The sequence below is a fragment of a genome, unplaced genomic scaffold (genome assembly GCF_019419815.1).
Source record: "Pyrus x bretschneideri cultivar Hongxiangsu unplaced genomic scaffold, Pyrus_bretschneideri_v1 Contig56, whole genome shotgun sequence".
Taxonomy (NCBI): domain Eukaryota; kingdom Viridiplantae; phylum Streptophyta; class Magnoliopsida; order Rosales; family Rosaceae; genus Pyrus; species Pyrus x bretschneideri.
Genome location: NW_025999794.1, coordinates 2,571,539 through 2,643,627, shown reverse-complemented (window position 1 = coordinate 2,643,627; position 72,089 = coordinate 2,571,539). Strand labels below are relative to the sequence as shown.

Below are 72,089 nucleotides of genomic sequence, written 5' to 3'. Positions count from 1 at the left end.
AATTTCAAGTCTCGGGAGTAATCCGAATTAATCTCATGAGATGGAAATCATTTGAGACAGCGATCGAGTATGGATTCATTTTGTACTGTGACCTTTTTCTTTTACTGAAGTAAATCCTATAAACCGAGTGATCTGTCATGCTTTAGGTTGACATAGATTGATTAGCTATCCGTCGGTGTACCAGACCATTCAACAGGGGCATCTAAACTATCCAATAGGGGTGGCACACCCTTCGAGGATGTTGACTCGACGTCCGTTAAGTACGTCTATCCTTGTAGACATGTTTACAACTGGTATATGATCTCGTCACTTTAGCTAGATTAGAAGAATGCATCTGAAGCAACATTCTGGAAGCTAGAATACATTACACTTGCTTATCATACTTGTGCGACACACGGATAGAGATGAGACATAGTGGGCTATGTCCACGCAAATTCACTCTGTTCTACAAGAATGTTGACATTCTTATCTCCCCCTAACAGCTAGAAGACTGTCTCATTGAAGTGATAATCTACAAATGAGCGGTAAAAAGATTGCATGTAAGGGCTTTAACAGAGCTAGTGTGAAGGAGAATTGTAATCAACAAAGATTCACAACCTTATATGAAGACCTATATTAGTTCGTTATGGCAGCACAACTTGGCGCATAGAATGCACACCCAAATCGTAAGTATGAAACATCAGTTTGTACCTAGTAACCAATAGTAATGTCAAAAAAGATTGGGTGACAATGGGCTTCAAGGCAGACCAATATAGCTGCATATAATATTGCATAGCCCTAGGCAGAAACTGAAAGCTTGGTGCATTCACCAAGGTTCGGGCGATCATTTAAATTGCACTTTATGATCCCTCTGCCAGGCTGTTGTGGGGTGAACATGGGAATTCGATGTTCAATTATAAACCCAAAAGACGTGCAATACTTATCGAAAACCTTCAATATAAATTTTCAGCATTATCCAGTCTTTCAGACTTTATGGATAAGTAGGGTGGTGAACCCTTAATAATAGCTAGGAGGTTTAGCAGTAATGTGTGTGGACAAACATGTGATCAGTTTGTTGATTCATCAACCAAAACCATAAGTATTTATATGGTCGTGTTTTAGTTGGATTAGCCCACATATATTCCCTTGAATCCATTGTGAAAAGAGGGTCAGTTTGTATCTTTGTGAGGGATGATATAAAAATCAAAGTTCCCAAATAAGCAGGCTTGGCAAAGTGTGCTTGTAAGCACAACATCATTACTTTCGGTAAGAAGATGTGTAGTGGCATCATTGTTCAACCTAAGTGTCCCAAATAATCGTGTCAATGCAAGTAAACTACTTAATCATTAGGCTCCAGATCGGCCACATGTGGCGTGTTCTCAGTTAGGAGGCAGCCCATTAGCCCCAAAACAAAGCTTCAAGCTCATTTTTGAAGGTGGTGCAAAAATATTCTTCTCTATTTTTCATTAGTGGTTTCATTCATGATTATTGCCATGTCAAATATCTTTAAGACTCAATGACGTTCTTCGAAAACGGAGAGAATATAAGGTCTCTTAAATGGTAATTTAATATCATTCATACAATGAGGAGCATGCCAAAGCTCTTAATCAGGTTGGATAAACCTGAAGTCGTTGCTAGAAATGTAATTTACGTATAAAATTAGTGTGTGTAGTATCGCATTCATCAAGACAACTAACTTTCCCACATTCGTACCTAGTCACATGTTTAATTGAATTTGGTCACATGTATTAAGAAACATGATTCAATTAACTAATACTCGAGGACAATATCAATAAAATTATCCATAACTAAAACAAACACCAAAAGTGAATCCATGAACGTAAAAAATTGTTCACATTGTAAACCAAAATGTACTAAAGTGGATGGCCATTCATGTCAAAATTCTGCTCTTCCAAAGGTGTTTGGTGGAGTAAAATTAGTCTCACATATTGACTACTAAAAGGGTCTGTTTATTTCACCTCACTAAGTTTCACTTGACTAGACTAGATTAAGAGTCAGTGAAATCTTATGTTTGTTACACATAGAGACTAACTTTAATGAGATTCAGTGGGACTCGCCTAGACTAAGTCCCTTACTAAAGGTTCTTAATGAGTCCCCTCAGAAACCAATGGATTCCTAAGACCATTTACTTCTCTTTGTTTTGTCTTGCTGCTTCGTACTTCGAGCTCGCAGTCAAAGCAGTGCTCGTATAGGAGAAGAAGTTGCGAACAAGCCTTGAGAGGAAAAATGGAGGACTAAAATGGGCAGAATGCTTCGCCAAAATCACAAAGAAAATCATGGCGGTGTTCTTCCAATTTGACGAAGGCGTTATCAAGGATATTATATTTGGGAATTTTGAGGTGGCCAGGCTTGTGAGGAAGAAAGAAATGAAAAAGCTTGAATTTCAGAGCTTACATGCCATTGATGGACCAAAATAAAATAAAATAAAATTTAAAAGAGATTTTTTTTTTTTTGGGAAAATCGGTGAGATTTTAAGGGAGAGAGTGTAGAGATGTAATTCATCTGAAACTTCTCAGGATTAATTCATGTAGAGTGAAAATATCTGGAATGAAGTTTAATGGAAATAGGATTTTAATGGGGCTGGTGGAGCTTGGAAGGGGTCTTATGGAACTCTCTTGAAATGGGATTTCAATGGGTTGGTGGAACATGTATTGAATGAAGTGAAAGTATCTTGGTTAAAAATAATAAAATATTAATAAAATGATTAAAAAGTAACAAAAAATTATGTAAGGCTTAAAAATAAGTTAGTTTATGACTTAGTCCAGTACCACACCAAACGCTTTATTATTCTTATACTACGTAGTCCTTGCCAAGCCGATCTAGCTTAGTCCCTGAAGTTAGCGCAGTCTGAGATAGTCCAGTGCAACAAACACACCCTAATGGTGCTCCTCTATGACATTGGTAGGGGCCCAAATAGGTGCATAACCAATGATTTATTCCATAAAAATTATTCTCTAGGGAAATTCTATCGGATTTACAAACTTTATAATCGTATTCATTCATGGATGTAATCTTGGTGTGCTTCAAGCAATATCTTTCATGATTAAACGGTTTGTAGGAGTGAGCCAAAGAGCCATGAAATCTTCTTTCGAGAGGTATTTCCATTTGTTATGCTTGGGGCATAAGTCTTCGTATGAAGATTATGGCGGAGGCTTATTCAGCTCTTTCATGCCATTGTTGGCTTCAATAGTCACTTAGCTTCTTGATAGTCAAGTGGAGATTCATGTCTTGTACCCACATAAAGTGGTTTCAGTCAAGAAACGTCCAAATCAATGAAATCAAACTTGTTACGGTTTGACAATCCACTGAATGGATGAAACAAGGTTGTGATTGGTGATATGGAAATAAGATATCCATAAGCATCAAAGTTAGAACATCTGAGTTCTCAAACATGGTTTACATGAAAAGTGTCGAGTTTTCATGGGTGTATTGTTTTACGAAAGCTTCAGGTTTCAAAAGGACTAAATTCAAAACTACTGGTTCGAGTTTAGTTATGAACTTCCAGTTCATAAAACGAAGTACTTGTAAGAACATATAATACAATATACAATTAAATGTAGTGGATTTGGGTTGCTTCAGGAACTTAAGTGCGAGTGCTTCGAGAGTACGAAAGAGAGTTAGCGGTTAAAAAAAAAAAGGAAATAAAATATTGAATCATTAATGTCTAAAAGTGGGCTTCAGGCCAATAATTTTGGATGTCTTGTCAGATTAGTGGACTGCTGATTGCTTTAATTAATTTAATAGATCGAGACTATTCGGGGTCGATCATAGAAGCAAAATAATGCAAAGTTTTAGGCCAAATTTTGGGCTAGACAGCTGCAAGCCATTCAAAAGAAAAGGCCAAAAAAATGGTTAAGACCATGAAATTGGGCACCAAAAATATGGGTGCGGGTTGAAAAAAATAAGAAAAAGCCAAAATGGGTTTGGGCCTAGAAACAGGGGTAGCCCAACATTGAAATTGTTGACTGCTTCTTTAAGCAAGGCCCTGCAACATTAAGCTGTAGGCTGGGCTCATGCAGTAGGGAGCCCAACAACCTGCAAAAGCAAGCTTGCAGGCTTGCTACATTCACATGTTGAGAAAGAAAGAAAAAAAATATGGCCCATAGGATAGGGTGGTTCAAGGAGCAAGGGCTCATCAAAATGGCTTTGGACCGAGAAACAGGGGTTGCCCAACATTGAAATTGTTGGCTGCTGCCTTAGGCAAGGCCCTGCAGCATTAGGTTGCAGGTTGGGCTTATGTAGCAGGCAGCCCAACAACCTGCAAAAGCAAGCTTGCAGGCTTGCTACAGTCACGTGCTGAGAAAGAAAGAAAAAATATGGCTCATAGGATAGGGTGGTTCAAGGGGCAGAGGCTCATCCATGTAGCTGCAGGCAAATAGGATAGGCCCATTATTTTAGGCAAAGGCTCAATGTGAGACAATAAGTAAAGTAGTAGGCTTGTTGCTGCAACACGGGCTGAGGGAAAATAAGGAGGACAAGCCCAATCAGCTACTTGAGGCTGATGGAAGGTGGGCCTGTCAAATGAGAGAAGCCCATCATGTAGGCTTTGGGTTCCATGCACAGCAAAGCCCAAAAAGGCTGTTATCTGTGGCAGCGAGGCTTAGCTTGGTTGAACGATTTTCCTTTTCTTTTTTTGTTTCTTTTTTTGTTTCATCAAATTTTTAGGGTTAAAAAAAAAAAAGAATCATGTTTCTATTTTATTTCGATTCTTTGACTCACAAATTCCACATAGCGATTTTACAATTGTGTAATGCATGAACGTGTGTGTGTATATATATATACATATATTGATAAATATATGAACACATACAATATATATCAGAAGGAAATGTAGGGGGTTCATGATCATGCAAATGTTTTCATGCTTCAAGGTTGTTTCAAATATCTTACTTTATTATAAAAGAACTTGATTGGCAGAAAACAATTGAGCCTTTGAATTTGTAGAAGATCGTTCTCGAAAAGTCAGAATTGCATCTCCAATCCACTATATCACATTCAACAAAGAAAAATTAAATTGAATTAATAACATGTTGATCAATTCAATAAAATAATAAATTAATTATAAAAAGAATGATTAAACGTAACAAACTTTCTTTAGTGCAACGTCAAAAGCGTGTTGATAACGTGTTGTAGGCCTAATTTATTGAACTGTATAAAGGACATAGAGAGGGGGTGCGGCCAGGGCCAGTTTAGAGATTTTTGAGGCCCAAGGCGACGTAAAAAAATGTGCCCTAACTTTATATAAGAAAATTATTTGTTTTCACATGTAAGACATCAATAAAATTATACTTTGAAAAGCACTTCAAACTTAATAATTTAGAAATACGGAAAAACTAATTTATTTTGTATCGTGAGAAGGAAACAAAAAAACTCGGGGTTTACAAGCAGATGGATTTGAGTTTTGTTTTCCATCTGAACTTTTAAAGTGTTTTTGTACAAATCATGAGGTGTTTTTTTCTTATTTACTAACCTTGTCAATATGGGACTAAAAAAATAATAATTTTTTTGAGTCTTTAATTGATATGTATAAGTAATAAATGCGTACTAAATTAAACTTTTGATGACACATCATATGATTTGCAAATTTGGTCTAAAAATTTGGTCACGCATTACTCTCTTTTGAATATTAGACTTGAATTGGAACAAATGTTTAAAAATAACAACCCACATAACTACTAGCTACTAATTAAAAATAAATTAACCAAACAAAAATTCGTAAATATTGAAAAGAATAAACATGCACTTAGCATTTCGAACTTAGGACCTCTCATTAATTTTAAACAAAAAAAAAAACCATTGGTTCTAATTAAACTTTTTAATCATTTAGCCAAATTTTATATATTTATACTCTTATGAAAAGAAATTTGTAAACATTGAAAAGTGAATAAACACACATGCTGTTTTGAACCCAAGACCTCCTCATTAATTTCAAACAACAAAACCACCAGTTTTAGCTAAATTTCTTTATCGTTGAATAAAATTTTATAAATTTATACTCTTATGAAAACATATATAAATATATCATCCTAATAATTTTGGTGCCTCAATTATTTTGGGCCCCGGACGGTCGCCCTGCCTGCACTGGGCCAGATTGGCCCTGGGTGCGGCCCATTAGAGAGAAAGAGAGATGTGTAATTGTGATACGTGTATTATTCTACCAATTGTGTCTTTATTTATAGTATGAAGGGTAAATTCCTTACCCAATAGGACTACAACTTTAATAGAATAATATCTAATCTAAGGATATTCCAAATATAATAGGATTTACACAATTACATTTCTAATCTAATAGGACTGCAACAAAACTAGCTCTTTTCATTAAAGCTTCTAAAAAATGAAACCCGTAAAAAAAAAAAAAATATCTAGAGCTCGAATGAAAAGATGTAGAAAATTATTTAATTCATTCAGACTGGAGTGACTAACTTATATACCACGTACAGGACCAGCCTCCATTAATTTGTTACTTCAGAATCTCACGTGTTTCTTTGAAATTTTCCGAATCCTCCAAACTTCTCCATCAGCCTCGTTAATATCAATCTTGTCCTCAAGCCTTCCCATCTGTTTTCACTTTTCATATCTAAACAGGAAAGAAGCCTTTCACATTGTTGTTTCTATATTTGGTAATTTGGTTTCACACCGTTTCTATATTTGGTACTTTGGTTTCGCACCGCCATTGGACTAGGTAGTTTATATAAACCTAACTTAGTAACACCGTCTTTATATCAATAGAGACACAAATACTTCAACTGGTACTACTATGGTAAAGTTCCATGTACAAGTTGATCCTCTAAGCCTTGGAGTAGTTGCAGAAGATGAAGAAGCAGCTGAAGATCACATCAGCTACGACGAGCTTAAGAAGCGTATGTGGAAGGATAGTATTCGCTTACAAAAGCTCAAAGAGAATCGTAAAATCATTGAGGCAGAAGAAGACGAAGAAGTACCTGCAGAGTCGTCGGCAAAGCAAGAAGGGTCTCATAGAAAGAAAATGGCAAGAGCCCAGGATTCGATACTTAAATACATGGTGAAAATCATGGAGGTATGCAAAGCAAAGGGCTTTGTGTATGGGATTGTGCCTGAGAAGGGAAAGCCAGTGACGGGCTCCTCTGATAGCTTAAGGGAGTGGTGGAAAGACAAAGCGAGATTTGACCACAACGCCCCCATTGCAATCGCCGAGTATCTGCCAGCTCTGATATTTGAAGGTGAGTCGGATCATGGCTCTTATGCTCATTTGCTTCATGAACTGCAAGACACTACTTTAGGGTCTCTTCTTTCTGCTCTGATTCAGCACTGCGTGCCGCCGCAGCGGAGGTTCCCTCTGGAGAAGGGTTTAGCTCCTCCGTGGTGGCCCACAGGGAAGGAGATGTGGTGGGGGGACCAAGGGCTTTCTGTAGAGCACGGCGCTCCTCCTTATCGGAAGCCCCACGATCTTAAAAAGGCATGGAAAGTGAGTGCCTTGGCTGCTGTGGTCAAACACATGGCTCCTAATTCGGATAGAGTGAGAAGACTTGTGACGCAAAGCAAGTGTTTGCAAGATAAGATGACTGCTAAGGAGACTGCTATTTGGTCCAAAGTGGTTAACCAAGAAGAATCTCTCATACAACTTACAGAGAAATGCCTCAAAATCTCAGATCACTCAAACAAAAAGGGTAAGAATTTGAAGTGGCCTGCTACTACTAGCAATGAAAAGAGGAAGATGATGAGTATTGATTTGGGATTAGGGTTTGTGGAAAAGAAATCAAGGGCAGACTATGATCAAGGTCAAGATCAAGATCAAACACTTTGTGCTTCTGATCAAAATAGTGGTGCTGTTAGTGTGGTGGATTGGATTAATATGGAGATAGAAAAGGCCAATGGGATTGATGACAACAGTGGTACTAAAGTGGCAGACGGCCATGGATCAACAAGCTATTGGGGAGGTGGTATTGATGATGATGATCTAGCTATGGATGGAGCACTTGAGATCCAAAGGGGAAACATGGATTTAAATCGTTCTTCCGAAGATATGTCACATAATTATGACCAAGATTCAACTTCAATTTGGGATTTGGGATATGATTAATTAGTGAATGCACTACTCGCGCATCTTTTAATTAGTTTTCATTTTCATGTAGTTGTTGTTTAAAATGTATCAATAAAATAATTTGTACTAGCGAGACCAATAAGTAATTTGTATTACTTGTCATTATGTTCGTCGCATCTCTCATATGCAACAACCACATTGTTGGACATTTTTTATTTATAATAGCATGACGACTACATGTTAATTAATTAGTTGATTCATAGGGATAAAGATATCATGCATTTTATTTGAACAAAAACTTCTCTCACCCACACTTAAATGTACACATCGTATTAATTATGTTATCTGGAAACTATGTAAGAATGCCTCAGTAGTCAATAGTACATGGATTTTGTTACTTGCCTTGCTGGTTGTTCATTTGGTTTAGAACAAAACTTTTTTTGTGCTAGATTCACTGGCAAACATCTTACAAAGCGAGATCCACTTACATAGAGAGATGTCATGGACAATGCTTACTTTGTTCTCTCTTTCCTTTGTTTTTCATTAACCTTTTTCACTAACCAGAAAAAATATGAACAAAAAGAAAGTTTCGTTGGGGAGGCAAATAATTACTTTCTAGCTTCCTAGTGCAGTACATAATATTCTGTTTTTCACTAACCCGACTGATCGGATTGGAGCGTCGTTCAAGATTGTAGGGTGGTTTTGTCTTTGTCTATAATTCCCATCCTCTTAGTTGCATATGCATGGTGGTTTTTCCTTTTATTAGAACTAGTAATTTCATACACGATATGAAAATAACGGGTTTTAGGTCAACACATGTCACATCTTGATCCGGGCTCCACCACATCTCGGGTTCGACTCTGCCATAGCACGATATTGTCTGCTTTGGGCCTCGACCACGCCTTCACGTTTTTGTTTCGGGGAACTCACACGAGAATTTCCCAGTGGATCATCCATTCTGGGAATGTTCTCGCTCGAACTTGCTTAACTTCGGAGTTCCGATGGAACCCGAAGCCAATGAGTTCCCAAAAGACCTCGTGCTATATGGAGGTGGGCATGTGCATATAAGGCATAGAGGATCCTCTCCCCTGGGCGATGTGGGATCCAACAATCCACTCCCTTTAGGGGCCCGACATCCTCGTCGGCACACTTCCGGCCAAGGATTGGATTTGATACCAAATTGTCACATCTCGACCCGGGCTCTACCACATCTCGAGCTCGACTCCGCTGTAGCACGATATTGTCTGCTTTGGACCCCGGCCACGCACTCACGGTTTTCTTTCTGGGAACTCACACAAGAACTTCCCAGTGGGTCACCCATCCTGGGAATGCTCTCGCCCGAACTCGCTTAACTTCAGAGTTCCGATGAAACCCGAAGCCAGTGAGTTCCCAAAATGCCTCGTGCTATATGGTGGTGGGTGTTGGACATTATATATTATAATTAAAATTATAATATTTAATTTTTATATGAATGGAAAATAGAAGTCATGTGTCTTAGTTGAATTCAAATTCATTAGTTGCGTATGTTCGTTGGAGCTTTAGGCAACGGTCACAATGTTTCAAAAGGGAGTGGCTTAAGTTCTATATAAACTCAAACATCCTACATATCTAAGGGGATTAAGAGAAGAGTTTTCTCCAATATCTTAGTAAAAATCAGAGACGTGTTTTGAGAATACGGAATATATGAAGTTCGCCAGAATCCAATGATTGAAGTGCTTTGACTTCGGATTATAGATTGTTGAATCCTGGGAGACGGACGTTTACCGAACTACAAGCACAAGAGTAGGGACGAAATTCTGTCTTAAGGACATTGCATTTATGCAAGCCTCAATCTCCAAGTTTGTCAGTTTTTCTAACTTTCTCTCTAGTTGTTTATATTAATATCATATATAATTGATGTTGTGAATTTCTTTATGATTATTATCATTGGAATTATATTTATTTTCATATTTTCTAATATTGCTCCAACAGTGGGCATGTACATATAAGGCATAGAGGATCCTCTCCCCTGGTCGATGGGATATAACAATACGATAATTAATTGGGTCATTATCGGGTCATACGATAATAATCTGTTAATAACAGGTCCTTAACAGGTTTACACGAGAGTGACACGTGGATAACCTGTTTCGACATGATAAGAAAAAAGTTATTTTGATGATTTTAATTTTTTAAATTACTAAAAAAAACTTACTATAAAATACAATAGATATAATGAATATGTATATATTGTTTATTAACTATTATTCTATATAAATTTTAAATTTTAAGTTTTATTTATTTATTCATTTATTTTTATAGTATATTATAGGCAAAGATTGAGATTAAAAATCATAAAATACATTAAAAATAAAAATATCAAGTAATTTAAAAATACCAAACACATTAAAAAAATTATAATAATTAATTTACATGTGCGAAAAATTTGAAAAAAAAATGCAAATGCTCGTAGCCGCATCCTCTACGCTTTGAGGATGGGTATATGATCATTTGAATTTTTAAAACCATACAAACTCTCATGAATAATATTTTTAAGGTAGTTCAAAATAAACAAAATTCATAATCATTAATGTATAAGTCTGAAAGCATAATAAACATTCATAATTGAATCCTCAATGCTTAGACGATGGTTACATGGTCGTTTAGATTTTAAAACCTTCCAAATCTTATGAACAGTGTTTTCTATTTGAGTGAAAAATTAATAATGATTTTTGTAGAAGTGTGAAAAATGTAATCACTCGTAATGAAAATCTTTACAACTTTCATGAAGGGGTCAATTCTGAAATTTAGTATATATATATATATATACACACACACACACACTAATTTAGTATTATGTTTTACATTTTTTTGGGTCAAATTATGTTTTTCATTTCATTTTTATTGATTTAAAATATATTTTTCTTAACGCCTAACGGATCGGGTCATATTACCTAATAATATTAATGGGTTGATTTCGGGTCGAGTCATATTACCCGTTTACTTTAACGGGTATTACACGACACAACCCGTTAAGCTATCAGGTATGACACAAAAACGACACGAACACAAGAGACACGACACGAATGTCAGGTCTACCTTTGATGACCAAGGCATCATCGTGGGCTGAGTGTATGTCTTTCAGGACTTTGAAGACCAAGGCATTGTTGATCACTGAACATCAGGATACTAGATGATGGGGAGGGGTTTGTTGATGGAAGCTACCATCTTTGCTTCTTTCAACCTGCTTTTCTTTCTTTTTTAGTTTTATCTAGATACTCTTGTCTTCCATAAATGCAGTTGACGTTGAGAACCAATGTCTCCATTAGCTTTTGGTTTCTAGAAGATTTATGAGATCTCTTGGATCTTTTGCAAAATGTTTTAGGAGTGGGGCGACGACACTTCGCATAAGGGTTCAAATTAACAGTTGAGATTGGGGTCTAAACAAGAATTGCCTCAACTAGCGGTTCTTCAAAACCATAGACAATGTTTTTAAGGGCCTTCACACATTGAACAACCCTTTATTCATAAGGCCTTTCGAAACTTGTTAACTGACACGTTAATCTTTACCAAAGTTTTCCAAATTTGATCCATAGTGGTGGCATTTTCAATACCAGAAGCATCGTCGCTCTCTGGGCTATGAAGGTGTCATGACATTGCTTTAAAATAGCCATTGTTGTGGTAGAGTGATTTGGACGGGTGGAATATGAGTTTACTCTCAATGAAATCACCAATTGTTGGAACCAAATTCGTACACCGCTAAGAAGGGTGGAGATGCACAAACTCGTTAACCTGTAAAATAGAAACAACCATAAGCAGCCAATGACTGGGGATGGTGCCAACCAAAGGCTTTCCAAGGATCAAGTTAGTAACTTATATTATAAAACTCAAACAATATGCAAAAGAATAAGTGTATGATTATTGCGTTACTAGAGATGAACCCTAAAAGAGTGTATTTATACAAGTTATAATCGAGACCTTTAGGATATGGAATTTGTCTGTAAACCAGGAGAATCCCAGAGGGTATGTAGGAGTAGATATTGCATCCTCCTACTAGTTGGATTACTTGTGGCACAAGTCAATCATTATATTGTAAGGATTCCAAAAATATAGAAAATCTGGCTAATTATTTATTGGATCATGTTTTTGATTCTTGCAGAACAAGCACGGTGAATCTAAGTGAAGTCGTTAGACTTCGCCCATTGTTCAAAAACAGGATGGTGGTGGCATCCCTGATCCGTTTGTGCAACTTCGTTGTGGAAGTTGTTGAATCTATGACCAGACTTCTAAGGTATTCTTATTTCGATTTGTCTTGCTTCAACCCTAGAAAATCATGGTCCCATAAAAGTGGTGGCTTAGGCAGTGCCAGATTACTCAATGAAATTGATTCCTGGTGTCAACTTGCAGCGAAATTGATTCCTTATTAGCAAGGTTTTGGTGGAGTCAAAGAAATAAAAAAAGAAGTATTCATTGGATTAGTTGGGAGACTTTGGGCTTAACAAAATATAAAGGCGGTTTGGGTTTAGGAACTTACAGAAGTTTAACGTAACCCTTATTGTAAAGTAATCATTCACGAACCAGATTAGGGGTGGGCAAACAGGTATATGAACCGCTGATCGGGTAGGGTAATCAAGGTTCGGGGCAGGCCGGTTCTAGATGTATAGAAAAATGGGCCTCAGACCAACCCGTTTGTAATTGCAATGGTCAGACGGACAAGATTGAAGAGTAACCTACCATCTAATCTTAATTGTTAGTTTTACCCTAGGTCTCCTCTAGCTTGACTCTATCACTCGAGTCCTCAAACTTGATTCTCTCTCATCATCTCGCATCCCCTCCCCTCCATGGTTCCATCCACATTCTGTCACTCTCTGTCAGTCATCTCATCCACCACTTTGACATCACTGCCGTCGCAAATCTAGGCCCTAACGACCACCACAACGGCCCATCAACCTTAATTATCCTCCTCAAGTCCTTAACGACATCCCAAACTTAGAGATTCTCACTGACCCAGTCATCTCTTTCATAATCTCTCTTCTGAACCCAGATTGAATCTCCTTAATCCTCTCTCTCGAATCTCGATCTCGACTCTCTACAGTCGACAGTCAAGTGAATATGCCAGTCCATAGATCCAGCCACTGAGTTTCCAGCCAATGTGGCATTCGTGGCTAAAAGATAGGGTATTACTTCGTTTCATATCTACAGTGCTGCTTAGTGGGAGTTGTGGCGTCGATTTGGGAAATCGATTTTGGTTGATCGAGAAGAACAGTTACGGCAATGGGAGCAATCTGGAATGTTCTGAAGTTCTGTATCAAAACTGAAAAAAAAAAAAAAAAAAAAAAAAAAAAAAAAAAAAAAAAGTAATTGGACCCGTGAACCAACCCCGCACCAACCCGTTCAAAGTGGGCTGGGTTAGGTCCAGTTCCCAAAACTCAAAATCCTTCTACTCAGCCTGGCCCAGCCCGTTACAATTTAAAATGGGTAGGGTTCGATTCCTCTAAATTTGGGCCCGGCCTGGACCGTGCCCATCCCTAAACTAGATTGTATTTCGGCTACAGTCTTTCAGTGCAGATAATTCCCCTCTACTTTGTTCCTGGAAGCAAAAAAAAGGAAGTAGGGCATTGTGGGTGTGGGCTATTTGTTGGAGAGGAGGGATAATCCAAAGAGTGTCCATTGATTGGTAATGGATGCTAGCTTTATTAAACTATGGATGGACCAATGGCTTCCCCCTCGACCTATAGACCTATCCCAAGCAGAGCAGTTATTGTTGACCAAAACCAAAATGTGGAGTCCATGATCTGTCAAACTATAAAAGATTGAAACTTGGAATTAATTTAACCATTTATTTCACCGCATGAGTACTCCATCCTAAAAGATACGCAAATTGAGGACCCTCAAAGCAATGGTCGACTTATTTGGCTTGTGAATAAGAAAGGGAAATATAAGGTGATGTCAAGACATCACTGGTTGTATTATAAGGAATTCTGAATCAGACCTCAACGTCCCTCATTCTCAATGCTAATTAGTAATCAAGTGTGGAAACATATTTGGAAGTTGAAGGCCCCATAAATTTTACGTGCAAGTTTTTGAAGAGAGCTCTTGCATATAGCAAATATTTTTAGAAGACATTTTTCAAATTCTCCTATTTGTCCCATTTGTAATGAGCAGGCAAAATCGGTGGAGAACATGCTTCTGTTGTGTCAATGGGTAGATCTAGTTTGTTTCGGGGGACATCTACATTATAAGGTGAACAAAAATGAAGTCATTAGTTGTAATGCATGGTTACAATCTTTAATTTGTGCAGATGTGAGAAACAAGCTGGAGAGGGAGAAGATCAAGATCCATGTTGAATTCACTTGTTGGTGTATCTAAAAGGCTAAATATAAATATAATGCGGCTATCAATCACAAACCTTGTTCTCCTCTGCATGTCATTTAGGCTATTTAATATGCTAGTGGAGCATATATGGAGGCAACTATGAAGATGCAAGATGACCAATGGCCTAAGCAGTGTGTTCTCCCTTAAAATAATGTTTGACCTCCTTCTAAGCCTTCTTTTATTAAGATAAATGTTGATGCTAGCTGGAATTCAAGTACAAAATAGGGGAATGCTAGAATTGTGATCAGATATGCAATTTTTGTTGTAGGTAGGAGAACCACTATCAAAGCTCCAAGGGTTTCTGTGGCTAAAGCTATTGTAATGTTGGAGGTTTGTATGCTTGCCAAACAACAAAGTTTCCGCAAAGTCATTGTGAAATCAGACTCAAGAGAAACAATTCTATGTCTACATAACTCCATTAAGAATGGCAATTGGGAGGCCTTTCCTATTCTTAGAAAAAATATTTTGATTAGGGAAATCCTTTCAATCATTCCGCTGGTCTTGGGTTCCAAGATCAACCAACATGATGATGGATATCTTGGCATAGCATAGAAGTGCAGAGATGAATATTTCTACATGGGTCAACAGACTCCTATCTTCACTTGTGCACATCCTTAACAAGAATGGCTTATCATGTCCTTCATCTATTTCAGGTTTTTTGGGAGCATTTGTGAGGTGACATCTCTGCTTACGCTGCAACATCTATCTCCTTATATCCCCCTTACATTCTTTTTTTATGTAGGAGATGTTTGTTTTTCTCCTTGGTTAGTCATTTGTCTGGATTTTTTGTAACCTTTGGTGTTCTGCCCTAGTAATACATTTTTAGTTCAACACAAAAAGAAAAGCCTTAAATTTTGTAAACATATAGTTTGCTCAAGCACATACGATCGAAAGGCGTTCCATTCAGTTTGAAATAACTCATCCATAGATTATAGAGAGATGTAACATTTAGCTTGTTAGATACTGACATGACAGATAACTAAACTACATACCAAATACATAAATAAAACACATATAATGAACACTATGCTTCCAGTATCATAATGCTCTCTTATCAAACAGTACGAACAAAACTTTTTACATTCACAAGTTTACGATATAACGAAGTGAGGGAGTGGGGACTTCATGGTTTTAAAAGACACTAGACACTAGTTGGGCAGCAGGCTAGGGCTTAGCGCCTATGCGGACTAGGCGGATTTGTATTTTCTAAATAAATTTATAATATTATACACACACACACACAAATCATGCTTGTTGAAAAAAATAAAATAAAAACATGCAACAATAAATATTTATTATAAGATATAAGTATTGTATAAAACTTTAGAGTTGTTTATTTTAACATCAAATATAAGTATTATATAAAACTCTAAGAGTTTTTTTAAGATCATAATTATTATTGGGCTTTATTTTCTTTAAAAAAATAATAATAATAAAATAAAATAAAAAATAAAAAAATAAAAAAAAAGTTAGGCCAGCTAGAAATCTTGAAAATGAAGTCCATAAACTTTTAATTAAAGAAACCTACTAACCCTAGAAAATATAGTTGCACCCACCCCACCTTTCTTTGAATCTCATTTGCAGATTGCCATTTCTCTTTTCTATCTCACTCTCTGCAACGCTCTTTCTCCCCCTTAATTCCTCTCGGCAGCACATCGTCTCTCTCCCTCTCTGTATTTCACTCTTTCCTCATTGGATTTCATCAGGGAACCTGAGGCGAGCACCTAACACCTCCCCATTTTTTTCCACCGATTCGCACCTAATTGGAGTGGCACCCCACATCAATTGGCGCCTAGGTAGCCGCCTAGGCTGATTTTTAGAATACTAGGAGACTCAAAGGATGATTTCCTCAAAATACTTTGTGACCAATTTATAAAATTTCGTGTTTATGATCGAAACCATTAATATTATAAATCACTTTATATAGATCACCTCTGCAAAAAATCAATAAAGTATAAGATCGTTTAGTCATTGAATTGTATAAAAACTGATTGATGAATTCAGTAAAAGTATTACAAATTGTCTCTCTATTTGTTACAATTGATTGACTAACTGAGTTTCAATTGATTTTTACAAAGTAATTAATAATACGAATGACTCCAATTATAAACATGAAAATCTGCAAATCGGCCACATAGAGTTTTAAGGAGCTCGTTCTCAACCTTCAATGGCTAAGCATTATTCTATATAGAAACCCAATTCTCAAAGCTCAACCCCATTGTTAAAGAGCCGATTAGATGCCTAATTTTCTTATTGCCAATCAACGGTAATTAAAAGGTAATTAGAGGCCAATGACGGATCTAAGAAATTTTCATCATGGAGCTGATAAATACAGGAGCATACTTTGGTGTCTTTGACGAGAAATTCTTACATTGAGTCGATCGTTACTTCATTTTTCTACTTATAAAGTAGCATCTAAAAAATACAGATAAGGTAGTCGTTTTACAATGCAACTGAATGTTGGGGGACTTTTAGGTCGAGGTGGACTTGGGCTTTGATAATGTCCTTTTGTCTCCCTTGGTGCAGGTTCACAACAAGTCCTGGGATATCTTGAAAGAGATAGCTTATCTTAGGAAATACCCCGGTAACATCAACAACTTAGAGATAGCATGAAAGATCAAGATAATGACTTGCTCAAGTGAAGCGTGGTGTGGAAGCTAGAGATTATCAGTTTACATGAGAGAGAAGGTTCACATGGTTGCATGGCATTCTTAGCTGCATGATTAGGGCTTTCCTAGGGTGATAGTAAGCCTTTTAATGGTTAAAATGTTTGATGGTAGGCTATAGGAATTACTAAGGTTGCATGAAATGTGATGCTTGAGGCTTAGAGTATACTTTTGGACTAAATAGAACTCTATGGGCTTCTTCTTGGGTGGTTCCCTCTCACCTCGTTTTCTCTATCTCTCATTCTGTGTTTTTTTAATCTCTTTGATGGCTTCTCCCCCTCCTTATGTAAGTGAAGGGTTCTTCTCTAAGCTTCAAGAGATGTCTTTTTGTGGCTTGGTCTTCCGTTCCTTTCTCCCTAGCGCTCATATTATTCCCATTTTGGTGTAAACTAGCTGCATTGTTGAGACCTGCAGATCGCTTCTTCATGAGATGTAACTTCCCCAAGGTAGTCTTCCACATGCATTAATTCTGGTAGTGCTTTGTAACTTCTGCGTGTTAGCTGTCTGTGCAGGTTAGGAAGGGAAAGTTAGAATTAAATGCTTAACTTGTTGGACTTAACATGCATTTAATGCAAGAATCTAGTTTAATCTTAACTAAGGGAGTTGGTATGCAAAGGAAAGGGATAAACTAGGCTCGTTGTCTCCCAATGTTGCCCACATGAAATGCAATGGGTATAGCTTAGATCTTTGAGCTCCCAAGTAGCCCAAAGTCTTCCATGATCCCGAATCCACATAGGCCCGATAACCTTTCGTAACCATCCACACAATAATCCACTTGGCAAGCTCCAAATATTTGACTTGGGCCTAGCATGAATTGTGGCTAAGGAAGCATGTCGTGATGAATAGGCTTGAGCATGGTGTGAATATCCAGCTTAATCACCATGACATGGCATGCTTATAAATATATTCCTCGTTGATCCTATGCCTTGGCATGTGCTTGGTCATGAATGTAGGCTTTGCATGACAATTGGGCCTTATGACTTCGTTGGATTGATGTGTGACATTTTTGGGCCCCAACATTATCCCCCTTGATTATTTAGGCTATGAGATACTTTGAGTGGGCTAAATAATCAACCTCAAGCCTAAGGGATTTCTTTCCTTTTTATTTTCTTTTATTTTTTTATTTTTTTGTGAAATGTGGGCTTCCTGATGGGACTCTTTTTCTTCCCGTGTGGCAGCTGATCATTCCTTAGCATTATGCTCCATTGCTTTCCGTGCACGTCCAGTCACACAAGGAAACTCTGGGTATTCCCTTGCCTTCACTTGGTAACCGTTACAAACTGCTCCTCCCTAGGACACGTATTTAATTTGTCCTTGCTTTTCCTCTCCTCCTTTAGTTCTCCTTCCTTCTTGAAGTTTTTCATAATTGCTTTTCTCTCCAAATTCTTCTCTGCTTTATGTGCTGGGTTGTGTTATGCCGTTCATACTTCTTCAAGTTCTACGACAAGGCTTTGTTCAAGTAAGGAAATTCTTCCTTTAACCCTCTTTCAAAAAATTTTTCTCCTTTTTATCTTTTGTGTTTGCCTTGGTGATGAAATTAAGCATGCATCCTTCCTTCTTAATTATGCATTCTAAAGCTTTTAAGGTTTCAGCACGGACGTGCAAGGGATGTGGATCTTTCCTTTGGGAAATCGAACTCCACTCCTTGGATAGCCTCGCTGCTTTGAAATTATGTGTGTTTGCCTTTTGCAATTTCTCTCTTGATTTCCACATATGTTGTGCAATTGTCATTTAGCCTAGCCCTTTTGCATGTTAGGGCGCACTTGAGCGGGATCGATTGGTCAATTGTGTTGATCTACTTGGCATGATTAGCTTGACTACATATAACCTGCTTTTGCTTGGGTACACATATAACACACCTTCACTGGCTAGATTTTTTATTTCGGGCTTTGATAACATGGCATGTGTAGGGAGAGATGCCTATGTTTGGCGTGCTAGCATGTAGGGAAAATAGTCCCGTATTAAAGTCTTAGACTTTTGCATGAAAGGTTTGAATTTTTTATGCACGTACCCTTTTACTTTCCTGGGGCGCATTCGCCTGCTTTCCCAGGATGCCTTGCTTGCTTGCTTTTCGGGGTACATTCCTTATCGTGTTTTGCCTTGTATGTTTACACGTCCCTTCTTGCTTGTTGCACTGACTTGTAATGTCTTTGGCTTGACGTTTCCATAGGTGCATTATGGCCACGGAATCACCGAAGTGTCTTATTGCCGTTGATGAGTCCTTCACTATAGAAGACCACCTTCGATGAGTCAACCCATTGCCTCCTTTTGGTTCTCAAAGCAAGGCCTTCAAGGAAGAAGAGCCTTTCTTAGATTTGGTGCCTCTTATTGATCCCAGACATATTTCTTGATGCTGCATCGAAAACAAGTTGTTTTCCGCCGTGCCGATCCACTTCAAGTTCTCCTATGATGAGGATATTGGCTGGGCAGATTGGGTAAATATTGAACTCAGCTTTGCGAACCAGTGTGCGACCTTGATAAAGGCCAAGGTTTTGGATGCTCTCTTCATGAACAAGAAGCAGGTGGTTCGCTTCGAGCCTGAATTTCTTTGCCACGTGGTCAGGATGTGGAGTACAGAAACCCACACCCTTGTTTGTGCTTGGGGAGAATTCACCCCCATTATGGAGGATGTTGCTAATATTATGCATCTTCTAATTACGGGTAATATGGATCCCTTCCGTTATGTCATTCCTTCGACATACACCGACATTTTTGGTGTTTTGAAGAAAAGTGCTTCTACTTCTCTGAGCAAGGTTTTTTGCTTCAACGAATGGATCAAACATTTTTGGCAGAATAAACAAGAGCCAAACTATAGGTTCAAAGACATATTGTGCTTGTGGCTAGGTCGCTTTATCTTATGTGACAGGAATGATACCTTCAACCGCCAAATGATTCCTTGGGCTATGGCAATTGCATGTGGCCAAGTGGTTCTGTTGGCTTCATTGCTCCTCAGGTTCCTTTACCACGAATTGGACTAGCTTCACACTCTGGATGAGTAGATAAGTTCCTTGTTGAAAAGTTTTGTCTGTGCTAGCTTTCTTCAAATTTTCGTGTGGGAGTGTATCAAGGGTTTAAAGATAACTCTCTACCCCTCTGGTGTAGTGAAAAGCCGTTACATTATTGACCCCACATCTTATTTACTTGAGAAGCTCCTGCTACTTGTCGTTGGTTTGGGAAGATCCTGGCAAAGAAGTAGGACATTCTGGAGCTTCTAAATGACATGAACAGTCTTATTTTTCGTCAATACATGTCAGTCCCAGAAGGTTTTACCTCCATGATGTTCTTTACCAATGTTGCTTGTGATGATAATCCAAGTGTGACGTCAATTCCTCTCTTCGAGAATCTAGATTTTCCTTCTCTCATCGAAAAATCATTGGCTTTGTTAGCTCCCTCAGTCCCTTTCAAAGGGGAAGATAGTGAGGAAATGAGTGCAGTTTACTCTCATTTTCGGGTGTGATGACAACTGGGTTGTGATCAAGGTATCCTAATATTTTTCCATGCCGAAGCTAAGGCTTCTTTCAATAATATGTTTTTAAGTTCTATGTATGAGCCTCCAACATGTTTTCTTCCTTTCAGTACATTACCAATTGGACCTAAGTAGGTGGCATTTCTAAAGGCTATGCTACTTACTAGCTGAAGTGTTTCGCTGTCATCGCCAAGTTTCATGGTGATAAACAACTGCGGTTGTCTTCTAGTATTGTCAGCTATCTTCGACTGGTACTAGAGCTCATAGCGACCGTTTCTGATTCGAAGCGCTAGTGCCCTACCGCAACTGGGGAAAGCAATGTTTCCGGTGATTCTTCCCAAAGCATGAAGAAGAGTAGGGCATTTAGTATCGAAAAAGGGAAACATAAAAGTTGAGGGAAGAGGCGGCTTTGGGTATATTTTCTTAGCTTGACTTCTCTTGTTAACTTTCCTCTTACTTGCTTTTCCTAAGTGTTTTAAATGTTGTGCCTTAAATAACGCAATGAAACACTTTAGGCTTCGGGTGGTGAAGGACGGTCCACCTAGCGACAAGCCTGACTCTTCCCTTACTTCTGAGAAATCGAAGAGTGAAGGTTCCGCAGTAAAGCCAAAGACTGGTAATAGACTTTGTTCCATTGTTTCTCGATTCTCTCGCTTTGTGGCTGTATGCTAATTATAACTTTGTTACAGCTAAGACTCTTAGCAAGGAAGCAGCTCCTGCTAGCGTTGCCAGTAGAACTAAAAGTGCCCAAGCGTCTGCTTTTTTCGGCACTCCTAAACCTCTTGAGTTCCTCGATATCACTGAAGCAAGTGAGGAAGAGCAAAACATTAGGGAAGCTGACGGTGATGAGGCAACTGAAGCAGGCTTGGCCACTAAGGAAAGCAATAATACAAGTGCTGACTCTGACCTTGGAAGTGGAGAACATCCTCAGGCTTCCCTAAGGAAGGACACAGAAGGTGAAGACAGCGGCAATGATGATAGTAAAGCAGCAGAGGATCTTGATATTGACCAAGTTGATGGATTTTTGAATGATAATGTTTAGGCAGAAGCGGAAAATATAACGGTATGTCTCCCTATTCTTCGTTGATGCTTGCCCTCGCATGAATTTGCTTTTGGTCAACCTTCTCCTTAGTTCTTTGAATTTTGCTTAGGCTTCCATATGCATGTAGAAGGTAAGTAAACTTCGTCTAGAATGTTTTCCTTATGTTTTTGCATCTGTATGTATAAGCATGTTGATCTATTGGAATTCTGCCTTAGATGCCTCTTGTGAGCCAGGCTACTTTGTGTCTCGCCTTGTTGATATGTTTCCTTACTTGTGCATATTTTTTTTGCTTTCCTTGTAGGTGAATTGTAATACAGGGACTACAGAAGATGTTCAAGCCCCAGTGGCATTCTTCTTGAGCCTACAACTTTTCCTAAGAGGTTCTTTCCTCTAAGGAGTAGGCTTCGGTCGAAGGGTGGGCCTTATGGCATAAGGGTCTCGGGAAGCTTAAGCATAATATTGCTAATGAAGCCAGGGTATTAAATTCGATTTAGGAATTAATCCCTTCAAGTGTTGGGCAAGTTCTTTGAGTGTGCTGGTGATGCAGATGTGAGCTTAATAGGTTTATCTCCCTTTATTCATGGAATAATTTTTGAGGAGCTGAGGACTTCACTTTATGGCATGGAGCATACTTCCCCATTGGAAATCACAGAGCACAGGCTGCTATGTTGGCAGGATATGATTAGCGATGGGGTAGCTTTAGGTGTGCAGTGGGTTCCTTAGTCGAGATATTGGGACAGTTGCACGATACCATGTTTTGGCTTCGGGTATGAGAAGGAGAAAGTTGTCCTGGGTCAATTTGTTAAAGTTAGCAAACTGACGCATGCTCTTGAATTGCAGCGTAAAAAACTAGAGGTCGAGAGGCTCAAGTTGAAGAAGTTGGTTTGTGGAGCTCTAAGGAAATAGTAGCTTGTCTTCAACTTGCGGTTGATCAATTACACGCTGATACCTCTAGCAGTTCCTCCGAAAGGTGGTGTTCTGAGCTTAACTCCTCACATTCTCTCATCTGCACACTTTGCATCATTGTTTGCATTTTTCTAACCATCGGCTTCTTTTTTCTTGGCAGAGCATGAAACTTGAGATGTCGAAGTAAAGGACCATGAAGAAAGTCATTTTCCTCTCTCCACCTTTACTTTTAGTTGTAATTTCCATTTGAACAACTAGCTTATTGTTTTTCGAACAATAACCGTGGGGCTGCTTTGCTTTGTATTTTGCTTATTTACCTTTGACTTTAGCTACTAGCATTGAATTTACCATGGTGCATTTAATTTGCAATGACATTGGCTTTCTCCTGCTTCGAGTGCATAAGAATTTGCTGGATGAAATTCTGTTCTGTCTTTGAGACATAGGCTTGAGCTTTTTCTTGCTTTCCTGGGGGAAATAATTGCTCCTGTCACTTGGCACTTTGCTAGTGAGTTTCCCTGAGGAAAGATGGAAAATATGTTGCAAGTTTCGTAGGGAAGCAGAGCATGTCAGGAAAGCTTGACTTGCTAAGCACTGAATTGCATTGGTAAGCTTAAGCTTAGCACTGCTTTGCATCGATAGGCTTAGCATTGATTTGCATCGATAGGCTTGGAATCGATGCAGCTTGGAATCAATTTGTATTGATAGGCTTTGGTATATTGTGTAAGCATAGCTTTTGGAAAAGCTTTAGTTGCTTAACTCAATGATTTTGCATGGCCTGTTGGCTTGGCATATTGCATAAGCATTGAACCATTGAGCAGCTTGCTTTGCATCGATAGGCTTTGGCATATTGTATAAGTATACCTTTTGAAAAAGCTTTAGTTACTTGACTCAATGATTTTGCATGGCGTGTTGGCTTAGCATGTTGCATGAGCATTAAACTACTAAGCAACTTACGTGGCGTTGATAGGCTTAGCGTGGGCTTTTATTATAGCCTTGGCATGATTACTGCTATAGCTTGTTTAGAAGAAATCCTTCTAGTACCCTTGCCAATGTAAAGAAACGAATGTACCAAAGATTTTGACAAAATGCTCATTCATTTCATTAAAATTTGCGGTACATTAATCGTTGCATGGCTTTACAAGACCTTATAGAGTAAGCAAAATGATCATTGCCTATAAGGAGCTTGTTCTTCTAAAATAAGCATGAACATTTTAGCAGTAATACAACTTTAGCCACTTTGCATTGACAAGCTCCGTTAATGTACCTTCTTTGACCGAGGTCAAGTAGTAGTAGCCACTCTGATGAGCTTCCTTGATCACAAAAGGTCCGTCCCAATGTAAGGCGAAATTCGAAGGTCCGAAGATTTGCCTTCTTATGTGCTTGCCTGTCTTGAGGACGAGATCTCCTTCCTTGAAGTTGCAAGGCTTGACTGTGCAGTTGTAGGCTTTGGTAACTAGTTGGTGGTATAAGGCCGTTTTCCTAGTTGTTTCTGCTTTCTTTTCCTTGAGTAATTCAAAGTCTTTCCACCTCTACTTGCTCATGTTGCAGCATCCCATTCCAGATCATTGAATGCTAAAACTCTTGTTGTGGGCATCATCATTTCCACAGGGAAAATAGCTTTGGACCCATACACCAAGGAGTAGGGAGAGAAACCTCTAGCTTTCCTTGGAGATGTATGATAGGCCCATAAGAAGTTTGGAAGATGAGTGCTCTATCCCCCAGTGTAATTATGTACCATCTTATTTAGGATTCTTAGCAGTGTCTTGTTTATGGCTTCAGCTTGACTATTTTTCTGAGGATAATACGGCGTGGAGCAACAGTGCTTGATCCTATAAGCATCAAGTGTAGCAGTTACTTGTTTGTTCACAAAAGGCTCATTATTTTGTAAGGTATACCAAATCGGCAAATGATGCATTCCCTGATGAAATTAGATACTACCGCTCTCGTTGCTTTCCCGATAGGGATTACCTCTACCCATTTTATGAAGGATCCATATGTGACCTTCGGAAGCTAGATTGATTGTTCTTATCAAATCAAGCCCCCAAGTATGGAATGGTCATAGAGTGTGCATGTCTTGCAGTAACATTGGAGACTTGTGGATTAAGTTTCCATAAACTTGGCATACATGGCATCGCTTGACCATGTTGTGTGTGTCTTCCCTCATGGTTGGCCAATAATATCCTAGGTTCAGCAGCTGCTTGTCTAGTTTATTTCTTCTTTGGTGTTTGCCGCATTCTCCGGCATGTATCTCTTACATGATTTGTGATGACTCCAATGGCCCAAGGCATCTCAATGGTTCCCCATTGAATCCTTTTTAGTATAGAGTTGCCTTATCCACGAAGTACCTTTTAGCTGTCCCTTTCAACTTGTGTGCATCCCTGACATTGCTTGTTAGTGTTCCATCAATAAAGAAAGTCAGGTATGGGGACCTCGAATCATCAGCGATGGAAACTGCAAGTGCCTCATCTAGGGAAAGTGTTATACGACATTTTGGACAGTCGGCTTGGATGCATGTGGCTTGTTACTTCATCTCTGACCAGTAGTACCCTTTTCTTTGTAGTCAACAGTAGTGACTCACAACTTGGTCGACTCTGCATGTGGTCTCATGGATCACTGCAACCGCCTTTGTGATTCTTTTAGTCCGAGGCATCAGGTTAGCACTACTATGGGCAAACGTTTGTAGAGTGTCCCAGTAACATTGATGTACTTCTTAAGGTATTTGATGTTGAACTCTTTACTTAGCTTAGAAAGTTCCCTTCTGACAGTTTCCCTTCAGTTGTCACATTTTGGAGCTTTCTCCGAGAATGGTGCGTTAATGGTGAAGGCCTCTCTTCTAATTACAGCAATGTTGGGTTGTTCTTCGATGAAGGTAAGCTTGGAGCCAAGTATAGCTAGGGTATTCGCAAACATGTTGATTGTGCCGAGAATGTGTTCCAACACCACCTGCTTGAAGCTTGCCAAGAGTTTTTTTGGCCAGAATGCAGTATGGTGCCAAGGTTATTTCCATCACCTCGAAACTTCCTTGGACTTGGCTCAAGACCAAGTTTGAGTCCCCTATGACTCGTATCTTCCTTGCACCCATTTCCCTGGCTGTGGAAAGACCTATGATGAAAGCCTTAAACTTAGCTATGTTGTTTACACATGGAAAGCTTAGCTTGAAGGTTAAGGCAGTGACTTGGTCCCTTTGATTGACAAGTACAATACCAGCTCCTTCTCTCGTGGTTGTGGAAAAACCATTGAAATGCATGACCCATAGCTCATCTTATACCCCTAGCAACGCACCAGGGACTTCCTTGGCAATGGTGGCCTCTTCTTCCTTGGGGAATAATGTTAGCACGTCTATCATAGCTTGGCCTTTGATAGCCTTAGGTGTTACACATATAATATCGAATTTGGAGAGTTGGAGTAACCAACGAGCCAAACGGCCAGACAGTATAGGTCTAGTAAGCAAGTACTTTACCGGGTCAGGCTTTACCATAAGGTGCAATTTGTGGGCTAGGAAATAATGGTGCAGTCGTAGTGATGCGTAGACAAGAGCTAGGTAGAGGCATTCTATCTTCTCATAGAGGGTTTCAGCGCCTCTTGGTTGTCTGATGACATGGTAGATTAGCGCTTCTTCCTTGGCTGGACTGTCCTGGGCAAGTAGGGCTGCTACGTCAGTGCTTGTTGCGGCTAGGTAGAGCTTGAGCAGAATGCCGAGGATTGGTGCCTTCATGGTATGAAGGTTGGTGACTAGTTGCTAAACCCATTGATAGGCTTCACTGTATTCCTTGGTCTACACGAATTCCTTCATTTTCCTAAGCAGTGGGGTGAAGGCTTCTGATGTTACTGTTAATCTTAGGATGAAGCGCCGAATGTAGGATAGCTTCCACATCAAGCTTTTTAGCTCGTTTGCGTTTGTTGGGGGTATGAGAATTCTGATGGTGCGCACCTTGTCTAGATCTATATTGAGGTTGCACTAATGCACCAGGAAGCCCAGGAACTTGCCTGAGAAAACACCAAAGGTGCATTTCTTGGGGTTCATCTTTAACCCATATATTCGGCATCTTCCCAACATTTTCCTTAGCACTTCCCAATGCCTTCCCTGGTCTTGGATTTCACTATGAGATCATCCATATAGTCTTCCACTTCCTTCCCCATCATGTCATGAAAGATTGTCGTCATTGCCCATTAATAGGTGGCATCGACATTTTTTTAGTCCAAATGGCATGACGGTATAGTTAAAGTTTCTAAACGGCATGAGGAAAGCCGTCTTCTTTACATCTTTGGCAGATATCTTGATTTGATTGTACCCGCTAAAACCATCCATGAATGACATCAAGCCTTGTTGTGAGGTTGAATTGATTATGATGTCTATGTTGGGTAGTAGGAACTCGTTTTTTGGGCATGTTGCATTGAGATCTCGGTAGTCGATGCATATCCAGATTTGGACAGTGTTCTTCTTTACTGGGACGATGTTGGCTAGCTAAATGGGGTGCTTGATAGGCTTGATAAATCTGGCTGCCAGGAGCTTTTCTACCTCGACTTTGATTTTAGCCTTTATTTTCAAGTGGAAATTCCTCATTTGCTGCATAATAGGCTTAATCACAGGCTGTGTATTTAGCGTATAGCATACTAAATTCGAATCAAGGCCTGGCATCTCTTCATAGCTCCAAGCAAAGATGTCCTTGAACTTTTTTAGCAAGCTGACTAGTTCTTTCCTTTCCTCAGCAGTTAAGTAAACACTAATAGAAATCAATTTTTTGCATAGAGGGATCATCACTTAGGTTTACCTCTTCAAGCTTTTCTGCCACTACAGTGGATCCATCCTACATGCATTTTGGTGCATGCATAATTTTCTAAAGGGTTTCGTCCTCAGCAACAGGTGCAGGCGTGTCTTCAGTTTCATTGGAAATTTCACTTGCTTGGCGTGCAGCGCCTCCATACTCGGGGTTTTCCCATGCAATGTGGTGAGGCCCCCCAACCCATCATAAGCGGTAGACGACTCGGCCGTTGAGAAGCACGACCTTGGAGCATTGAGGTGGAGTGTAGGCAAGAACATTGACCTCTGGTTGTATGCGTTCTCCTTTTGATTGGAATTCTTGGTCATTGAGATCTCAGACTTCTTCCCAAGGGGGGAAAGGTGGGCAAATGTCAGGGTAGGTACAAGCCGGGCCCAATTTTGAAGGAATCAAACCCTACTTGCTTCAAACTATAACGGGATGGGTCAAGTCGGGTACATAGAGTTTTAGTTTTGGAACTAGACCTTACTTGACCCATTTCAAACGGGCCGGTTTTGAACGATTCCACTGGTCCAACTTTTTTTTTTTTCTTCCAAAAATACATTTTTATCAAATGGAGCTACAGCCGCTACACTGCAGTGCACAACAGCAGCACATATTACACTTACACTTATAGGAGTATTGAAGGCTTGAAGCAGAAATTGTGCACAATAGCACATATTAATATAATCCCAAACCTGTTTGCCTACCCCTAGGTGGATGGATGGGGAAGAAAGAATGGAGGGTTTGGTTGGGGTGGGCCCCACTCCTCTTATTTAATTTTTTTAACCAAAAATTACTTTTTAAAAATTAATTTATTTTTATAATTTTATTTTTTTCATCTATGTGGTCTTCGATGTCAAAAAAGATATAAACCTTATATTTATCACGTCATCACTTAATGTCCAATTTAATAGATTAATTAACGAAGGTCTAACATTGCAACAAGGTATGACATTACAATATTTAAAAACATAAGGTATAAGATTGTACTACCACCTATAGTTGAGACGGCTTTTTGTAATTTACTCAAAAATAAAATATACATAAATCGAAAACTGCTCCTCTTCGACTTCTGGAAATTAAACGTAAGAACTTAAAAATATAGGTTACCCCGTTCAACCTTCAGCCCAGTGAGGCCAAGGTGGATAATCATGCTATTCAACCAAGGTTAAGAGGCGATTCAAATTCATGTATGCCTAAGTTGCCAACCACTGCCTAAAACTTCAGAAATACTAGCAATTACATGTCCCTTGTAACCCTTTCAACACGCGACATTCGAGTATATAAGTTTCAGGCTTCAATGGTATACATCTGTTTATCTGGTTTGTCTAAGAACTTTCAATGTTAGGCCTGTGTTCTACAACTATGTGTTGCATTTTCGTTTGCAGCCGCAGATCTGCAGCTTAGAAATAAACTCTGGAAAAGCCCGAACAGGTAAAAATAAGTCGTCCCCTGCGAAAGCGAAGAATATATGAGGGAAATAATGGTACAATTGCGGAGACCAGACTGAGTTATATACGTAGGCTAATAAAAACGCGAGTGAATAAATACAACATAGATCAGCATCTCATGAATATTGGACCACGGAACCAATTCTTCCGTAACTGAAGGTTGACATTCAACGGAAAACACAGTTATACTGTACATAGGTCCATATGAGATAGGCAAAGCTAATCCAAAATAGTAAAAATTCAGTTTGATAACTCCACTCTTTCAACAGGTGAAAATATGAAGTGCAGATGTTAGGTATAGAATTTTACCTGCTTTTATAGAGTTCAAGGCAACCTTTTATCCAATTCTTGCCTGTAAAGTGCTAAACTCTGCATGCAAAAAGTGTAGCAAGCAGCAAAATAAAACATCTAGGAACGATGACTAGAGAAAGAAAAATTGGACTACTAGGATTAAGCAACAAAAGAACAGATAAGAACATAGAGAAAAACAGAAAGGAACAAAAAATATAGAAGAGTATTTTTGCCCGTTCATCACCCTCGTGATGGTAAAAGACCTATTTTTGACATCTAACTACCATAGTTAAGGGACTATGGTTTCATGTGCCAACTAAATCCCCTTTCGTGTAGATAATATCGTTTGTTCAAAAAAAAAAAAAAAAAAAAAAAAAATCAAGGTATGGGTCCAAGATTCAAAAATAAGGTGGGCCCAATTTTCCTCAGCTGAACTAAATTTTTTTATACAGACTAAATTCATTAGCCAAAACAAAACGTACCCTAATAAAAGCCTAAAATTAGGTATTGACTGAAAAATATCTAAATTAGAGTTTTTTTTTTTTTTTTTTTTCCCTTTTGTAGGAAAACTAACGAAAAGGGCTTGAAAGTTTTGAGTTTTAACGATAAGAACAAAATAAAGTGAATAGTACCAGGATAAACTATCTAAATTAGAGTTTAGAAACAAAATTATAAACCAAATTAGAAGAAGAATTGGAGTATTAAGAAGAAGGATACGAGCAATGCTGAAGAAGAAACAAGTTAATCATCGGGAATGGACAGTGGACTATCGAGACTAATCCGAATGAATAGGCTTAGTTCATTTCTTTTGGGTTTGAAGAAGTATGTGCAAGTGGGATGGTTGGATGGATATGAGTTGGGTTGGCTGGAACTAACCTAGTTTTATTTCTAATTCTTAGAACTAGGATGGGCTATAGCCACCTCAGATTCCCTGGATCCATCCCAAACTCATAAAAAACCAATATCATTGATTATTTGCCTTATAGTCTTAGAGAAATGACTTCTGCAATCCATTTTTCCCCTCCTGCACACCCGTCCATTTTTCTAGCCATTCGGTTGAATAAATCAAAGGAGGAGTGAGGGCCAAAATTAAGAGGGATGTGCATAAAGTTAAAAAAAGAGTGCACAGATCACTTCCCATACTTTCAATGATGACAAATTCTGAAGGACGTGTGAGACCTTTTACTGCCTTGGCTAAACAGCATTGAGCCATGTTGTTTAAATATCATGACAAGACTAAAGTAACATATTAATTTAAAGCAACTTCATGAAATAGTAAACATGAAAACTATATGCCTCTTTTTTTCAGGAATGAGCACAATTGAAATAGGCACAGTATAGTAGAGGAAGGAAACAGGTTTGGGACATGAGCATTTGTGCGGCTCTAGGGTGAATTCATGAACACAAAGAGAACCCAACTAGGCATAACTCATTTAATACTATTAAAGATAAAGAAAAATATTATAATCAAATTCAATTGGTCCCATCTTAAGCCAATCACTCTTATAACCAGAGGAAAAACTAGTGTGAATTATCAATTAGTTTTAAGATTATGTTGCTTATAAAAGTTTCAAATTTTGAATTGAAAGCAGCGTTCATACTTTAGGCCTTTCAAGTAAAGCTTAACCCTGATTCTTTTGATAAAATAGCCTAAACTCTATATGTTTCAAAATATATAGTCTGAACAGTCTCCAAACCTCTGATTGTTCGGGATTGTTTGAATGAACACACTACTCCGCTTCCTTGAAGCCCCAAATAATTGAAATGAATTTGAGGGTAATTGAACACCACACACAGCAAGATGCAATGTTTCAAGATTGCAACAACCTAGAAGAGCAGAGAGTCCATACCTTAGTATACGCATAAACACCAGGTTCTGTAGGTCCAACTGGACTTCCCCTCCTCATAAACTCTCCCTCCTTATAAATATAAAGCAGTGGTACTCCGGTTGATAACTCTAACCTAATAACCTGATTGACATGAAATACTGAAGATTATTTTTACTAATAGAAAATACTCATAGGTGGTAGGAAATTTTGAAGGTATGGTTGTTACCTCTTGAGAAGTTAGTCTCTCGAGATACATAATAATAGACCTCAATGAATTTCCGTGGGCAGCAACCAGAACGTTCTTTCCAGATTGTAGTTGTGGTTCAATCTGCAATGTAATCTTTTCACTTCAGGTACTTACACATCAACATGAGTTGAACCTCTAGAACATACACCCAGCTTTTAATGGGAAATATATGTTAATATCAAATACTAGAACTTATCTGCTTACCTGTTCTCTAAAATAGGCTACAGCTCTTTGAGAACACATTTCCAAACTCTCACCACTGGGGGGAGGAATATCATAACTCCGACGCCACTCATGCACTTTCTCTTTTCCATATCTCTCAGATGTCTCCAGCTTATTAAGACCTTGTAATTCACCATACCTGTAGAATACAACAGCTGGTAATGCTATCTACTCAACTTCTGTTAAATCTAAGATGATTGCAAGTTAAAGAAAAAGTAAATAAGAACGTACATTCTTTCGTTTAATTGCCAAGCAGTTATAACTGGAATTGATTGCTTTTTAGTATCTCCACTGTAAATTTGACTCCATGTTTCTGCCTGTCTACTCTCGTTATGCACAATGATTGGCACCTGAAAGCATAACAAACATGTTTATGTGAATTCGATATTCAAGTAATGATTTAATGTATTTCTCTAAAAAACAGTCTAATTAATAAGTCAACCATAAAGTTAGAATATCTAGATTTTAAATGGTAAGGTCAAAATCAGTTTGCTTTCTCTCTCCTTCGGACCTGTCTTGTAAGGCTGTTTAACAATATTGTGTTGCAATCACAAGTACAGTCAACCTGCTAGATGCTAATCATGGTAACAAGGCCTGTGAGTGCTGCAAAGACTTTTGAACTTCCCCCGATGGTTTGTTTTGTTGTTAAAACCTTAACGATTAATATTGTGAAAAGTATAAATTAACGAGTGAAGGAACCAGAACAAAAAGAACCACCATTTTCCAGAATGTGCATTATACTGGTTTGTTATGATCTACACCAAACAGGCAACAGAGAGTTCTAAAAGTCCCTGCGTGGTTGATAAAAGTATGAAACAAGAATATTTGGGTGGATATCTCTAACAACTTTAACCAAAAGTCCAGATACAAAATATAATTGGATATAACTTCATATAAACATCAATATCTTAAAGATCTTGTTGAAAAGGTTCAACTACATTTTCCAATCTCAAAATCAACAGTTGACTTTGTTCTATACATAAACGTGATAAATCAGTGGATGGAGTATTCACATTATCTTTGAAATTAAATTGGAGAAGCAATGATGCATTGCTTTGGCTTAGGTGGAAAGTTATGGGTAGGTTCTAAGGTCAAAATCCTTGCCATAAATATGAAATTCCTAGACCGCTCACATATTGATGCTTCACACCCTCCACATGTGTTGCTGATAAATGAACCAATAATGTACTTAACAAATTACCACATTTATAGTAACGATTCAGTATTTCAAAAGTAAAATTTGTCAAAAAAATCTCAAAACTTGAGCAAGATACCTTCTTCCGGCGGTGTTGAGTCATGGCAAGCATAGCCGTCATCTGTGCACGAATTAGCAAAGATGTGTAAATCGTATCTACAGGGATGTTGCTAATTCTCTTACCAGCTTCTATTGCTTCATCAACACCTCTCTTGGTTAAAGGCACATCAACACAACCGGTGAACAAGTTCTTCTCATTCCACAATGATTCGCCATGACGAATTAAGACCAAAGAACTTTCACCTACAAAGAAGAGTATAGACACAACAATTAGCAGAGGACTTGCCAATTCACAAACGAATAATTAGTGTATTGAAAAAGAAATGAAAACACTTGATATCTTTTGAGCATTGTTGGCAATACCTTGCGAGGTAGACAAAATTGGATCAGTTGTCGAAGCTTGGGAAGACGATGAACAAACTACGTGCAGTTTACACTGTCTAGAGCTACAATGTTCTTTTCTAAGCAGGCGAACATCGACCGCAAAATTTTTGGAGATAAATCTGAAAGATGACTGCCTACAATTTCTGGCAGAGCCAGTCTCACCAACAGAACAATGGAGGTGAAAGATTCCAACAGGAGGGCGAAAAGCTGTCGCAACCATTCTGCTAACATCCAAAAAAAACCCAAGATCAAAACCAAAGTTAAAAAGGACGTCGAAAACCACATTGAAACAACAATTTCATTCCTTTTTGACAATGCAGAGTTACTAAAAGTAAGAGAATGGAATCTAATTCCACCATCAAGCTGATACCCAATAATCATCATTCAATCGGGTCTTTTTATAAAATTTCACTGAAAAAAAAAAGTATCGAATTCATGAAAACAAAAGCTGCAGAGTTTAGATTTAACTACACAGGACACAAGTCAGCTCAAATGAAGAAAAAACCCAGATCGAAGTTTCATTCCGAATACGAGTTAATATACCTTCTCAATAAAATAAAATAAAAAAAGGCCACAAGAAAAGAAGGAAATACAGAAAGAAAATGAAGGATCATGCTTTGGAGTTTGGAAGAGTCAAGAAGTTACAGAAGAAAGAAACAGCAAAAGTTACTCACATGAATGGAAGATGGGTCTGTGGGGAATCTGCGAGTGGACTCGATCTGCAAAGATTTGGAGGGAACGATGCCTTAAGAGAGAGAGAGATGGAGAGAGTGTATAAAACCAAGATCCACTGTTTCTAAATATCTCTCATATATTGATTTCACAGATAACCTTACAATGATGCAGCAGTGTATATATAGACAAAACACTGCTCTTACAATTACAATTATATCCTTGACTAATCTATTTATTTACATAAGAATCATAACAAACATTTAACTAATATTGCTTGACTCTTTACACCCCCTCAAGCTGAACTTGGAGGCATCGAAAGGTCCAAGGGCAAGCTTGGATTGCAGATACAGAAACCTAGATTTAGGCAGAGATTTGGTATGAATATCAGCTAACTGATCTTGAGAACACACATACTGGACTTTGAGTAGATTAGCAAGGACCAACTCTCGAATATAATGGTAATCAAGTTCAATATGCTTGGTGCGAGCATGAAAGACTGGATTGGATGCAAGAGATATGGCAGACAGATTATCACACCAGAGAGAAGGGACCTGAGGAAGCTGGAGACCAAGATCTTTTAACACTTTGCAAATCCAGGTGATTTCAGCGGCTGTGTGCGCTAATGATCTGTATTCTGCTTCAGTTGAGGAACGAGCAACCGTGGGTTGCTTCTTAGCACTCCAGCTAATAAGATTGGATCCCAGGAATATGCAATAGCCACTAGTAGAACGACGATCGAATGGACAGCCAGCCCAATCAGCATCAGAATAGGCAGTAAGATGAACATTACCTTTCGTGAACCACAAACCATGACTGACTGTGGCTTTGAGGAATCTGAGAATACGTTTGGCTGCTTGAAGATGTGGTTCGCGGGGAGCATGCATAAACTGACAGACTTGATTGACAGCAAAGGATAAATCAGGTCGTGTCCAAGTGAGGTATTGCAAAGCACCCACAATAGATCGGTATTCGGCTGGATCAGATAACAAGGGACCAGTGTGATCGAGTTTGATAGATCCAAGAGGAGTGAGGCATGGTTTAGCACCATCCATGCGGGTCTTGTGAAGTAAGTCAAAAATATACTTGCTTTGATGTAAGAAAAGACCAGCAGCAGATCTCTGAACCTCAAGACCCAAAAAATAGTGCAAAGGGCCTAAATCCTTCACAGGGAAAACAGTACTGAGTGTCTGAATGAAACGTTGACAAGCTGCAGGATTTGGACCTGTGACAAGTATGTCATCGACGTATACCAAGACAAAAACAGGAACAGATTCTTGAAGCACAAATAAAGAAGCATCAGATTGAGATTGATGAAAACCCAAGGATTTGAGTTCTGCAAATAATTTGTCAAACCAGGCCCGAGGGGCTTGTTTCAATCCATACAAAGATTTACGAAGCTTGCAGACATGAGTCAGATAATTTGGATCACTGAAACCAGGAGGTTGCTGCATGTAGACATCTTCCTGAAGGTCACCGTGCAGAAAAGCATTACTGATATCCAATTGATTAAGAAACCAGTCATATTGAACTGCAAGAGATAGAAGAATCCGAATGGTGACAGGTTTTGCAACAGGACTAAATGTTTCCTTGTAATCCAAACCAGCTTGCTGATGAAATCCTTTGGCCACAAGCCGGGCTTTGTAACGGTCTATAGTACCATTGGGATGTTTCTTAACTCGAAACACCCACTTACAACCAACAATATTTTGTTGGGAGGTAAAAGGAACGAGAGACCAAGTGCCAGTGGACTGCAGAGCATTTATTTCATCCTGCATAGCAGCCCTCCAGTGAGCATGTTTTGAGGCCTGAAGATAAGTTGTGGGAATAATATCAACCGTATCAGGTAAAGGGTGTTTGGTGGCAGAGTAGGCTTTGGGTTTAAAGATACCAGCTTTGGATCTAGTGATCATAGGATGAGTATTAGGAACAAAAGAAGGGGCAGAAGAAGGATTCACTGAAGAGTGCTCAGGAGAGGTCACAAGAGGTCCTGGAGCAGCAACAGGGACTGGAATATCCTCATGAGGTACTGGAATATCAACAGATACTGGAGGATCCGCTGGGGAGACAGGAACATGAACAGATACTGGAGGATGCACATGAGGTACAGAGTGAGCAGCAGGGATTGGGAATTGCAGATTGACAGACGAATTCACTGGAGAAGTATCAGCAAGAACATTAGGAGCACCAGAAAAGCCAGATGATAGACTCTGAAAGGGAAAGGTAGTCTCATCAAAGATGACATGCCGAGAGATATATACTCGCTGTGTAACTGGATCAAGACAACGATACCCCTTGTGTTGAAGACTGTACCCAAGGAAAACACAGGATTTACTCTTGCTGGCCAACTTAGATGTAGTATAGGGTTTGAGCCAGGGATAACAACAGCAACCAAAAATTCTGAGTCGAGAATAATCTGGAGGAGTGCCAAAGATAAGTTCCCAAGGAGACTGCAGTAGACCACCAAGGGGAAGGCGATTGATTAGATATGCAGCAGTGGAAAAAGCTTCAACCCAAAACAAATGAGGCACTTGAGATTGCACGAGGAGTGTACGAGCAGTTTCAACTAAATGACGATGTTTCCGTTCAACACATCCATTCTGCTCAGGAGTATGAGGACAGCTAAATTGTTGCAAAATGCCATGAAGTTTAAGAAAATTCTGAAATTGATGACTGGTAAACTCACCCCCTGAATCAAAGCGAACAACTTTTATTTTATTACCAAGAGTGTTCTCTACATAGGACTTGTACTCCACAAAGATTGAAAATACAGAAGACTTGGACTTTAAGGGAAAAAACCAACTATACTTGCTGTGATCATCAACAATAAGCAAGTAATATCTATAGCCACTCCCTGATACAACAGGAGATGGTCCCCAGACATCACAGTGCAACAAATCTAGACTTTTAGTAGATACAGATTGATGAGTACCAAAAGGAAGCTTGTGATTCTTTGCTAAAGCACAGTCTTTGCAGAAGAAGGCCAGAGAAGAGGTGCCTTGAACAGCAACTTTATTGGTAGACAAGACTTTGCGAAAAATAGCAGAGGATGGATGACCAAGTCGGCTGTGCCATATACGAACATTAGCAGAAGTACTTACAAGTGCAGTAGGAGTATGAGTGACAGAAGAGAGAGCAGATGAACCATGAAGCGGAAAGAAGCCATCTTTAACTTGGCCCCGCAAAAGCGTCCTCCCCGTAAAACGATCCTTGACAGAGGATCCATGAATGTCAAGTGTTAATGAACAATCATTATCTTTAATAAACTGATAAGCAGAGAGAAGACTATGTTTCATTTGAGGCACATGAAGAACATTTTGCAATTTAAACGAGTGAGCAGGAGTATGCAAAATAGATGGGCCAATATGATCTATAGACAGACCTTTACCATCTCCGATGTACACCTTGTCTTCACCATGGTAGGGAGTAGGAGATTGAATATTGGATATATCATTCGTAATGTGAGAGGTAGCACCCGAATCAATGAGCCAAGGATTAGAGGACTTTGCAGTATAGTGAGCACACATGGCAGCAAGTTTAGCTGGAGGAAACTTGCCTGAGATTTCAGGATTCATTCTGTCGAAGCAGTCAAGAGCTTCATGACTAGTAGAGCCACAAATTTGACAAGGAGTTTTGGATCCTGAAGAGGAAACATGACGATTGAATCCAGAATTAGAAGATCCTCGAGTGAAACCAGAGTTGAAATTCCCACGATTGGAACCACGATTGTAGCTGCGATTAGAACCACGGTTAAAGCCTCGGGTAGAACCACGATTGTAGCCTCTGTTAGAATTATACCGAAAAGAATTTTGAAGTGGTGATGCGCCAGGATTGTGAGCAGCAAGAGCTTGGGGTGGTGTAGGAAGAAGAGGCGGTTGGCTTTGCACAGAGAAGGCATGAAAGGGCTCAGAAGATGAAAGTTTCTTGCGACGCTCCATGGACAACTCCTTAGTGAGCAACAGGCCATGTAATTCATCCAACGAAGTAGAAGAAAGGCGAAGTAAGATGGAATCAGTGAAAGATTCAAAATCATCAGTAAGACCTGCAAGAGTCGCAGCAATGAGATCACGATCAGTAACAGATGCACCAGCGGCAGTGAGAGAATCGGAGATCTCCTTGATTTGTTGAAGATAGTCAGCCATGGATTGAGAGCCTTTCTGAACATTTTGAAGCTTCGAACGCAATTGATGAATATGTACATCTGAAATACCACCAAAACGCTGCTCAAGCTTGAGCCAGAGATCACGAGCAGAGGAGACACCGACTGTGAACGGAATAATTTCCTCAGATAGCGTCGAATTGAACCAGATAAGTAAATTCTGATCTTTCTCATACCATTGCTCAAAACCTGGATTGATGGAGCGATCTGGAAGAAAGGGAGATGGACAGGGCTCAGTGCCATCAACAATCCCTAGAAGCTTGTAGCGACGGAGAATCGGAGCAAACAAAGCTCGCCACGGCAGATAAGTGGATCGTCGGAGCTTGATCGGAACCATACTGCCAATGTTCTGAATCGTGAGAGAATTATAGATCTGAGAGGTATTGAGATTTGGGGAAGAGGAATTAGGGTTTGAGGGAGGCACCGACTCAAATGGAGAAGAAGAATCAGAGGGAGACGCCATCAAGATTTCAAGAAGAGGAAGCAAGAATCTGAATCGAAGAACAACACCTCAAACAATCACAGCGGAGAAGACGATCGGAGGCGATCAGAGAAGAGCGGAAGAGGGCAGGATCGAAGAAGCCGTGAGGCGGTGTGGCGATGGTACCATGTATAAAACCAAGATCCACTGTTTCTAAATATCTCTCATATATTGATTTCACAGATAACCTTACAATGATGCAGCAGTGTATATATAGACAAAACACTGCTCTTACAATTACAATTATATCCTTGACTAATCTATTTATTTACATAAGAATCATAACAAACATTTAACTAATATTGCTTGACTCTTTAGAGAGATGGAGAGAGATATGGGGGTTTTTACAAATTAGCGGGGGAAGTGGGGAAGGAGAAACACAGAATAAGAAAGAGGTGGCGGAATTCCTGTTCGCTTTTCCCACGGCAAAAACTAACATTTCACCAACCCCTACCTTAGAGCAGCTCCACTGGAGCTTTTGTTGCCCAGCCCCAAGTCCAAATAACAGCCCGGCATGCTCCATATGTGCTCCAGCCCGCTAACTTGCCTGGCACCCAGCCCGTGCCAGTCAAGAGCCCAGCCCAAAATGGACAGACCCATTCCCCGGTCTGTTTCTGGCGCGTGCACAACACGCGGGAGCGCGGGCGCGTAGCCGACAGACATGCAGGCGCTGGGGCCCGCGTGCAGACCCACTTGCAGTTGTCCGGGTGAAGGAAACGTGGCCTCCTCAGAGCCGTTGGATTTCCAACGGCTAGTTTTTTAGGCCGTTGGATTTCCAACGGTAAAAAAAATTTCAATTTCAATTTTAAATTGGACCGTCCGATCACAGATCAACGGTCCACGTTTATTTCACCAAAAATTAAAAAAAAAAAAAAAAAAAGGCCCAACGGTCAGAAATTTGACCGTTGGCCACGTGGCATAATGAGTGCTGTTGGATTTGATTATTTTTCAAATCCAACGGTCCCGATTAATTACAACATTAAAATTTATTAAAAATTAATTAAAAAATGTCAAAAATTTTTTAAAAAATACAGAAAAATTTTAAAAAATTAATTTTTTTTTTTCTATAAATACCTAACCCTCATCTTCCATCTGCAAGGTAGTATGGTCCCTCGTATTTAGTACCATTAACCCAATATGTGCATCTCGGCCCACGCCCTTGTAGCAGTTCGTCAAACACTGGAGATTGGGCAAGGACATTTAGGTCATTCTGAGCTCCTGGAACACCAAAAAAAGCATGCCAAATCCATGTATCAAAAGAAGCCACCGCTTCCAGAATGATGCTTTTGGCTCCTTTTCTGTCGCCATAAGCTCCTTGCCACGCACTTGGACAGTTTTTCCATGTCCAGTGCATGCAGTCGATGCTTCCAATCATGCCAGGGAAGCCTCGCATCTCAGCCTTCCTCAGAAGCCTTCGCATGTCCATTGGCGTGGGTTGCCGAAGGTACTCATTGGTGTAGAGGGCTTCAATTGCAGAGCAAAACCGCATCAGGGACTCCAGAACTGTTGTTTTTCCCATCCTTGCGATCTCATCCACTTGATCTGCAGATGCTCCATATGCAAGCATTTGCAAGGCAGCCGTAATTTTTTGCTCAGGAAGAAGACCTAGAACATGAAAAGCATCCTCTTTTTGCACAAAATATGGATCATGGTTGCAAACATCACTCATGATTTTAGCGAACAAACTTCGTTGCATTCTAAAACGACGTCTAAAAACATGATCAGGGTAAACGCTGTTGGGAATAAAATAATCTTCCAAGAGATCTTTACCTCGTCTTTCCCTTCTTCTATCGATGTTTGCCGCACGTCCGGGTTTGGCTATCTGACCCATAACTTGCATGATACGGCGGGAATGTGAGGCCCTCCGCCTTCTATGGTGATCATCGTCATCCTCCTCCATTGTGAAAGCCTCATCTCCACCTCCACCTTGGTCAAGATTGACCAATTCTTCCTGTTGTGCCAACAACCTTTTCTGCTGCTCTTGCAACTGTTTATACGCTCTCCTTGAAGAAGACATTGTAAGAACTCAAGATTTGAAAATGATAAAGAAGAATTCTGAGCTAAAAAAAAGGATTGAGTTTAGTGTGAGGATGGATGTAGGGATGTAGGGTTTATATGGACAAAAATAAAGAAGATGAGGTTCAGGACAATGCCACGTGGCACTACGTGATTGGTTGAAAATCTTAGCGGAAATCTATTCAAAAAATAGTACGTTCGGATAATGACACGTGGCGTGACGAGATTGGTTAAAAATCTTATCAAAATCTTGCCTAAATTATTGTAAACAGGAAGTGACACGTGGGTTGTCGGGATTGGTTGAAAATCTTAGCGGAAATCTATTCAAAAAATAGTACGTTCGGATAATGACACGTGGCATGACGAGATTGGTTAAAAATCCTATCCGAAATTAAAACTTTTTTTTTTATTATTTTATAAAAAAATTATTTAATATTTTAAATGGACTAGGTGCCAGCGCATTTTGTAGGGGTGGAGATCGTTTGTGCCAGCGCATTTTTAGACTAGGTGCCAGCACATTTTTTTTTGGGGTGGAGATGCTTTGGCCTATTACTGTTCATTGAGTCTGTTACTGTTCAATTAAGTGGATAAATGGGCTGGGTGCTAGCGCAAAGTGGATAGGGGTGGAGTTGCTCTTAACGACGCCGTAGTCTCCTTCGAATCTAATCAAAGGGAAATGATTTTTACACGCAAAAACTTCTGTTTTCTTTGGAAATCCGATTTGTATAAATAAAAAAATAAAAAAAATCACCGGATAAAAATGAATAAAAAAATGTGAGGAAGGATAAAAAAGACACAAGTGATATAATTGTGTATATTTTTTGCATTTAATGTGTTTTTTGTCACATCGTATTAGGTCTATAGTGGTATTCGTGATCAAAGTAGGGGTAGGCTCAAAAAATTGAAAACCAAAAAAGTCGGACCAAATACCGTACCGAAACAAAAAAAAAAAAAAAAAAGTAACTGAAAACCGAATTGGTTCGATTGCAGTTTTGGTGTTTCAAAAATCAAACTAAATCAAATAATATCAATTAATATTTTATTTATTTAACAAGCTTCAAATGGTTTCACAAATGAAGGAACGATCTAAACTAATTGACATTGAAAGGCATGTGAGAGCCTTTGAAGATATTCTCTACGGTTTTGAGGAGCCATTGGTTGGGGGAACGCCCATTTAGACTTCAGCAAGGATTGTTGATTTCAACCCATGTGGAAGCGTGATCACCCCACTCCTAAAACATCTCACAAAAGATCTAAGATGTGGGATTGTGATTTTTCTAGGGTAAGAGTAAGTTGGATCGAAATATGCCTACCTTAGAAGTCCAGTCATGGACTCGACTGACTTCATTGCGGAGCTGACTGAACAGATCAGTGATGCCACCAGCATCCTATTCTGGAATCAATAGGCGAAGTCCTTCGACTTTGCTGAGATAGACCATGCTTGTTTGGTAAGATTCGAGAACCTAATTGCACAAGAAATCAAAAGGTTTCCTATAATCTTAGAGTCCGTACAATCTAAGGAGTGATGTGTGCTGCAAGTAATCACACTCCTGAGAGGATGCAATATCTACTTCCTAGATATCTTCTGGGATTATCCTAGTTTAATAAGGATTCTACTATCCTCAACTGGTATAAATACATCGTTATAAGGTTCATATTTGGTAATGCAGTCTCTGTATACTTATTCTTTTGCCCACTGTGTGACATCCCACATCGCCCAGGGGAGTGATCCTTATATGTATATCCCATCCCTACCCAGCACGAGGCCTTTTGGGAGCTCACTGGCTTCGAGTTCCATAGGAACTCCGAAGTTAAGCGAGTAGCGCGCGAGAGCACTCCCAGGATGGGTGACCCATCGGGAAGTTCTCGTGTGAGTTCCCAGAAACAAAACCGTGAGGGCATGGTCGGGGCCCAAAGCGGACAATATCGTGCTATGGTGGTGGAGCGGGCCCGGGAAGTGGTCCACCCCGGGCCGGGATGTGACACACTGTTTGGGCCTTAATATTGCTTACTAACTTGATCGTTAGAAAGCCTTTAACCAATACACACCCCCTCCGGTCTTTGGCTCTCACAACGGTGGCAAATTTGGTTCCAACAATTGGTGCACTCGTTGAAAGTTAAACTCAAGATTCTCCTAACGAGATCACTCTACCATAAACACGAATGTTGAAGAAAGCTTTGTCAACACCATTAGCATCAACCAGGCATTTGATGACGGTCTGACCTCAGATGTCTCTGTTGCACAAGTCAAGGGTAACATTACCCGGATGCCACCACTACTCGAGAGCAAGCAATCAAACTCCTAAGGTGACAACCACCCCAGAAAGTAGTAAGGATCATTGTGAAAGGCCCCCTCTACCATGGAACATGTATAGGATACTTAACTAAAGATCAACTCTACTATGCAGCAAACCTATGCTGCCTCCCGTGCGAAGAACCAGGCGAACTTTGGGGATATGGAGAAAATGATGAAGGCTTTGGAAAACTCCAGCATGACTACCCTGAAATATTAAATCCCCGTCTTTGGCTATGGCAACATAAGCACCATAACCCCAGGTGGACAACCCATCGAGCTAACTTCTACTTGGACCCTAACAAACATATTTGATACAAGTAGGAGCTTGCCTCATGATGGTCAAATTGTCCGCCATGCCGCCACAGCCAAGATGCAAGCTCTGCAAAATCATGGACCCTCAGGAGATACCAGGGTGCACCTAATGCAACCTTGACAATTGACTTTCAAATAACTAGAGTCTTCAGAAGAGCTTAAGAAACGCTGGATCACTGACATGGAATAGTCGTAGATAATCCAAGAGATACTTCATTGTGAATACCTGAAAAGGTTGTCATGAAAGTCAGAAGCCCACTCACTTCAACAATCGAGTCTACTCTTCCACCATACCAATTCTCTCAGCCCAGCTTTAAATATTTCATAAATGACATGGATTACCATATCATGCATTACAAGAATGCCATGATGTTGTATAGTAACAACGATGGGTAGATATACAAGATGTACCCTTCCACCTTGAAAGGACCAACCATGAGATGGTTCTTGGACCGACCTGGCCAATTAATTACTTCAAAAGCTTAGCTGAGATTTTTACCAACATCTATTTCTTTTATCGCAACATTTGGAATTAGCATAAGGTCATATTTGGTCTAGTACAATAAAGCAAGGATGAAAGCCTCAGGGCTTACCTGAACCGATTCCCGGCAGAATTAGCTGAGGTGGAAAAACCATGCAGCTTGCTCAACACTATAGTTTTCAAACGGAGACTCTATGCACACTTCTTTGTCCCATAAACTAAATGACAAAAAGTACGAGTATGCAACCCTGGCAGAATGCTTCGACACGACAAACGATCTTACCAATTAGGACAACAAAATAAGAAAGAAGGCCCCCAAGCAGGATTGCGGCAGGAAAACCGAGCAAAAGAAAGAAAACTGCAACACTCCGCCTCATCTCCCTTCTAGTCGTAATGATAGAAAAGGCCGTAGAGACAAACCAACTCTGCCAAAACCAAGGTAGTATACAGACCTAAACATGACCATCAACAACATTCTCTACAGCATTAAAGACAAGCCCTTCCTCAAGCAGCTGAAACCCTTTCCTGAGCACTTAGTCGCACAAAGAGAATATTTTATTGCAAATAAACAAGATATTAAGGAATTGTCCATATGAATAGTCATAATTATTAATGCAGGCTAAAATCCAAATGAATACTGCTCTTTCCCCTAATGCACAGGTCACAAGACATGCGATTGTAAATCGTTCAGGGACTAAATTGACTAGAGGCACTAGGTAAGAGTTTGTAAAGAACAAGGTGAGGGAGGAAAGACCTGCTAAAGGAAAGGGCAAGGGCAAGTCTGACATGTATGACTATACTGATGATAAGGACAATAAGTGCCCTGTAAAGAAACCTACCCTGGACATCAATTGTATTTATGGATAGAAAGCCGCAATTCTGGGTAGAAAAGAAATAATTCAATGATTTTGAGGCTGACTGCCCTAAAAAATAGAATGATTGAAGGAAAAATCAACACCCCCTAACTACACATGGTTTGATTCTTCGGTGACAGGAAAAGATATTTAGGTCGTCCTGCTTGGGCCCAACCACACAAAAAGGTCAACGTCGTCGTCTGTACGAAGACAAGTTCTTGGAGAACTCACCTTCTTATCGCCTCACCATGGGCTACTCATCAAAGATGATCCCTAATGACAATTTTTGACAGTGCATCATCTTTCTTGAACTATACCAATGATTTGATTCCCCTTTCTATGAATATGTAGGCAGTCTTTTTCGAATTCAATCACGCCCCTTTCAAATTTAATATTTTCCAATGAAACAAAGAAGTTGTTATGCAATAACTCTTGCCTCGTTTGATCGGTGTTTTTATTTTTTATTTTTTATTTTATTTATTTATTTATTTTTTTTATTTGCAGTAGTGGGAATACCCTGAAAGCCCAAAATAACACAAAGCTTTTTGAAACTTCGTGTAACCGTAAGTCTAAAAATTCAAAGTGAAGTGTCGAAGGAGTCTCTTTTAGCCCTACTTCGTATTGTTGAGTAAGTAGCCTGGGAAACTCGAGTTGTAATAAGAGCAATTACGATTGGCGGGGTATGGTTATGAGGACATAGCCCCCTGACCTAGAAGTCTAATGCACTATCTAGCTTTCAAAAATATTATGCAATCTGAAGTTGTAGGTTATAACATTCAAACTTAGGCTTTATGCCATTCAAAATGATCAAAAATGTGATCTAGGAATCATCTGATAAATGGCTTTGATTGCTAACCCTAAGTATGATCACTTCTATTTCGGACCAGCATACTAGGCCAAGTACGTTCTGCAACATCATGTGTTAAACAGATCAAATAAGGCATCCAGACTAGGAAATCCTCAATAGGAATTTTATAATACAGCTCTGCTATGCGGAAATGCCTTAGCCAAGCCAGCTAAGTGTAGTTCAATTAGAAATGCTCAAGTTCGACTCATATATGACAAAATGATTCAAAAAACATTTCTAAGCCATATGCAGGTGTTAGGAAACTTTTAGGTCGAGGTGGACTTGGGCTTTGAGAACGTCATCTTGTCTTCCTTGGTGTGAATTTGCAACAAGTCCCGGGATATCCCGAAAGAGATAGCTTGTCTTAGGAAATACCCCGATAACATCAACGGCTCGAAGATAGCGTGAAAGATCAAGATAATGACTTGCGCAAGTGAAGTGTGGTGTGAAAGCTAGAAGACTATCAATTTACATGAGAAAGAGAAGGGATTTGCTTGGTTGCATGGCATTCTTTGCTGGATAATCTAGGCTTTCCTAGGGTGATACTAAAGTTTCTAATGATTGGGATGTTTGATGCAAATCTATGGAAATTACTAAGGTTGCATGGATGGTGATGCTTAGGGCTTGGAGTATGCTTCTGGGCTAAGTGGAACTTTCTGGGCTTTTTCCTTGATGGTTCTCTCTTACTACGTTTTCTCTATTTCTCCTTAGTGTTCTTCCAATCCCCCATCTGCAATGGCTTCTCCCTCCTCATATAAGTGAAGGGTTCTTCCCTAAGCTTCAAAGGAATCTCCTTTGTGGCTTAGTCTTCCCCTCATCTCTCCATAGCTATCCTATTATTCCCCTTTTGGTGTAAACTAGCTACATTGTTGAAACCTGCATATTGCCCTTTCCTGAGACGCGGCTTTCCTAGGGCGACCTTCCTGAGACGCGACTTTCCACACGTTTGACGGCCGATGATAAAAAATATTTCGTCAAGTCAAAAGTATTTGGCAATGATTTTTTATTCGGCCCTGGAAAAAGACAAATTGAAAATTTTGTTGTTCCAAGATCTCGACTTAAAGCATTGTTGGCCTCCTCCTTTTCATGGATTGGCCACTTTTATTCCTGTATGTTAGATTTCCATTTTCTTTTTATATATTCTTATCCATTTGGCTTTTTGAGTTAATGCTGCATAAGAAAATAGGGGGGCAACAAGTATCTAATTTTGTACCTCGTAAAAAAAAAAAAAACAAAAAAAAGAGGGAAGAAACTTTTGGCCGAAGGAATGGAAGCATTTGGCTGAAGGAGTATAAAAAATGTCATTCGACTTTTGGCCGAAGGAATGGAAGCTGTTGGCCGAAGGTGTCAAAAAAAAAAAAAAAAAAAAAAACGCAAAAGAGGCCGAGGATATTAACCCATTTAGCCGGCTCAGAAGGAATGCTTTTGACCGAAGTGACCGAAAGAATGCTTTTGGCCACAGGAACAAAAATCACATGCGATGCTGACATTGGATATATAGTAGCATCACATCAATCAGGCTACCTATTTAGTCATGATTGCTGACAATGGGTGTTGTGTGTGTGTGTGTGTATGTACATGCATGGCCGAGGAACGAGCTGTCAAGGAAGATTTTTCCCTCGGCCTTTCACCCGCAACTCTTCTTGACCTATATCATACATGCCGAGCTCGGCGAACTGGTGCTCGGTACAAGTTCTTTATATATATATATATATATATATATAGACATGACCAACAAATTATATTAGGTAATCAGGTTACCTATATATCTCGGCCCTCAATAGCGTTCGATTTTCCTCAGTCCAAGTTTTTTCGAGATGGTCGAAGAGGTTATTTATTAAAGTGGCCAAGCCTTGTATAGAATTGTGGCAGCTGAGGAAGACCATAGCGTTGGCAGTACAGAGATGTTGTTGTCAAGTAAAAAGTTTAATTATCGGCGATACGAGAGTTCTTCGACTGTGCTAATTTCCTTAACCATTCGGCCTACAAGCCGAAGTTCAAGGAAATTGGGGGGGGGGCAATGTTTAGACCTAAATTTACACCATTGGCCCGTGCAATCAAGGCCATTAAGTGAGCATATCTCTTAACCGTTGGATGAAAAGTGAAGATAATTTTGTTATTATTGAAAGATAATATTATGATTTTTATCATAATAATTATCGTTTAGCAAATTATCTTGATATTTTCTTATACGAGATAATAAGATGCAAAGTAAGTTTCGAGCAAGCAGTACAATTCAAATGGACTTAGGACTCCTATTATCAGATTGAGTAGCAGCATGGTAATGGTGTATTAAGATGAGGTTTGAATAGTCAAGATGCATGGTTTTGGGATAATGTTGAAGTCAAGATAATGATGCAAATTGGAATGTCATTGGTACATGGAATTTGGATGACAAAGATCCACTGCATTTAAATATTATAACCAATCTTTGGATTAGATTGGTGTTCTGCAAAGATGAAAGGAGCACACGACATTGACCCAAGGAATCTTGACTTTGAGGGATATTATCAAAAAGGTTCTTTATCACAATATATGGATGCTAAGAGTTAGAATGGAACTGGAATACTTTATTTCAGTGGCTGAGCATTACAAAATCTATAAATAGAGGCAGTAACAATGACAAAAAGGACCTCCAATTCAACACACAACTGCCTTGCTCAAAACCTCTCAAACATCTTAAGATTTTTTATTTTCTTTTTCCCGCCGACACATCTTCAGTTTGGATAAACAGAACTGTGAAGGCAACCGGCGAACACCTTCAGTTTTGATAAACAGCACTGCGTTGAGGCCGACTGGTTACCTATCTAAGTTTCCATCGAGAAAGGTTTCTGAATCCTTATTGATAGAGTTCATCTTATTAGCCTTCTCGGCGAAGTAAGGTGCTATGAGTTATGATATTTAGCGCATTGAACGCCGAGTGATTTTATGATTGGATACTCACAAGTGAGTTTCAAAGTTTGGCTTTCTAACGGCCGAACCACATTCGCCATCAAGACATACATCACCTTACAATACTTGTGTCCATATAGTATGGTGTTGATTCGACATACTTATACTCTCACGAATATAATCATCGTGACCGAATTCGACGCCGATGATTCATGAACTTCACATAACTAGCAGCCTTGTCTTTAGGCTCGAGAATCCAAAGGCCAAGATTTGTTCCTTCCTCGGCCGCAGTCCGCAAGATAAAGAAGTCAACAACACGCTTAACGCAACATCAACAAATTTTACTACTGTGGTCGACGAGTTGGCACGCCCCGTATTCAACCGAATGACATAGTTAGCTTATTAGTTACTCGGCCTACGTGCCATGTAAGCTTTGTAATTTTTAGGATCACATTTTGGCACGCCTGGGGGGACCCAGTGCTAAAACTACGAAGTTCATATGATATATCAAGATGTCAATCCGACTCCATTTAGCCGATTGCACAAGCTTCTTATGGAATTGAAAAGAACCAGTGAGGAGAATTCACAACGAATTGAAGATAATAGAAAACGCCTTGTGGAGGATAAAAAATCGTGGGAAGCGGTAAAACTTCTTCGTGGCGTGAGAGCCAAGCAAAAATCATTCACCTAGATGTTGAGAATAAAAGCTCCTATTACTACAAGAGCAATGGGTAAACAAAGACAAGGCTCGATTTAATGCCTGGCTAGATGAAGAATGTTTTCATTACGTTTCTGACTATCGATCAATTCCTTTGAAAAATGGTTAAATCAAAAGGCCGGATGGCAATTTTCCACTCCAGCCACAATCAAAATTCGGCCTAAGAAGATTGTTGAGACGGCCGAAGATGAACTTAGGCCACCTGTTGTCTCAATCGAGATTGAAATTGTGGTAGGCCTAGAAGAAAAAGTTCTAGTTTCTGAGCCACAATCAACTTGGAAAATTATTCGTCAGAGGAGTGCTCCAATGACGAACAGGGCCAAGACATGGTCTTAGATGTCGAAACCATGACAGTCGATATGGTTACTAGCGATAAAGCCGATATGGAGAAACCTCGTTTGGCTAAGTTGTTCAAGTTAAGAGCCGAATTTGGCGAAATTATTATGCCTAGGGGGCATAATAATTGTTCCACATGTTTGGTGGCCGATGATAAAAAATATTTCGTCAAGTCAAAAGTATTTGGCAATGATTTTTTATTCAGCCCTGGAAAAAGGCAAATTGAAAATTTTGTTGTTCCAAGATCTCGACTTAGAATAAAGCATCGTTGGCCTCCTCCTTTTCATGGATTGGCCGCTTTTATTCCCGTATGTTAGATTTCCATTTTCTTTTTATATATTCTTATCCATCTGGCTTTTTGATCCAATGATGCATAAGAAAATAGGGGGGCAACGAGTATCTAATTTCGTACCTCGTAAAAAAAAAAAAAAAAAAAAAAGGGAAGAAACTTTTGGCCGAAGGAATGGAAGCATTTTGCCGAAGGAGTATAAAAAATGTCATTCGACTTTTGGCTGAAGGAATGGAAGCTGTTGGCCGAAGGTGTCAAAAAAAAAAAAAAAACACAACGCAAAAGAGGCCGAGGATATTAACCCATTTAGTCGGCTCAGAAGGAATGCTTTTGACCGAAAGAATGCTTTTGGCCACAGGAACAAAAATCACATGCATTGCTGACATTGGATATATAGTAGCATCATATCAATTAGGCTACCTATTTAGTCATGATTGCTGACAATGGGTTGTGTGTGTGTATATGTATATGCATGGCCGAGGAAAGAGCTGTCAAGGAAGATTTTTCCCTCGACCTTTCACCCCCAACTCTTCTCGACCTGTATCATACATGCCAAGCTCGGCGAACTGGTGCTCGGTACAAGTTCTTTATATATATATATATATTTATATATATAGGCATGACGACAAATTGTATTAGGTAATTAGGTTACCTATATATCTCGATCCTCGACAGCGTTCGGTTTTCCTCGGTCCAAATTTTTTCGAGATGGTCTAAGAGGTTATTTATTAAAGTGGCCGAACCTTGTATAGAATTGTGGCAGTCGAGGAAGACCATAGCGTTGGCAGTACAGAGATGTTGTTGCCGAGTAAAAAGTTTCATTATCAGCGATACGAGAGTTCTTCGACTATGCTAATTTCCTTAACCATTCGGCCTACAAGTCGAAGTTCAAGGAAATTGGGGGGCAATGTTTAGACCCAAATTTACACCATCGGCCCATGCAATCAAGGCCATTGAGTGAGCATAGCTCTCAACCGTCGAATGAAAAGTGAAGATAATTTTGTTATTATTGAAAGATAATATTATGATTTTTATCATAATAATTATCGTTTAACAAATTATCTTGATATTTTCTTATACGGGATAATAAGATGCAAAGTAAGTTTCCGAGCAAGCAGTACAATTCAAATGGACTTGGGACTCTTATTATCAGATTGAGCAGTAGCATGGTGATGGTGCATTAAGATGAGGTTTGAATAGTCAAGATGCATGGTTTTGGGATAATGTTGAAGTCAAGATAATGATGCAAACTGGAATGTCATTGGTACATGGAATTTGGATGACAAAGATCCACTGCATTTAAATATTATAACCAATCTTTGGATTAGATTGGTGTCTGCAAAGATGAAAGGAGCATGCGACATTGACTCGAGGAATCTTGACTTTGAGGGATATTATCAAAAAGGTTCTTTATCACAATATATGGATGCTGAGAGTTAGAATGGAACTAGAATACTTTATTTCAGTGGCTGAGCATTACAAAATCTATAAATAGAGGCAGTGGCAATGACAAAAATGACCTCCAATTCAACACACAAGTGCCATGCGCAAAACCTCTCAAACATCTTGAGATTTTTTATTTTCTTTTTCCCGTCGACACATCTTCAATTTGGATAAACAGCATTGTGAAGGCAACCAACGAACACCTTCAGTTTGGATAAACAGCACTGTTGCCGTAGAATCAGCTGGCCGAGGAGCACCTTCAGTTTGGATAAACAGCACTGCGTCGAGGCCGACTAGTTACCTATCCAAGTCTCGGTCGAGAAGGGTTTACGAATCCTTATTGACAGAGGTCATCTTATTAGCCTTCTCGGCGAAGTAAGGGGTTACGAGTTACGACACTCGGCACATTGAACGCCGAGTGATTTTATGATTGGATACTCATAAGTGAGTTTCAAAGTTCGGCATTCTGACGGCCGAACCACATTCACCATCAAGACATAAATCACCTTTGAATACTTGTGTCCATATAGTCTGGTATCGATTCGACGTGCTTATACTCTCATGAATATAATCACCGTGACCGAATCTGACGCCGACGATTCATGAACTTCGCAGAACTAGCAGCTTTTTCTTCAGGCTTGAGAATCCAAAGGCCAAGATTTGTTCCTTCCTCGACCACAGTCGCAAGATAAAGAAGTTAGCAAGTGCTCAACGCAACATCAACAAATTTTACTCCTTGGCTGAGCTCGGCCGACAAGTTGGCACACCCCGCATTCAACCGAAGGACGTAGTTAGCTTATTAGTTACTCGGCCTGCGCGCCACGTAGGCTTTGTAATTTTTAGGATCAACACTTTCGTAGATGACTTTTCACGCTACTGTTACATTTACTTGATTTCTAAAAATTAAAACCTTAGAAGTTTTCAAGATTTATACTATGGAAGATACATACAAATTGGTAGACACCATGGACTCTTTGCTTTATTTTCAAGAACATGAAATTGTAGCTCAATATACCAACCTGGTACATCCGAGCAAAACGAAGTGACTGAGAGAAGAAATAGTTACCTAATGGACATGGTAAAGAGTATGATTTGTAGTATTAATCTACCAAGTGCTTTTATCGAATTAGAGATGATCAATCATGAAAGCACTAGAAGTAATAAATTCATATTTGAGGAAGATGGGGAAATGGGCAATAATGTAGAATAATCACCGAATGCAGCATCAATGATTGAATTTCCAAATCAAGTGGAACAAAGTGAGGGTAATTGTAATGATGATTGTGTCATTCATCATGGCAATTGAAATATTGATGTGTTGTTGCATAGTGAGCAGCAAACTAACGATCATGCAGGGTATGTGGAGATGGCAGCTCCAAGTGACAATGACCACCGACTGGAGCATGGCACTGAAGTTGGGGTGTTGTTGAATGATGAACAACGTGCAGGAAATCAGAAAGCACACGTGGAGGAAGCAGCTGCCAATGGCAGCAACGACCGACTAAATTGACCAGTCTTGGCAGTCGGTGATGTTCCACCGCTTTTGAGGAAATCAAATAAGGTAAGAAAGTCAACATTCTCATCAGATTTTGAGTATTTGGCAGAGTCAGATTTTAATTTTAGAGTTTGATGATCCTGGGACTTTCAAACAAAGTCATCTCGAGTCCAAACGCAAGCAAATGGCTAGAAGCTGTGGAGTCTTAAATGTCATCAATGGAAGAAAACAGAGTACGGGAACTAGCGGAACCAAGAGAAGCCATGAAACCGATAGGTTGTAAGTTGGTGTTGAAAACCAAGAGAGACTCAAAGGGAACTGTGTAGAGACATAAGGCCAAATTGGTGGCCAAGGAGTTCACTCAAGAGAAGGTATCGATTATAAAGAAACTTTCAGTCCAGTATCAACGAAAGATGCATTCAGAGTAATCGTGGCGATAGTGGCACATTTTGACTTGTTTAAAAATGACTTTCTTAAATGATGATTTGGAGATGAAAGATTTAGGTGTGCCCTCTTATGTGCTGGGCATCAAGATTAAGAGAGAGAGAGAGAGAGAGAGAGAAAAAAAAGGATTGTTAGGGTTGTCACAAAGAAGTTACACTGAACAAGTTTTAAAGAGATTCAACATGTCAGCATGTGGCACAACTGAAGTGCCTATATCAATGCCTATATCGAAGAGTGATAAGCTAAGCAAGAAGCAATGTCCCAGAAAATAATTTGGAAAAGGAAACGATGAAGGATAAGCTTTACGCATCATTAGTAGGGAGCTTAATTAATGCTCAGGTTTGTACTAGGCCAGACCTAGCTTTTACCATCAGTGTTTTAGGGAGATTTCAGTCTAATGGAGGAAAATCACACTGGAATGCTGGGAAGAGAGTTATAAGGTACCTGTAGAAAACTAAGTCTCATATGTTGGTTTATAAGAAGACTAAAACTAAAACTTGGTCTTAGAAGGGTACAATGATGCAGACTGCGTTGATTGCCCATATGATTTGAAATCAACTTCAGGCTATGTGTTTATGATGGCTAATGGAGCTCTCTTGGAAGAGTGCCAAGCAAGACATCGTTGCATGCTTTAACAATGGTGGTTGAGTACTTGTCTTGCTGTGAAACTGTGAATTAGGCACATTGGTTAAAGAATTTTATCACTGGTCTTTGTATTGTTGACTCAATCTCAAGACTCATTCAGCTTTACTGTGATAATAATGCAGCCATTTTTCTTCACAGAGAACAATAAGAGATCCAATGCTACAAGGAACTTGGAGATTAAGTTTCTTGTTGCTCGTGAAAAGGTGATGGATGGTTTGGTTAAAATTGAATATTTGGAGACAGGTTCTATGATAGCAGATCCGTTGAACAAGGCCATTCCAGTGGCAGTATTGAAGAAACATATAAGGAAAATGGAAGTGCTGGAAGCTTTTGGTACTGCAAAACAGTGGGAGCTTTGATCATGTTTAAGATATTTGTTCTTGGACATTGGTTGATTCAGGTACTTTTTGGAATATGCATTAAAGTATTTATGTTTAGATCATCTTAACTAATAAAGTATTATGTTGCTAGTTGCAAAGGTTTCCCAGAAATTGCAGTGTAATAGTTATGATACAGATATATTATGAAGTGTATTTTGGATGACAATTTGTTTGAATTGTTGTAACTTAAATGCAACTTAAGGGTCTCAGTACGAGACAATAATGTGGACTAGTTTACTTGTCTTGAAGGAGGATCATAATGCAGGTGTATTCCAGAAGCATTCGTATTTGCATCTTGTATTATTTTTCATGTCTTGATGGAGTTTCATGTGTTTGATGGTTTCATGATAGTAATTTTAGGGATAATGTTTATATATTGGAGCATGACTTCCCTTTAGTTCTTCATGAATACTAACTTATGACAGATACTTGTTGTTATTGGGGTTTTGTTAATCTTATTCTCATGGCCATTCATGTATGATTTCTTTTTAGGTGGTACTGTGATAAACAAGTGTTGGCTCTAGTAGGAGAATAGCTTAAGCTCATTTGTTTAACACGTGCATAAGGGATTGAGATCATATGAGATTATGATTGACTCTAGTTGTAAGCTATCAAGGAATGTATGTAGACTGATATTTAGCTAAAGTAATTCTGATATGAGTAGATATATCTATACAAATATGAATATTATGGTTTCGTGGTGATAAGGGTTATCAGTTTGATAAGGATTACATGATGGGAAGTATTCTTATCAAACACCACCATTTAGGATATAATAGGGTCCCCTGCTCTCACACTAATTACGCACAAAAGATATCAAGCCCCATTGGTTGTAGCAGTGCATTCAGTCTGTGTTGAGAGTAGAAGAACCCTTAGTTCATTGCAGTAATGGCATCACAAGGTTAGCGGTTAATTTGGTATCGTGATTTACTTGTTCCGCATGTATTGATCTTACATTCATAACCCAGAAGAATCGCGATCTTAACTTTGCTATACCTGAGGATGAGTATCCAACCCAATCTGTGGCTTGGTGGTGGCACATCTACACAACATTCACAAGAAGGGCAAAAATATCCTCCTCGGCCAACCATTTGGCCGAAAAGGAGAAACAAGTATATCTTCTTTCTATACTAATTTTTATATAGGAAGAGGATGATATATCCGGTTGCATGCATAATTCTTTTTCTGATTACGTACCGCAACAAACCCAAGGATACGGAGAGTCGCAGGGGGAACCACAGCACCCGTCGTTTTCAAATTAATTGGAAGGAAAGATTTTACCTTTCCCAACAGCTTTTTCCCAACAGCTTTTACTTTCCACCCAACAGTTGCCATAATTCTTCATAACTATAGGAAGCGAAAGTAAAAGTAAAACCCCTGACCAGTGCTGGTAATTACATATTTGTTGGGCCATACAAATTATAGGGCTTAACAATCATTTTTTGCTTTGTTTTGATGCAGCAGAAGAATATAGTTTACGAGGAATGCACTTTCCTTTCACCGCTGCTTTCTCTTTCTTCTCTTCCTCTACAGTTTCTGAAACAAACCCAGCCTTGGTGCTCCTAGTCAATCCATTAATCAAACTCCAAAGTTAGTTAACACATTAAAGGTATCGAGAACGTGCTAATTATATATATATATATATATATTATGCAAATTCGGGACTACATTATTTAATTAATCACTTGACCGATATGCATGAAAATCGTTGTCACTTACCTTTGTTCGTTGTAGGAATTTGATCTTTTAAGCCCAGGCATAGGTTCAGCCAAAACTCGATCTTGGTCTTTCATGTCGTCCACAATACTCCCACTAAAATACTCTTTCTCCTCTGCCTGTAAATTCCCAAACCTTGGATTCTCAGACATGCATCTAATCATGTCCTCCTCCGCGGCCACCGCCACCTTCACTGCAGCCTTATACACAACCTCTTTCCGAAAGCTCTCGCTGCTCTTCTTCACATGATCTGTCGCTGTTGTGCGTTGCTTCAGACTCACACATGGGGCATTTTTTGCCTTGGCTACTGCTGAGCTCCCGCAAGCTATGAGCTGAAGCAAAACAGAGTTCTTGCTCTGCAGTGCTGAGGACTTGGAATCCGAAACCACAACTGGGTCGCCGTCCTCGAACCATGTGGACAGATTGGTGCGCTGGCTGGGCTGATTTGATGCTATATTATTAACTGATGGGGTTGGAGTTGGAGGAGGAGGCGGTGATGACTCGGGGTGAGTTGACACAGTCGGGCTTTTGCGGGTTTGTGGAGGGTCTTCGAGTTCGTCTGTGGAGACCCCTCTGGAGCAGCGAGAATGGGGGGTGGTGGAGCTGGTGTAGCTTGTTTTCTCATCCTCATAGTCCACCAGTTCTTGTTCTTCTTGTTCGTCCTCAGAGTCTTGGTCTTGACCGTCCTCCTCCCGATACTTGTCTACTTCTCGATGATGATGATCATGTCCTCTGCTTCGAGTCGGAGCGAGTGGAGATCTCCTTTTGGACCCAAAGTTTGAGTCTTGCTGCTGCATCATCTGTTGGTTGCTTCTCATTTGAAGTTGATCTAATCTTTCTACATACAAGAATTATTAGGGAACTTTTAGTTTGAATACAAGAATCAAAAAACTTTTAGTACATTATCTAAAAGAGCACAATTGTTTTAAATGTTAATAATGTAGGTAGTTAAACGGAAACAGACGGAGAGGGACCTGCAGAGCAGCCTTCAAGTAGCTCTGATCCCTTGAGTACATACTCAGCTCCTTCTGCTGGATAAATTATATCGTTTTCGGCTAAATCGTTCCACACATAACCATTTTTGTAGCTCCTAAAAAGATCAAATACATTAGATTAGCCTCATAAGATAAAAATATAACGAACATACTCCAGGTGGTAGCTACTACCGCAGTTAATTAGTGCACACCTTTTGCAAGACCAAGAGTACAGTGCGGGCATGCCTTTGCCTCTAAGAGCAGTCAGCCGATCCATTACATCTACATTTGCATAGTCGCATGGAAATATATTAGCAATAACGAAGGAAAATAAGAGACAAAAAACGAAGAAGAGAGATTTGTAGCTGGTAAAGAAATTGATTATTTAATTTAACCTCTCAAACGAAGCGGGTGATTGGCGAAGTGGGTGATTTCCATGTAATGGGGATGCTCGAGATGGCCATTTCTTGAGAGATAGTAGACAACTTGAAGGTTTTTTATGGCTCTTGGCTGCTGCATAACTTTGGCTCCGTCTGTGCTGCTACTGCTGCTGTTTTCTCTCAATTCTCTGGTGGTGGTAGGTCTTCTGAAACGAACATCCATGTTATATCTTAAGATATTCTTCTTCTACTCTGCTGGGTGGTGGCTGGCTCCGTAATTTTAATTTCTCCACCTTGGTGGTTGAGAAGTTTACGAATCCAACACCAGCCTTTATAACAGGGCAGTAGATCGGGCAGCTCCTAAAAAGTCGTGAAGAAAGTTGATTTTTTACTACAAAATTATTTAATATTACAAAAAATAATCTAATTTACAGTTCATTTGATGCTTTTCTTTTTATCAATTTCAAATTCATTCTCAACATGATATGTGATAAATTTTCAAACATAACATAGAAACAACATGTACAATGGGTGATGTGAAGCACATGTAGTCATTAGGTTTCACTCACGAGATAATATGCTTTGATATCATAAAAAAAATATTACTTCATAATAACCTAAATTGACAATATGAAAATTTTATTTATGAATATATGTAAATTCTCTCTTCCGTCAAATATAAAATTCGTTAGGTACAATTGCAGAATGACACTGACCCACTTTGGATGCTTTAATTTTGACTTTGCGTATACTCTGATCCCAAAAACAGACAAAGTAAGGGATCATGAGATGAGATCGCTTTTGCAACCACAATTTGGTGAGCTTTTTGTTTTACCACTGCATTCCATGATCCTTAACCACTATATATATCTCTGTGTGTGTGTGTGTTTATCTTTGGATTAATTATTATTGTTAAAATCTATTAATTTTTTATATGCAAGATCTAACCATTAGTTTTTTGGATTACAAAATAGTATGTATTTTGAAGAAAAATTGCTGTATTTCATGTGTGTGTAAGAAAAGTTGTTTTTAGAATATTTGTACATCGAGTGGTTGATTATTTTCAACGTAACTTAATATCAAACTCACTATAGATATGTCATGTACATTTAACAGTTGAATCTAAACGTTTTCTTACAAAGGAGAAATACATTTACGTAAAAGTGACTCTTTATTTGACCATGTCGCATAAATTGGACAATATGATATGTTATAAGTAGTGTGACAAATTAAGAACAACATTATTAGATCATAACATGCACACATGAACCTTTTTGTCAATTAATTTAGGTGATAATTAGTCAGAATGACATCAATTCCTTTAATTGGTTACTTTATACCTTTAATAATGATTAATCAAACAGTAATTGAGTAAGATCACGGGCCGAACAATAGGCTCTTGCAATTTCAACCGTGCATGCATGTGTGTTTGGAAGAGGATTCTCTCCTCTTTTAATATCTTTCCCCTCCCAATCTCTTTCTTATTCTCTTTTCTCATACTTGAACTATTACAATTAAACTACATCAATATTTTATATTGATTTTTTTTATTGAAACAAAGACAAAAAACAAAATGTGAGAGGAGGGGAGGGGAGGGAAGAGATTAGAAATAAGAGGGAAGAGAATCCTACTACTGTGTATTTACTATGGAGCCAAAAATAATCCCAAAAATCATGGAGTTGACATGTGGATTATTTTCCCAGAAAGGCAAGACTGCCCCTATTAAATGAGCGAAGAGCATCCTCATTCACCACGCACAATTGAGGTAGAGCAAACAGAGATTAACGATTGCTCAAGGCACCCTGCCCATAGGAAAAGTCAAAGGTATTTATGATAGAATAATTCCTTATTCTTATCATAAGTACATTCCTAATCAGAGAAGACCTTTTTCAAGTAAGTTATCCTAGTTCCATTTATTTAGGATATCTACCTATTTTTTCTAAGATATTTATTGACAAATATCTTAGAATATTCCACCCAAAATATCACCTAGGGTCAGCCACCCCTAAACCCTAGAGGGTTGGCCCATGCTCCTCTCCTCTCCTCTCCTCTCCTCTCCTCTCCTATAAATACTCCATTTATCTCCAAAATTCAGTAAGCTTTAGCTACCCTTAAAAAGGCTTTTGCTTTCCACAAACACTCGAACACATTCTTTTCAGAATTCTAACTTTGGCATCGGAGATTCTTCGCCAAAAGCCCCCCCACCCCAAATTCATCGTGGGCACATGAGGCTTTTGGCCTTAATCTTAGGTGTTATTATTTTGCAAGTGCAGATTCGTCAATCAAGGAAAGGCGGAAATTTGCATCCACAAATTAGTGTTTTCATTGAAAGCTCTGATCCGAAGCCTCAAAGAAGACTCTCGCTTTCAACTTCCTTTATTTGTAGATCCATGACTACGATGGCAGAAAATTCAGAAACCACAACCAATGGGACCTCCTACGTTGAAGGACATGGACCAACCGATGGAGATCGCGACGTGGCTCTATGCTATCGCTCCTCGAGGCTTACCACGGTAAAAAATGCACCTTTGCCACCACGAGGTACCGTGGCTATGCCAGCAACGGCAACCGCCGCTATGGTGGCCCACAGGGCAGCCTTCACTCAACGTGAGGAAACCTTAGGGCAGGAAGCTCATAACACAAGAAGCTAGCAGGCACAGACCCAAGAAGCTGGCAGTAACCTTTAGCACCTACCACCTTCACTTAGATGTGAGTAGCCTAGACTAAGGCAGCCCAAGCCACGCTAAATGAGGTGGCCTAACACCTATGCACCCGACTTGCTTTCGTTGTTTTTGCTGCCCTCCAGACTGTCCAGCATAGTCCCAAGCCAGTTCAACCAACGCAGATCCAAATCTTTAAGCTAACAGTTGAACCAAGGTTATTTTCATCCCACATTACTGCAGATCTAACCCATCTTGGCTCAAGCTTTTCACCTAGAGTCCATTACACTTCCACAGCTCAAGCAGACGTTTACCGTCCTGCTCTTCCACTCCACATAGCGAACAACACCTATCCCAACAGGTCACCGAACTGACAAGCGCCCTCGTGCAGCAGACTACCTTGGTGAATTAGCTCCTGCAGTGCACCAAGATGCAGTATGCCCCAGACGAGGTGTCTTGGAGCATGACAAAGACAGGCGATGACGTTTCTCTTAAACGGCATGCCGGGAAGCAACCCCTTAACCAACTAAGAACCAAGCGTTTTGGCAGTGTACACTCCTGCATGGGCCCCCAAGATAACATAAACTCTTGTCTTAACACGCAAAGGAGCGTGCACTTTCGGTTAGGCCCCTTGACGAGCATACATTTACGGTTGGGGCTACACTTCAATAATCAACATGGACAACTTTCTAGGTGAAATGTTCATATGTGGCTCAGCCCGCAAGGAGCATTATCCACCTTGCATCAGAGTAGGTAGCACGGCGGATGGGGAAAAGCAGTTGCACAATTCTGCTTGAGTTCAACTGGCAGCTTACGAGTAATCTGCTCATCTGCTAGGAACATACTACATGCACAATAGCCACAACATAGATGAGCCAAACATAAGTAAAAGCAACCGAGACCAACAGGTCATAACCGGGGGCAGCTGGAAGCCCCACTGCCCCGACAGAGGCAAATTCAGGAAAAAGTAGATAGGCTCCTAATGAAGCAATTTCTCAAATTCCAGCACATTGAGACCACAGATGAAGCCATTCGCAAGGATGTGGCGTACATAGGCAGATCACCTTTCACTGACGAGATCGAGCAGACGGAACCCCGTGTAAATTCAATATGCCGCATTTCACCCTATTCAAGGGACATGGAGATCCAGAAAATCACTTGAAGCATTACCGCAACGCGATGATCCTCTATAGGGCCAACGATGCTTTAATATGCAAGATATTTGCCACTACTTTGTAGGACGATGCGCATGATTGTTTCCATACCCGCCTTAATAGTCCATTCGGAGTTTCGATGAGTTTTCCGTAGTTTTCACTAAGGAGTACTTATCATACTGTTCGATCAAGAAGAAGTCTAATCGTCTCTTCAACATTAAGAAGAATCCAAAGGAGTCACTTAGCGACTATGTTATGACATTCAAGGTGAAAAAGGCGAAGATAGTCAGTTGCAACGACTCAATTGCCATCCCAGCCTTCCAAAAGGGACTTCCAGCAGATCATCCCTTTTTTGAAGAATTGATCATGAAATAAAACTTTACTCCAGCAAACTTATTATCTTTGGCAGATAAGCATGCGCTTTGGGATGAGGCCTGACGAGTAATCAAGGCACTTGAGCAGCCTTAGAAGAAGTTCGAGGTAGCTTAGAAGAAAGTAGATAAGAAGTGATCCAACGATCGAAGCAGGCAGGAGGCCAAATGCAGAGACCAATCCCCGACAAGATGAGGTTAAGCCACTAAGAACTATACTAAGTTCTCGATCTCGATCAACCAGATCCTCTGCTACCTCAAGATTGGGCATTGGTTCAAGCTGCCAAAACAATCTAGAGGAGATACCTTTAAGCTGGATAACTCTAAGTATTGCGGGTTTTAATGAGGTCTCGATCACACGACTGACACTTGCTATACCTGAAAGGAATACCTAGAAAAGCTAGTGAAAGAGGATAATGTGATAGATACTTGGACAAGCCAGTTGCGCAGCCTAAGAAAAATGCAGACGGAGACAAGGAGTCGTCTGCCAAGACCATCAGAATCAACTGCATCTTCGCCGAGTCCAAATACTTGGGGGCCATAAACAACTCCAAGAAGAGGAAGATCCAACAGGCTATAGCGATGCTAAACCTAGACCAATCATTGGTTTCACCGAGCAGGATGCTGAGGGAGTTGACTTCCCACAAGACGATGCTCTGGTAATGTTCGTTCAACTGGTACACACTATAGTCAACAGAGTGATGGTGGACAATGATAGCATAGTAAATCTACTTTAGTTATCCATTATTCAGAAGATGGGCCTGGAAAACAAAATAATACATCGAGCAGAAGTATTCACTAGATTCAAGGGATACACCTTAACTGCTATTGGTAGTATAACACTCTATGTGAGAACGCCACCAGTAGTCTCAAAGTAGACGTTCATTATAGTTAGTGACCCATCTTCCTTTAACGAGATTTTGGGAAAACCCTGTCTTGTGAATCTGGGCATCGTGACCTTCGTCAAGTACCAGAAAATTCAATTCTCCATCCTGGGATGAGGAGTCGGAGAGGTCAAGTTTGACTAGGCCTTATCCCAACGATGCACAATGTAAATGCCGAATAAGTCAAAGAAAAAGTCTTTCCCCCTCGTAAGAGCTACTGAGGTTGAGAATGAAGAGCCTGCTACCAAATAGCAACTATAGCAGGTGAATCAAGATGATGGCGTTTAGGAAGACATGCCGACAGAGGAAAAAGGATGGAATCCAGAAGAAGACGTCGGATACATCATTCTTGATCATGAGCGGCTAGAGAAGACGACCAGAATCTGCTCACGACTGAGCCAAAGAAGAGCTCACGGCCTTTCTTAGGGAAAATCGTGATGTTTTTGAACAGTCATCCTCCGATATGCTAGGCATTGATCCCAAGGTAACCTGCCACAAGCTATATATCGACCTTGCTACCAAACTGGTGATCCAAAATAGAAGACACTTTGCTCCAGAACAAGTAGCGATCATTGAGGCAGAAATAAACAAGATATTAGTAGCCAGATTCATTGAGGAAGTGGCGTATTTAATATGGCTAGCCAACGTCGTGTTGGTAATGAAGAAAAAGAATGGTAAGTGAAAAGTATGCATAGACTACATCGACCTCAACAAGGCTTGCTCGAAAGATTTGTTCCCTATCCATTTCCCTCGAATTGACTTACTAGTGGACTCAACAGCAGAGAGCCAGATGCTTAGCTTCTTGGACACATATTTCGGCTAGAATCAGATAGCCATGTTTGAGCCCTAAATAGAAAATTGTGTTTGTGATTGAGCGAGGCACCTACTGCTACAAGGTTATGCCTTTTGGCCTTAAGAACGCAAGAGCTACCTATCAAAGATTAGTAAACATAATACCATGGAGGTCTACTTCGACAACATCATGGTAAAAGGAAAACAATGGTCAGGCCACCTCAGAAACTTGGCAGAGACATTCAGTATCCTTAGCGAGTACAAGATGAAGCTTAACCCTACCAAATACACTTTTGTAGTCTCCTAAGGGCGATTTTTGGGGTACCTCGTAACCCAGCGAGGAGGCGCATCCCAAGAAAATCAAAGCAATTTTGGAGATGAAATCCCCAACCACTTGAAAGGAGATCCAAAGTCTAACCGGACGAACAACCGCGCTCAACCATTTCCTCTCGCGCTTAATTGTTTGATGCAAGTCATTTTTCAAGGCCATCAATAAGGTGCAAAGAGATAAGTGGTATAACGAGTGCAAGAAAGCATTTCAAGACTTGAAGAGACATTTGACACCCCTTCCACTATATCCAAGCAGGAAACAGTCGAGGAATTATACATTTACTTGGCAGTCTCTGAGATAGCAATAAGCTTTGCCCTCATACGAGAAGAATTAGGGGCCTAATTGCTAGTATTCTACACTTCTAAAGCTCATATCAATGCGGAAACAAGACACCTAAGGATCTAAAAGCTAATTGTTGCAGCTCGAAAGCTCAAACCATAGTTTCAGGCACATATGGTCGTCATCATGACTCAATATCCCATATGATTTATCCTACATGGTCTAAACATTTCTCAATAAGTAATGAAGTGGGCGTTTGAACTTGGCTAATATGTCTTGGTTTACCGACCCCGCACGGCGATAAAACCTTAGGACTTGGTAAACTTCATAACAGAGTTCACTCTCGCCCTGGAAGACGTAACGACACAGCTTAAAGACGCCATCGAGCACTCCTTGGCAGAACCAACCCTTTTGGACAAAGATTTTGAGCGCTTGCATGTCAACGATTTATCCAACTACAAGGGTTCTGGAGCAAGCTTGGTTATCATCACCCTAGACTGCTCGATGCTCAAACATGTAATCACTCTAGGCTTTAAGGCATCAAACAGCGAAGCAGAGTACGAAGACTTATTGGCAGGCCTCCGAATGGCATAAGATCTGGCAGTCAAGAAGCTTGCAATCTATTCTGATTCTCAGCTTATCACTAGCTAGACTACTACAGAGTATGTAGTAAAGCATCCAAGGATGGCACTATACCTCGAGAAGGTACAAAAGCAGCTTGAGGCGTGTCAGACTTACACCCTCACACGAATGCCACGGGCAAACAACACTCATGAAGATGCCTTGGCACCGTAGGCTCTACTTTAGACTACCAGTTCAGACGCTCATCCTGATCGAGTATATGGGAAAATTGAGTATAGAAGAAGAACCAACATCCAAAATGTTACAAGTCAATACAATCCCAAGTTGGCAAAATCTCATCATCGACTACCTAGTCAATGTGACACTCCATGCAGAAAGATTGGAAGTTAGGAAGGTCCAAATAAAGATGGCATATTACTATATATGGAATGACATTCTCTTTCGAAACTCATTTTTAGGCCCACATCTTCGTTGCCTAGCGCCTTCTGACGACTTAAAAGTTCTGAGCTCGATCTATGAAGAGTTTGTGGAAACCACTCAGGATGTTGATCCTTAGGACATAAGGTCTTGAACGTCAGTTACCACTGGCCCACCGTGCTTCAAGACACTAAGGAATTTGTTCCAAAGTGCGACATCTGCCAACACTTCAAGCCTGTACCCACATTATCTGATAGTGAGCTCCATCTGCAGACAAGCCCATGACCATTCATGCAATGGGCAATTGACTTGGTAAGGCCTACGCTGCCCGTTACTAAGGGTAGGGGCATGATGATCATGGCTATCGACTATTTCACCAAGTGGGTAAAAGCTGATTCCTTGACCACCACTACTCAATCAGACATAGAGCGCTTCATATGAAGGAACATCATCTGCCGGTTCGGTATCACCCAATTTATTGTCACCGACAATACCCTGCAATTCATGGGCAAAGACTTGGAGAAGTTCTTCTAGAAATACGGCATTAAGCAGCACATGTCTACGCCTAGATATCCCCAAGGTAACAGGCAGGTGGAGGCATTTAACAAGATAATCCTGGACCGCCTCAAGAAATCCCTCACAAACAAGCAGGGAAAGTGGTTAGACGAACATCCTGGTACCTTATGAGCGTATCGCACGACTAAACGACGAGCAACCGGTGAAACTCTTTTCTCCTTGGCATTCAGTTCAGAAGTAATCATCCCTCCCAATGTCTTCGTGCAGAGCATTAGTACCATACTGCCAACTTTGCAGCAAAACAAAATGGAGATGGCCACAAATCTAAATCTAGCAAAGAAGGGATGCAAGAAGGTCATCACCGTCATTGCAGCCTACCAACAATAACTCATCTCCATCTACAACAAAAGGGTAAAAATTTGACAGTTTCAGCCTGGATATCTTGTCCTAAGAAAAGCATTAATCACTACCCAAAGAGAATGCTCCAAAAAGATGAATCCTATCTGGGAAGGTTCATACAAAGTCAATCAAGCAGGCGGCAAAGACAACTACACCCTCACCGCCATAAATGACAAAGAGATCGACAAGCTGTGGAATGCCTACAACCTGCAGAAGTACTACACATAGCCTCCCATTTCTCCTTGAATTCTACTTGGACAAAATAAAGCTCGAAGACTTAAGCAGCTCAACAAGCACTACCTCGTAAGTCGAGGACTAACCAGTTGGTATGCAGTTTCTACCTTCCAGCTAAGTTTGATATTCTTCTTCTCATTTTTTCAATGAAGATTTCTGAAGTTATTCATCACTTGGCTCGATTGCGTATCTATAACAACTGTTTAACAAGGACTTATTGCAGGAATTGAGCCCTTCTAAGGACCAATCATGCTCTCCCCCTAAGAGAGGGTAGACCGCGCACTTTAAATATCCAGACATGGATAGGTCGGGCTGCCCTGGTGTAACTAGTGCACGATGGCATGTGCCAGCATCCCTAGAAGTAGCCATAATGGTCTTTTTCAAGGCTTAGGTAGAGTGAAGGATTTTAAGCCTTTGGCTTGATCTGTGAGGACCCGGGCCTCAGAGATGGAGGAGGCTCTCGCCTTTTAGACGACTACCCAAGAAGATGGACCGCAGTTAAGCATCCTTGATATGACCAACTGCTGGCAACCCTAGTTGAGCATTCTGTATGTGACCAACTAGCGATCTTTGTGTTACAAAATAATATTCCCTCTACCTGTTAGAGAAACATCCCTTTTGAGCAGTCGTTATGTAACCAGCTAGCATTTGCAACTGAGCATCCTTGGTGAAATACATAGGTGTTCTCTGCAAGGATACAAAATTCTAGCTCCGGCTACATGCATAAGGTGCACACGATTAAGCATCTTAATGTGACCAGCTAGAATAAGAGTTAAGAATCTTATATATGACCAACTAGCGATCTCTGCATATCCCTAGAAACCTAAAACAATTGCCAATTCAACAAGCAACCTACGAATTCTGGAAGATCCCTGGGAACCTAAATCCACTGCCTATTTTACGAAGAGCCTGCGGTTTCTAGAGGTACTTGGGAACCTAAAGATGCTGCCAATTCCACGAGCAACCTACGGTTTTTGGAAGATTCTTAGGAACCTAAAGTCGTTACCAACTCAACAAGCAACCTACAATTTCTAGAAGATTGCCTACGATGCACCCTTCGAGTAATTAGTTGTATAAACATATACAACTGCATAATCTTGTGAAAGGTTAACAGGTTAACGCAAACATGTACTGTTTAATGTAGAACAACCCATTGGGTTTACACTAATTCTTAAAGTGTTGTGCTACATGCTACGCAACCTATGAAATTGGTTACATCAAGTGCAAAGAGTTATTTCGAACCACTGCCCATGAAAATCCATTAGAACCATGCACTTTTGATGCGAAGGGTTAGCGAATTTTGTGTCCCAACAATCTTTAGTTTGTTGTGACGCATGCCACGCAACTCAAAGAATTGAAGAAATGACGATCAACTAAGCAACCTATGATCAGGGGCAACAACGCAAAGTAAAGCTCATCAGTTCAACACCCTAGAAGATCAAAGTTCACAACCGAGCAGTCATACAGGCTTGCCTGCTTTTGTAAGTAAAGTGCCAGGCTATTGACTCTCTGGTTAATAGGTTTGCAAAGATCTTAAGCATAAATTGGCAGTCACATAGGTTATGCATGTTCGTCTGCTTATTAAAAAGCAGCAAACTTTACTAACAACCTTGTGATTAAAGATCTAGTGGACCACCAATACGAAATATGTAACTATAGAGGTCATTTGACCTTGCAAGTTAGAAGTTTCAAAAGACGCCACAAGCAAGCGAAGATTCATACCCGACAATCCAAAGTTGGTGCCTAAGGAAATGAAGATGAGCTTGACAACTTTGTTTAAAGCAGCTTGCTCAATTGTTCATTATACGACAAAAGCTTGAAGTAAGGCAAATAGACAAAGATGAAGAAAGTGATGAAAAATAGTTTATTAATTTCTAGCAAATTGGTAAATTGGTACAAAGGCTAGTAGAGTTCAAACAAAGGAAAAAGTAAAGCAGGAAAGGAAAAAAAAGTAAATCCTAAAGTCTATCTAAAAAGATCACTCCTCGGCATCTTAGACATCTTCAATAGCAGCATCAACCTCCCGCGCTTCAACTACAGTTGCCCTATCCTAGGCAACACTACATCAGCTGCTCCTACCTAGGCGGCACTACCTTCGACCACACTTACCTGGGTAGTTTGATCCTCGTAAGAAAACTTAAACAGGTCATCAGAAGAAATAACAAAAAGCTTGAGGTTCTTATCAGAGAAGGCATAATAAGATGGCATGCCAAGGAAATGATCTATATAGCTAAGTTGTAAAAGGCAGCTTGACCTCGGGCAAGGATAACCTTAAGTCTATTGGTAGCCTTCTTGAGTCGAACCACATCATTATGCATGGTGAGCATCTCTACATCTTTGGCATCACAGGCAGACCAAAAGTCTGAAATGGCATGCTCAAGGTCCTACAGTAGCAACGCTTAGAATTCAATCTCCTTCTCTGCAATGCCATACTTCCCCCTGATCATGTCAAGTTGAGCCTTTAAGTCATTGATCTCTTGGCGAGCAATCTCAAGCTACTAAGCAGTGGGGGCAGAGACATCAGATCATTTCAAAAAGGTAAGTTCAGACTCTAACTCTTTAATTTTATTAGCAGTGAAGCAAGCCTCTACTACCATAGATGTCGTTATTTCCTTAGCAGCCTTGGCGTCATCCTGCTCTATACGAGTGTACTCGACTGCCAAGATCACAGACTTCTGTATCATTGCAAGCAGGGAACCCCTTCACGACTGAGCCTTATGCCTAGCAAAGAAACTGGAGTCGACAACTTTGCTCATGCCATCAACAAATTTGGCACATTGCCTCTGTGTCCTTAAGCAGATCAGGCTTCAACAACGCATAGATCTCAGAAACTCCCTTAAGGCTGGTTTGGTATGTTGATCACGACTGCTTATGCGGGCAAGCGCTTCCTTCTGAACAGAAGAGGTCGGCCCTAACACTGCCTTGGCTGTGGAATTACCACCTCGTTTTTCACCATTGCACGTACCTCTAGAATCGGATTGGACTTGGTCACAGAAGGCTGCCTCGAAATAAACCAAGGCATAGGGGCCACCGCAAAACTTCTCCATTGTACAAGTCAGCAACAGTTCTAGCAATCATCGAAGCAGTAAGCTTCATAGGCTCAGATCCAGCAACCTCTTTCTTCCATTTTAAAGAAGTTAAGTCAATCATGAGCCTCCTAGCAATGGATGAACCCTCACGAGCAGCAGAGGAAGTCATCGATTTTTCGTTCACTGACAGCTCTCGAGCAGGTGACAAAGATCTCTTTCTCCCACCTTCGCTTGCAGTAGGCTATACAGTGCCAATTGGACGAGCAAACGCTTTACGTTTGATCCTCTTAATCTCTTCTAATGGGGGCAGCTTACCCTTCTCCCTATGAAGAAGACCAAGCAACCAAAACCATTCACGGTATTCAGCAGGGATCCCCAAAGTGATATGCCCATTCTTCACGTCTGGAGAAGTCTTGGGAGTTGAACCGAATTCCGAATCTATATAAATAGAGAAGGACAAATTAGAAGGCAGCTTAGCAAAAGTATAAAGTAGCTTAGACACTAAGCAGCTTACTTACCATTAATGAAGGCAGTCGGGGCACATCCCAGGCGAGGAGTCAAATTCCCACTTTTTGCTGATCTTAAGGGTCTCCTTAGACCAATCATGATCCCCTTTGCTCGAGTGATCGAAGAGTCTATGACAGGTCCTCAGCTGCCCAACATCATCAATGTGACCAATGTCAAAGAAGAACCAAAACTCGTTGGCAATCAGGTCCAAGTCAAAGAACTTGCTGAAGTTATAGAACCCCATCATCACTTGGACCGCATTCGGAGAGCACCGAGTAAAAGCATACTTCACGGAGCAGATCACCTATTGGAATAACCAAGGTATAGGAAAGGTGAACCCCAACACGAACTTGTAAGGGTGAAACTTGATAGCTCTCCCAGAACCACACAGCTTACGGCTACTACCATTCTTGGCTCGTTTCCCTCGAACCTTATACAAAATTGCATGCTTAAACATCATGATGAAGTCCCTGAACTACTCATTGGAACCTACCTTGACATGAGCATCTTTGAAGTAGCGTAGATTACTTGCAAATTTGCCCTGATGATACAACGATGGAAAGAATTCATCATTTTTGTGGCTCGAGGAAGATCTGCCCTGAAGTAGCATAGATTATCTACAGATATGCCCTGGTCTCCTTTCCTCGGCCCAAATGGTGCAACATCCCAGATTACATGGCAGGGGCAGGCGCTCCAACGTTGCCTCTTTTCCCCTCACGACCCAACAGGCCTTCACGGCCCAAACTAAATAGAGAGAGGCTGGTGCCCTGCACCTTTCTCTCTTTTCCTCACACCTCCCTTGTTGCTTGATGCATATTTAAATAGGTTTTGGTGGCAATTACATTCCCTTTCCTGGAAGAATTTAAATTTCAATCAAATAGGGAATCTGCATCAAATTGAGACACAAACTCCATAGTAGCTTTGGATTCCTACACCTCCTACCTTTTCCTATGAGTAGTCCAGCAGGTGTGGCGGCATTTGTGGAGCCAAAAATAATCCCAAGTATCTTGGAGTTGATATGTGGATTATTTTCCAAGAAATACAAGAATGGCCCTATTAAATGAGCGGTGGAACAACCTCATTCACCACACACAGCTAAGGTCGAGCAGGCAGAGATCAATGACTGCTCAAGGCACCCCTGCTCAGAGGAAAAGTCAAAGATAATTATGATAGAATAATCCCTTATTCTTATCATAAATACATTCCTAATAAGAGAAGACCATTTTCAAGTAAGTTATCCAAATTCCATTTATTTAGGATATTTACCTATTTATTACATAAATATCTTAGAATATTCCACCCAAAATACCACCTAGGGCCGGTCACCCTTGTAACGAGCTGTCCCTAAAAACTATGGTTTTTATAATTTTAAAATGTGAAATTTTAAAAATGCCCTTTAATGCAAATGCATTGACTTTTGTTGACCACCTTGTCAAGTCACGTCAGATCCATTTTCTTGGCGTATCCTTGTAGTACTCATTGATACAAACATATGGGCGCAAACAAAACACAATCTGGAATTATTAACGAACGAAGTGGAGGACAAAATCGTCATTTGATCATTTTCTGGAATGCTCCAGATTGTTGGAGTAAAATCTGGGAAGCCATGTGTGTGGCCGTGATGGAAAGAAAATGAGGTAAAAAGGAGGAACCGGACCAATTAGGAAAGGGAGAAAATGAGAGAACCAATGGAAGAGGAGAAAAAGGAGGGGAAATGAGAGAGTTGAGGGGGTAGCCGATCGGACCCCCAACCCGTTTCCATGTCGCGACTCGGTCTCCGACCCTGTGTTCCGCAGCATTTTCACCGCCTTTCACGATGTTTTCCTAGCTTTTCACGGCCAACCATCACCTGTAAACATTACCACGACATCTTTGCTATGAATTCCATCGCAAACTCGACAAGATTTGGTTTCATTTTGTGGAGAACAGCACTGGTGGGTGCGACGGGTTTCATGATGGTGATATGCCATTCTTGAAGCAAACTCAGCCAACCACCACCACCAATAAACTCTCCTCAACCTCAGGAACAAAGCCCATGCATTGGTTGGGGTGTCAGAGCTTGTTTGGAGTCGAATCAAGAACCACCAATTTCTAAGGTTTCGACGGGTTTTAGTGAAATTGGGGCTTTTCCTGGCCAAATTGTCCTTAGTCACAGGTTTGAAAGTTTCTCCATTGATTGAAATCTTCATTCCTGTAAAATTTGAGAATTTTTGGAGCTGTTGGATTTTCCGGCCAGTCAGGGCGGCCGACCGCCACGAATGGCGGTGCGTGGAGGAAAAACCCGAGGTTCCTTGACGTGCTGAATTTGAATCCACCATCCCTTTTCCAAAATTATAACTTAGTATAGTTTTACTAAAAGGTTGATAAGCTCATATCTATATATATTTTACATCAAATTCACTTGTCTTTTCTTAGTTAGTTCCTTATATTTTTGAGCTATTTACTTTGTTTTTGTGTTTTGTAGGATTTGTCAAGTAAATAAAAGAAAAATAGCACAAGTGGAATTTTAAGTAACAAATTCGTCAAAACTGCCTGTGCACGTCAGCTGACTTTGGAAGCAAGTTGCGGACAGCTTGGAATGAATTAGAGAATGAGCCTTATATGCTTGGAAAGCTACGGATGTCTATTTTCTGGAGCATTTCACGGATTGTTAATATCATTTTTCTAGAAGAAGTTATGGCCATTTTAACACTAAAATGTTCCCAAGAGGCTGAACAGTTTGTAACTGATAAGAAAGCATTGAAAGCAATAAATTCAATAAAACTAACAGCCAAAACTGATGCAGCCAAGAACAAGCTAGCTAACACCTATTCAAATATCAGAGGAAATGGAAAATTTAGTGAGAGTAATGGGCATAAAGGCTTCCCAAAGAGTTACAATTGTTTTAGCATTTCCTCTCACTTATTGTCATCACTAAATGGCTGTTAGTGGGGTGAGTTATGGAGAAAAAACTGTCGCAAAAGAAAAGAAGAAAAGGGCTACAGGTTGCAGCAGCAAAGAGGGAAAAACAGTGTGAAAAAAAGATAGAAAAAAAAGAAGGAAAGCAAGGAAAAAAGGCAAGGCTGCAGCGTTGGGGAAGGAAGGAAAGGAAGGAGGAAATCTTGGCATTCTTTTCTTTCGGTTTTATCTTCTCAAACTCATGTCTTTCTTTTGGTTTAATTTGAGAATTATGTGTAACTAATTTTTAGTATTTAGGGACTGTTTTGAA

General features: G+C 40.0%; 3 protein-coding genes across 3 annotated transcripts; 1 reads left to right on the top strand and 2 right to left on the bottom strand.

Moving 5' to 3' along the window:
* Positions 1-6,163: 6,163 nt before the first annotated feature.
* Positions 6,164-8,182, top strand: LOC103967031 (putative ETHYLENE INSENSITIVE 3-like 4 protein). The gene has a single exon (XM_009380275.2). The coding sequence runs from the start codon at positions 6,758-6,760 to the stop codon at positions 8,057-8,059; it is 1,302 nt and encodes a 433-aa protein (XP_009378550.1). The 5' UTR covers positions 6,164-6,757; the 3' UTR covers positions 8,060-8,182.
* Positions 8,183-28,263: 20,081 nt separating this feature from the next.
* LOC103937271 (2,3-bisphosphoglycerate-dependent phosphoglycerate mutase 1) lies at positions 28,264-38,548 on the bottom strand. The gene is made up of 10 exons (XM_048570935.1): positions 38,531-38,548; positions 33,571-33,667; positions 32,876-33,120; positions 32,532-32,755; positions 31,489-31,607; positions 31,240-31,396; positions 31,015-31,116; positions 30,810-30,929; positions 28,978-29,037; positions 28,264-28,669 (listed from the first exon to the last, which is right to left on the bottom strand). The coding sequence occupies exons 3-9, from the start codon at positions 33,114-33,116 to the stop codon at positions 28,993-28,995; spliced, it is 1,008 nt and encodes a 335-aa protein (XP_048426892.1). The 5' UTR covers positions 33,117-33,120; positions 33,571-33,667; positions 38,531-38,548; the 3' UTR covers positions 28,264-28,669; positions 28,978-28,992.
* A 16,320-nt stretch (positions 38,549-54,868) lies between these two features.
* On the bottom strand, positions 54,869-57,043 carry LOC103937270 (protein SOSEKI 2). Its single transcript, XM_009347197.3, has 5 exons — positions 56,742-57,043; positions 56,559-56,628; positions 56,347-56,462; positions 55,376-56,210; positions 54,869-55,218 (listed from the first exon to the last, which is right to left on the bottom strand). The coding sequence occupies exons 1-5, from the start codon at positions 56,947-56,949 to the stop codon at positions 55,092-55,094; spliced, it is 1,356 nt and encodes a 451-aa protein (XP_009345472.2). The 5' UTR covers positions 56,950-57,043; the 3' UTR covers positions 54,869-55,091.
* Positions 57,044-72,089: the final 15,046 nt, after the last annotated feature.

Excerpts from the sequence above, each read along its gene's own strand:
- LOC103967031 (XM_009380275.2), top strand. The coding sequence starts at position 6,758 with ATGGTAAAGTTCCATGTACAAGTTGATCCTCTAAGCCTTGGAGTAGTT.
- LOC103937271 (XM_048570935.1), bottom strand. The coding sequence starts at position 33,116 with ATGGTTGCGACAGCTTTTCGCCCTCCTGTTGGAATCTTTCACCTCCAT. Across the intron at positions 31,397-31,488 it reads TGGCAATTAAACGAAAGAAT|GTATGGTGAATTACAAGGTC; the intron begins GTACGTTCTTAT and ends TGTATTCTACAG. Across the intron at positions 31,117-31,239 it reads TAGCCTATTTTAGAGAACAG|ATTGAACCACAACTACAATC; the intron begins GTAAGCAGATAA and ends ATTACATTGCAG.
- LOC103937270 (XM_009347197.3), bottom strand. The coding sequence starts at position 56,949 with ATGGATGTTCGTTTCAGAAGACCTACCACCACCAGAGAATTGAGAGAA. Across the intron at positions 56,211-56,346 it reads ACTTGAAGGCTGCTCTGCAG|AAAGATTAGATCAACTTCAA; the intron begins GTCCCTCTCCGT and ends TCTTGTATGTAG. Across the intron at positions 55,219-55,375 it reads AATTCCTACAACGAACAAAG|GAGCACCAAGGCTGGGTTTG; the intron begins GTAAGTGACAAC and ends TGGATTGACTAG.